This window comes from Neopsephotus bourkii, unplaced genomic scaffold (assembly GCF_033783945.1).
Source record: "Neopsephotus bourkii isolate Nb327-2 ecotype Australia unplaced genomic scaffold, CSIRO-AGI_Nbou_v1 NB_1557, whole genome shotgun sequence".
NCBI lineage: Eukaryota > Metazoa > Chordata > Aves > Psittaciformes > Psittacidae > Neopsephotus > Neopsephotus bourkii.
Window position 1 is genome coordinate 544498 of NW_026902033.1, and position 69254 is coordinate 613751.

General features: G+C 53.6%; 4 protein-coding genes across 6 annotated transcripts in view; 3 read left to right on the forward strand and 1 right to left on the reverse strand.

The window, feature by feature from the left end:
• The first annotated feature begins 3598 nt into the window (after positions 1 to 3598).
• Positions 3599 to 17065, forward strand: DRD4 (dopamine receptor D4). The gene is made up of 4 exons (XM_061371005.1): positions 3599 to 3899; positions 15160 to 15272; positions 15591 to 16138; positions 16813 to 17065. Exons 1-4 carry the CDS (start codon positions 3633 to 3635, stop codon positions 17013 to 17015), a joined length of 1131 nt encoding a protein of 376 aa, XP_061226989.1. The 5' UTR covers positions 3599 to 3632; the 3' UTR covers positions 17016 to 17065.
• Positions 17066 to 19851: 2786 nt separating this feature from the next.
• Positions 19852 to 43482, reverse strand: DEAF1 (DEAF1 transcription factor). 3 transcript variants are annotated; one of them, XM_061371007.1, is made up of 13 exons: positions 42758 to 43482; positions 41324 to 41421; positions 40802 to 40931; positions 38806 to 38952; positions 37884 to 38023; positions 37174 to 37239; positions 36166 to 36292; positions 34383 to 34511; positions 33090 to 33218; positions 28946 to 29196; positions 21946 to 22011; positions 21095 to 21184; positions 19852 to 19967 (listed from the first exon to the last, which is right to left on the reverse strand). In XM_061371007.1, exons 1-13 carry the CDS (start codon positions 43014 to 43016, stop codon positions 19869 to 19871), a joined length of 1731 nt encoding a protein of 576 aa, XP_061226991.1. In that variant the 5' UTR covers positions 43017 to 43482; the 3' UTR covers positions 19852 to 19868. The 3 variants fall into 3 exon arrangements, with proteins under 3 accessions (XP_061226991.1, XP_061226993.1, XP_061226994.1); XM_061371009.1 differs by having other exon boundaries at positions 19858 to 19967; positions 21946 to 22008; XM_061371010.1 differs by lacking the exons at positions 38806 to 38952; positions 40802 to 40931; positions 41324 to 41421; positions 42758 to 43482 and adding an exon at positions 38253 to 38782 and having other exon boundaries at positions 19858 to 19967.
• TMEM80 (transmembrane protein 80) lies at positions 43178 to 51223 on the forward strand (the record flags this gene model as incomplete). Its single annotated transcript, XM_061371031.1, is given in 5 exon segments — positions 43178 to 43824; positions 47409 to 47411; positions 48918 to 49021; positions 49135 to 49227; positions 50552 to 51223. Coding segments are annotated over 5 exon segments (1053 nt in total), but the record flags the coding sequence as incomplete, so codon positions are not given.
• Positions 51224 to 56500: 5277 nt separating this feature from the next.
• The window catches only part of EPS8L2 (EPS8 signaling adaptor L2), a 59529-nt gene continuing 46775 nt past the window's right edge, over positions 56501 to 69254 (forward strand). The window contains exon 1 of the mRNA XM_061371006.1: positions 56501 to 56569. The gene's annotated coding sequence lies outside the window, so the exon portion shown is untranslated. The remainder of the gene's footprint in view (positions 56570 to 69254) is intronic.

Consider the following 69254-nt stretch of genomic DNA (forward strand, 5'->3'; position numbering starts at 1 on the left):
ATGACATAAACCCGCAGATTTCACCAGGTAACCCCTGTGTGAGATCAATTATATGGCTTAGTCTGAAACCTCAAAAACATCTACTGTTGTCTCGAAGCTGAGACAGAAAATCCAGCCATTTTCCCTGTAGCTCCATCCCCACAGCTAATCACCATCCCAAATGCATTACCTTTTCCATCTTATATGGATTTATCATAACTTGCCAGGATGTTAAATGTCAAAAGATCTATTTGGTGAGTACATAAATCCCTGCAGCTTATTGGAGGGGGCTCAAGAGAGCCTGAAAAGCCAGGAGAGCTTTGCCATCCTCTCCCTCTCCCGCAAAGGTTAGCCTGAAAGGCAGGATGCTGCTCTGTCTCTTCTGGGAAGTCATTGCAGTGTAAAGCAGGATGGCTTTGCTGCAGAGGATATTTTTCACAGAGAATTGCTCAGCTAAATATAACAAATAAAAGGAACACGATTGGCCTTAAAAGCTCTTGATTTTCCTCCCTTTGTTCCAAGCCTCAAGATAGCCCCAGTGATGTGTTGCCCAGGTATCAGGGGACTATTCACCCGTTGACTTTAAGCTGAAACTCGGGCAGGTAATTTTGTTCTCTTTTTCTAGTTAAAAATCCAGTGCCTCAAGTGGGAGAAGCTCCAGATAAAAGCTCCCCATCTCGGGGCTCTGACAGGTATCACAGTCCACAACCTCCCTGATCCTCTGAACCGGCTCGGACTGGATCCTCCACTAACTCATCCTTGGGGAGTCTCTGTGGAGCTCCTGCTCCTTGGCTGGCTGCTGGGGACCAGCTCTGCTGCAAAGGCAGATCTCCCACTGCTGGGTGAAGAGATGGGTGTTCTCCTGGTGCTGCCAGGGGCTGGTCTCTTGGAGGTGGCTGGAGGGCAGTGATGGTCACATAGAGCTCACAAGCCAAGTCTTTGCATGCCAGAGGTAACAGAAGGAAAGGCAAAGGCCCTAAAAGGTACTGGGTACCAGTCTCATTTCCCCTTGTTTGACACGCAGTGACATGGGATTACACAGAGACTCCATCCTGGTGTATGGACAGCGTTGTCTCTGGGATGGCTGAGGGACCAATCTGTTGGTCTATAAAGGGGAAACTGAGGCACTATCTTGCGTGAGGCTGAGGTGCTGCTGTTCATGCCTTGTGTCCTTCATAGCACATCCTTAGGACATAATTAACCAATCTTTCCTGACAAAAGAGCATCTATGGGTGGCATTCCCAGCCTCTTCCCCCTTCTCTGAGCCAGCGGCCTGTCCCAGTGTGACAGGGGAACCAAGACACTGCAAGCTGCACACCCAAGCAAAACAGGGCTGTTCAAAACCACTGACCACATTACTCTCCAAAGGTGCTCTTAAGCACTCAGAGTCAGTCACTTTGACTTACAACTCTTCTTGCTTTCCATGAGGGTGAGCAATGACTCTGTCATCTGTTTTTGCTCACGGTGACATGAGATCCAGTACCTGAAAGGGGCTACAAGGATGCTGGGGAGGGACTCTTCATCAGGAACTGGAGGGCAGGACAAGGGGTGATGGGTTCAGAGTGAAACAGGGGAGGTTCAGGTTGGAGATAAAGCAGAAGCTCTTCCCTGTGAGGGTGCTGAGGCGCTGGCACAGGGTGCCCAGAGAAGCTGTGGCTGCCCCATCCCTGGCAGTGCTCAAGGCCAGGTTGGACACAGGGGCTTGGAGCAAGCTGCTCCAGTGGAAGGGGTCCCTGCCCATGGCAGGGGGTTGGAGATGAGCTTCAGGTCCTTTCCAATCCAAACCATTCCATGATCCTGATTATACGACCTTCAGATATGCTGATGGATCACCAAATTTCCTTCTCCTCTACTAGGACAGCTCCTCTCACCCAAGGAAGGATTGTGCCTGGTGCTTATACCCTCCAACAGGAAACAAAGGTGCTTTTCTGCTAACCTTTGCTCCCCAGGATTCCCTGCTCCCTGCTGGGACACAGCAGAACCAAACCAGTCAGCCCATGCAGGATGCGGTTTACAGCCCCCAAGCCAAGGGATGCGCTGTGGGCAGAGTGGCAGCAGGCACAAGGAGAAGCCATGGGTGAGCAAGGCTTAGTGCATCCTGTGAGCATGCAGTGGAAGAGCCACCCTAATTACTGCTTTGCATAGCTGCTCGGGTTTGGACATCAAAAGCCTTATTTCACATTAATTTAATCTACTCCAGGATTAAACCAGTTTAGGATTAAAGCACTGCTAGACTGGCATACCGGCTTCCACACTGAGCATTAAAAGAGTCACTCTGTACTAACCCACAGGGAAAATCAAGGTAATGAATAGAAATTAACTGCTAAAGTGGATTAAATACAAGGCGTTAATCCCTGTGGGAAGGCAGCCCGCAGTCACAGCCCCATCCTGCTCTCTTTACTGCTCAGGTAGTTTAAACACAAGTAGACTAAAGGGTATTCTGTCCACACAGGGTTTCAGTGCCATTTCATTCATGCACTCCAGGGCCTTCTTTAGCTAATTTGAGTTGATTTCTTGGAGTGAAAGGGCTCTAGTAAGAGATTCTGCTGCCTCAGCTCACTGAGTGAAGGCTGTGAGAGCAGTGAGTGCCAGCAGTGACATTCTAGTGACCAACCACCAGACCTGAAAGCTGTGATGTGAGCAGAAATCACTGAGCACACTCAGACTCTCATGACATATGGGTTTAAAAGACACTATGGGGGTAGTTTTGTCTCAGTTCACTGCACTGGATAATGCAGATCTTCCTTGTCTGAGCTCCACAGCAGATGAGGACACTCCAGATGTGGACTTCCCAACCTGAGTGATGTGCAGCCATGCTTGTGCCCACCTAAGTCCAGCACAAACTGTTCCCATATGATCACAGAAGCACAGGCAGAGCGAAAAGTGATAGTTCCCATTCCAGTGCTGTTTGGAGAAAGATCTGGTCCCACTCAGAGGAATGGAGGGAAATGTGCTGGTTTTTAACACCCACAGAGCGACTGACCCCTGCTTTGGGGTGGGAAGTGCCAAATACGAACACCAACCCACTGCTGCTGGACCTGGAGGAGGGCAGCAAACCGAAGAAGAAACCTCAGCTGTGTCAGTGCACAGCTGCCCCTCTTCCTCCTGCTCAAGAGGCAACACAAAGCCTAATCCTTGGAGAAGGAGACTCCTCCGCTGCAGGAGGCAGCTGGGGTAAGTTGGGCAGTGAAGTCTCTCGGTAAAGCCCGGACTGCCGGCACTCACCTGGGCCACCGCAGGAGCCGGGCTACAAGCGGGGATCGGTCCACGCAGAGCATCCTCACGGGCTGGGAGCGCCACCTCCACAACGGGGCCCCTCACCTCCGGGCCGGAGCCGGAGCGGGTGCGGGTGCGGGTCCGGGTCCTGGTCCTCCCTCCGGGGCTCGGCGGGGGGGAGCGGGTCCGGCACCCCGGGAGCCGCCCCCCGCTCTCCGCCTCCCCGTAAGCCGCTTGGTGACCCAGTTGGGAGCGCGGGGGCCGGGGCCGGGGCCGGGGCCGGGGCTGGGGCTGGGGGGGGGGCGGCGGAGGCTCCTCCCCGCTCCGCCGAAAGTTTGGTGCGGGCCGGCGGAGCGCGGCCGCGGGGCTGAGCCGGGCGCCCGCGGTCGGGGGCGCTCCCATGCTCCGGGCTGCGGGGGCCGCGCCGGGGCCGCGCCATGGGCAACGGCAGCGCCGGGGCCGCGCTCTGCAACGGCACCGCGCTGCCCCCGGCCCCGCCAGCGCCGGCCGCCGGGCACAACATCGCCGCCCTGGTGCTGGGCATCGTCCTCATCCTGTTCATCGTGGGCGGCAACGGGCTCGTCTGCCTCAGCGTCTGCACGGAGCGGGCGCTGAAGACCACCACCAACTACTTCATCGTCAGCCTCGCCGTCGCCGACCTCCTGCTCGCCCTGCTCGTCCTGCCCCTCTACGTCTACTCCGAGGTGAGCACCGCGCTGGAAGGGCACCGCTGGGGCTGGGGAGCGGGATCGGCAAGAGGCCAAGTATTGAGGGTTAAAGCCCGTCTCCCTTTTGCTCCCCACCTCCATCCCTCCGGATCGGCGCTGCCATCGCTGCTGCTCAGCCCCTCGGGACAGCCCCAGCCTTACCCCGCTGCAGGGACATTGGTGGCGCTTTCAAACCGCCGCGGCTTTCTCCTCCGAGTCCCTCACGGCATCTCGGCCGCCAGCACCGCAAACCCGCTGCAGGACAGCGAGCGGTGGCGGCGGCAGCCGGCGCCGTGCAGGTTCGGGGCTCCCCCGTCGTCCTGCCCGACCGTTGCCGAGCCGCAGATGCCCCGAATGGAGATGCCTTGGGGGGAAGTCCCCCCGGGCCGGGTCAGCAGCTCTGGGGAGCCCTTGTGTTGCCATCAGCGAGTGGTTAGAAAGGGAGCAAGCTCCTGTGCTGTGAGCAGGTTTTGGTGGTAATCATAGAATAGGTTGGAAGGGGACCTCAAGGATCATCTGGTCCAACCTTTCATGGCCAAAGCACAGTCTAGACAAGGTGGACCATAAGGGACACCTTTAGCCAGGAGTCAGGTTCCCATGTGGAGTTGAGAGGGGAAAGAGGTCTTTTTCGGGAGCTAAGTGGGATCTGTCGCCCTACATCAAGGGGCTTTTGGTCAGGTTCTGCAGGGCTCCTCCTGGCAGGTTCTATGGTTTGCACATGTCTGGCCCTGCATGTGCTGGAGCCACCTTGGGGGACTTTGGGTCAGGTTCTCCATTCACCTCCAAGACTGGACAGCTGAGGGAAAGAGCAACAGAGCTCCGGAGGCGGAGTGGGTTTGGATGTCTCTGAGCCTGCGTGACAGGGAGAGACATGGTTACTGCAGGGGATTGAGGATGCCTTTGATTGTGGGGGGCTTTGGTGGATGGGGGTGAGGAGCCTCACTGGAGCCTCACCATCAGCACCAGCCATCATCTCCATCCCTGCTCCAGTGGATGAAAAAGCCACATGCCAAAATAGCAGAGGTTTGTACCTATCTATGTGGAAGAAGAGCAGTCCTCTTCTTTCCAGATGTGGGGAGAGTCAGGACTCAACCTGTGCACAGTGAGCAGCCCCAGAAAGCTTTAGCCTGATGCATTTTCTGATAGCCACATGAGTTGCAAGGTGGTGGCTTAATGCTTCACTGGGGAGTTGGCCCCATGAGTGAGACCAAATGGTGCTCCCATCCTTGGAGGCAAACGCAAGAGCACACCAGCAGTGTTTGGTAGCATCTCCCTTCTCTCCCGTGGCAGGGCTGCTGTTCAGCACCTCACAGAGGTGGGGCTATACTTAAGCAAGGCTGAGGATTAGGGCTTAGGATGCTTTTAGCCTCTCTGCCTGGCTCTAGGACTGTGCAGGACACTGTGACCTCTCTGAAGACAGCTATTCCGGAGGGACAGGCTCATCTGGGGACCATACCAGGAACCAATGACAACAGGAGCATTAGATTCCCTTCTTTCCACCACACTGAGAGGATCCCCCTCCGTGCTGTTTGGTTGTGGTGGTTTTGCTCTTGGTTCATAATCTCTCTGGTTTTGGTGGCTGGAAAGCCTCTGCCTTCATCCTTCTTCACAGCTGCTTTTGCTAACCTGGATCTCCTTTTTCTCCTTGCTCTTTCTGTTGTCTCTCCATGCTTGCAGCTCCTGTTCCTATGGGCACTATGCACACTACTGTGGTTTCCTCTTGCCTGCAGGCTTGAGCTTTGCTGACATCTTGACATGCAGGTTTAGATGCTCTGAGGTACCTTTGAAAGTGCTTCCATTTGGGCATCAGCATTGTGGGGCTTTCCTTGGGTACCACAGACATCCCACAGAGTCTGATGCTCAGGCAATGGGTGTCCAGCCCTGCCTTAGAACCTTAGAAATACGCTAAGGGGAAGGGAGAGTAACCATTGAGGCAGTGCCAGGGGATGGAATTCTTGTGGAGTTTAGTAGTTCTTTCCTTGGAGGCAAATCAAAACCAGAATCAGATGCTTGACAGGGGCTATAGTGGCTGCTGCTGTTTAAAACTAGCTGGAATTCAACTTGCATTCTGTATCACTGCGTGGAGCCCCTGACAGTGTAGCATGGCCACTCTTGAGTGTTCCGTTCAGGCTTTGTTCTTGGTGTGGGGTTTTTCCTTGGTGGCTGTTTTTAACGTCAGTGCAGCTCCTGACAGGGTAAAGGTGACTTGGAGGGCTACTGGAAAGCAAGAACCGGCTGAGAGGGTGGTTTTGGTTGAACAGGAACAGAACAATGAACCCTGGCCACTTCTTTCATTCAGCAGGAGGTGCTTGTTCATCTTGTGCTTTCCTCCTGCAAGAAGGCTGCTTAAGTGTTTGGAACCATCCCTCCCAGGCAGGGCTTTAGAAGGCAGCTGGAGAGATTTAACCTTTGAGGTGAGATCTGACATCCCCACAGATCAACAGATCTCCCACAAGCTGCGGAGAGGATGGGATTCCATCCTGTGAGATGTGAGTTACCCTTTGCTGCTGTTCACAGAAGCTGGAACACAGCGTGAGAGGCCTTGATCTTGGCTGTTATTTCGGTGATTGTGATGCTTCAGCTGCAGTGGTTGTCACCTGCTCTCCTTTGGTGCTTCTGAAAGAGCCAGCCTAACTTCTCGTCACAAATAAACTCTTAGCCATGGGGAGGATTCAGAGGGCTTGGCCATAGGAGCCAAACGGTGTCACTTCTCCCTGGATGCCCCTCGTTTGTGCCTGCAGGGTTGGAGGATTGCTGGAAGCAGGCACTAGACAAGGGGGGAATTGGCCTGTGTGGTCCCAGCTCTTTCTTTCCTGTACTATTTCACAATCACTGCAGCCTCAGTGGGAACCAGAGCTTGGCAGGAGGGCAGGAAATGGGGTGAGCTAATGCAAACCTGCCCTGGTCCTGTTCTCTCTGGTGCAGCTCAGGGAGAAGCACCGCAGTGTGCAGGGGTGTTCTCTGATGATGAGCAGGAGATGGTGACTCTGCTCTGCTCTTGTGAGACCTCCCCTGGAGCACTGTGTGCAGTTCTGGTGTCCTCAACATAAAAAGGACATGGAACTGTTGGAACAAGTCCAGAGGAGGCCACGAGGATGCTCAGGGGCTGGAGCAGCTCCTGTATGGAGATAGGCTGAGAAAGTTGGGGCTGTTCAGCCTGGAGAAGAGAAGCTGCGTGGAGACCTCAGAGCAGCTTCCAGTGTCTGAAGGGGGCCTATAGGGATGCTGGGGATGGACTCTTCATTAGGGACTGCAGTGACAGGACAAGGGGTAATGGGTTCAAACTGAAACAGGGGAAGTTTAGATTGGATCTAAGGAGGAAATTCTTTCCTGTGAGGGTGGTGAGGCACTGGAATGGGTTGCCCAGGGAGGTTGTGAATGCTCCATCCCTGGCAGTGTTCAAGGCCAGGTTGGACAGAGCCTTGGGTGCCATGGTTTAGTGTGAGGTGTCCCTGCCCATGGCAGGGGTTGGAACTGGATGATCTTAAGGTCCTTTCCAACCCAAACTGTTCTATGGTTCTATGAATTCATCATGCCAAATTTACCTACCTGAGCAGCTCAAGGTGATGCTTCGGGCCTTAATGTGAAAGTGCTAAAACTGCTGTCACAAGGCTGGTCTTCCATAAACCCAAATGGTGCTGTCACTTGTCAGTTCTGATCCTTCACAACCAGGAAGCACTCTATGGATGTGAAGGAAGAAGCATCAGCCTCCCACCGGCTTCAAGCATCAGTTTCCAAACTGAGCCTGTTGACGTGAACGCCGGACAGGGCAGTGTTAGCAGCCAGTTCCTCTCTAGAACCACACATCCTTAAAGAAGACCAGATGAACTCGCTCTGTCTGGAGCGTTGGCTTGGGTGGAGGTGGATGAGTGCTGGTTGGTTGCCATGTCAGCCACCGCGAGCAGCACACGCACAGGATGGCACACACCAGCTGAGTGTGGTGATGATGTCCAGCATCCTCCATTGATCTTGTTCAGACACAGAACAGGGACACGTTCTAGTGCTTGCCAGCTGTTGGTCACCACACACCAGGCTGCCCTGGTGCAGAAGGAGCTTCTCTTCCAACTTGCTTGGGAATCTCAAGTCTCAGCAGTATGACAGGGAGAGGTGAAAACCCAGGGAGGAAGTAGCCTTGTCTTTCTGAGGAGAGTGTGTGGTGCTCCCCTAGTGATCAATCCGGTGTCAGTAAGGCAAGAATGATGGGAAGGAAGGGGGAAAGAGGCCTGGGGCACTCCCAGCTGTGCACAGTAATTCCCCAGGAGCAAAGCCCTGCCTTTGTGTGAAGAGATCCCAGGAGAAGATGCCAGAGTCAGCACTGACAGTGGGGTACCACTGCCCTGAGGCAGGGAGGACACATGAGCAAGCAGAGCCACAAGTACTGTGGAGGTACTACAGAATCTCCTTGGGCCCTAAGTGGCTTTGCCACTAGGAAACTGCATGGCTCCAAAAGCTTGTCTGTGTTTAACTGCCCAGAGACTCCTTGACAATGGCAGGAGCCAGAGCCACCCTTTATTTAGGCCTCTTGTACTCACTGTAGAGCATCCCTCCTGCCTGCCTCGCTCGGACACTGCTCCTCTGATCCACGCTGGTTTCCTGAGCTACCAAACACACCGGATCCAGGAGCTGCTGCCAGGGGCTGGGGAAGGCAGCATTACATAAACATCTTTGCCACTAAGACCTGTGTGAGCAGGCAAAAGAGGAAATGGCTTCAGCAGTGCCTACCCAGCTCCTGCCACAGTCACTTTCCAGCAGTCACTCCACCTCTCACAGCCCCAGGGCTGGAGGCGAGTGCTATTACACAAGCTGTGAGCTTGGCCAGGGTGATGCTGTTCTGCATCACACTGTCTGGGTGTCGCTTGTACCACTGGCATCAAAAGGGATCTCTGAAGCATCTCATGTGTATATGTGCCTGTGATGCAGTTCTTCTGTTGAGAGAGCAGAGCTCTACCCTCCTCCAGGTTTCCTGTGGCTCTGTGAGTGCATGTCATCCCTTCAGCATTACTCATTCCCAAATCTTACAGCTTTAGTGGGAAGAGATGTTCCTGTAGGCCTGCCTGGTGCCTGAGCTGCAGTCTCTGCACACAGTACTGGGAGGTGACACTGCCCAGTGCTAAGGATTCTGTTTTCAGTGACCAGTAAGCGTGGGGAGGTATCCCAGTATGTTAGAGATTGGAAGGGACCTCAAGAGATCATCCAGTCCAATCCCCCTGCAGAGCAGGAACACCTAGATAAGGTTACACAGGAACGTGTCCAGGTGGGTTTTGAATGTCTCCAGAGAAGGAGACCCCACAACCTCCCTGGGCAGCCTGGTCCAGTGTTCTGTCACCTCACTGAGAAGGAGTTTAAGTGGAACCTCTTGTGTTCCAGTTTGTACCCATTGCCCCTTGTCCTATCATTGTTTGCCACTGAGAAGAGCCTGGCTCCATCCTCGTGACACTCCCCCTTTATATATTGATATACACTAATAAGGTCACCCCTCAATCTCCTCTTCTCCAAACTATAGAGACCCAGCTCCCTCAGTCTCTCCTCATAAGGGAGATGCTCCACTCCCTTCATCATCTTAGTTTGGGGCCTCGTGTTTCAGGTGGATGATCACACTTATTCTCACTCTCAAAACCCTTGACCTCAATGCTTTAAGCCAACAGAGGATGCTAGAGCAGACGTGAGGCCACCTTTGTCTTGTGTCCCACTCCCTCACCTTCCTCTCCCCTTGCAGCTTCATTGTGTCCTCTGGAGAACGCAGAAGTCATCACGGCTCATGACAGGCCCAGCATCAGCTCCTTGTGGGCATCGGGACAGTTCATTGATGCTGAGCTTTGTTCCCTTGCACGGTGCATTGCTCCTCTGGCTGGTGGTGTAACCTGAGCAGGCCTGGGCTCCTAAGGCTGGCACTTGTAGTCTCCCTGTGTGATGTGTTTGAGCCATGTCCTCGCTGAGGGCAGGCAGGTGCTTGTATGGAAATAGAGCTGGGCAGCTCCTCATCCACTTGGAGGCTGCTGTTGCTGGTGTGTCTGTATCTGTCTTATCACCACCACCAAAGACTAAAGGATGTCTTTGTGCCCTCTGCCTCCTTGTGAGCCTGTTTGCAGGGCTGGCAAGAGGGGCAGGTATGAAGCTGCCGTGCAGAAGCACGTGGAGGAGCTGAGACCAGAGCTGTTGTCATCAGGAGTAAGACAGAACCCTTTGGCCCTGTCCTGGCTCATGCCCTCAGAAGCACTGGTGGTGTAAGAGCTCTCCAGGAAACAGGCTGGTTTGCACGAAGGCAGATTTTGGCCTGGGTATCAACTGGGTTTAGGGATAGGGACACCAAAATGACCTGAGTGGGAAGGCAGCCTGCAGGGGTGCTTGGGAAGTCAAGTCCCATCTCCTGCCATTCACTATCCTACAGAATACTTTCTATAACCTCTTTGTATTCACTTATAGAGTGGTTTGGGTTAAAGGGACCTTAAAGCTCCTCCAGCTCCAACCCCTGCCACGGGCAGGGACCCCTTCCCCTGGAGCAGCTTGCTCCAAGCCCCTGTGTCCAACCTGGCCTTGAGCACTTCTTTGTAAGCAGCAGTTGGAGTTGTTCCTCCTCTGCACATCGTGGTTGAACCAGAACCTAAGTGCCATTTGTAATGAGGTACTGGTATCACGTAAGAGACCATAGTGGCTGCCTGTGAGCTTACTGACATTGCCAACCCTGGTTGGATGAAGAAGCAGCCAGTCTGCACTGGAATAACTCTGGGAAAGAGGCTTGTGGCTGCAGCAGTGACCATCATCACCTTCCTATAAACCCTCCTTGTCTGCCAGGGAACACTGAGCTACAGGGTGTATCTTATCATATTTTTACTAAATGGAACAATCTAGTAAAAATATAAGATACAAATTCTGATAAAGAAATCCACTGAATATCTGGTTTAGAAAAAAAAGCACATCTTCAAAGCACTCTGCAACCCCCCCCCCGACACCTCAAAACAAGGAAAAAAATTAATCTAAAAGTCATTATACTGGGTTGTATTTAGAATAACGTTTGTGTTTAATCCAGTTTGAATTCTCTAGTATGAGAATTTGGTGCATAATGTCACCAATCTTGCTGTGTCAGCGGGCTGCAGCGTATCCTTCGGACAGGGTATTTAACGGTGGTTATGTTAGACTGCTTCCCTCCTCCTTTTGTGCTACCCCCTCACTATTCCATGACCCTCCCTGCCCATAGGGTTTTCCATCCTCTTCCAAGAACCCCCCTGCCTGGGGGTTTTGGGGGTGGTGGCCAATACCCTCACCCATGTGAGGCTCAGCCAGAGCTGTGTAGGGTGTACCACCAGCCTTAGAAGCAATGCAGCAGGTAGGCTGGCTTCGGGGTTGTATCAGAGCTCTTGGGAGCTCTGCTCTGTTGTGCTAGGGCAGGTCCTTTACCTCCAGACCACGTCTTGCTGTGCAGCTCCCTGTGTCCTCTGAACAGCAGCGCCCATGAAGAGCATCACTGGGGGGAAACAAGGGGGCTTGTGCTGAGAAAGCAGGGAACCCAAAAGTGCCACTGGAAGTGGAGCCCCTCTGGAGCACATCTTAGAGGTGGCTTGAGCCGTTTATGGGCCCTAAAGCCCTCCCCGGTGTACCTCAATGGGCTAATCTCCTGTGATTAGGTACCTCTCAATCACATGGCCCTGCAAAGCCAGCTCTGCCTCTAATCCAAAGTCACTCCCCCATCCAAGAGCTTCTTGGCACATTGTGCAGTCAAGAAACACGGTACAAGAGGAAGCCCTCGCCCAGCACGGTCCCCCCCAGTCAGTGCTGGGGGTTGGTGAGGAAAGGGAAGGGTTTGAAGCATTTCCTAAGGGCCCAATGTGAATCCCTCTGCAAAGGCTGTGTCCTCTGGAGGTGCTGCAGCCCCACAGCTCTTGTCCTGTTCAGAACCAGCATCCCAAGGTTTTGGAAGCTGTAGCCCAGAATCAGATTTGACCTTGGCAGGATCCCACTTGAGCTTGGCAACACCTTGGGGGTTGGGTTTTGGGATTCAGCTCCCAGATTCACTTTGGGGTGGCTGATCCATGCTGCAGGAAGCATTCAGCCCTGAATCCAGCCCTTCCCGGGAGGTTCCGGCTGCCTCTCAAGGAGATGGCTGTATAAAAATAGCCAGTTCCTTCAGTCTCCTTTGGCTTTGCAGCTCCACTAATCATAATCCTGAGCGTGACATCATTACTGCCTGGCATTAATCCTGGCAGAGGCAGGGGGTTCTGCTCCTGCCCAGCATTACGTGGCTGGGTTCCTTGTGCCAGGATGGGTGAAACCAGAGCCTGCTCTTTAGCATCTCTCCATGAACAAAAATGCTCTTTAGCATCTCTCCATGAACAAAGATGCTCTTTAGCATCTCTACATGAACAAATCCGCACTCAATGGTTGCATGGCATCAGTGAAGTTAGACTATGCTGGCGCTGGGTGACTGTTACTATAGGTTTGCTTTGGGGAGAGCCTGGGGAGTAGCAGTGTAGTAGGGGTGGAAGTGCCTGGCTCACTCTGGGGGCTCCTGGCTGTGTGCCTGGGGGAGAGGGGCTGCTCAGGGCATGTGCTCTCATTCACTTACCAGTCTCGGCCGTGTAACCTGTGTGTAAGTGCTGGGAGGTGCCAGCTGTGTTTCTGGGTGCCTTTCTTTCATCTCAGCCTAAACTAAAGCCCTTTCCCCTACTTCACCTCTTTTAGAATCAAACACAGCAATGGATTAGTTATTTCTCTTCTTGACTTCATCCCATCACTCCTCACTTGGCACTGGCACATGGTAGAACTCTCCCCACCCTTGGCACCTCCTCTGCTGTCCCCATGCAAGGTGTTGGGTTTATTCCTCACCTTCTTAAGATGCTGGGTTGGGCTTTTGTAGCTTCCCCTCTCATTTCTTAGCAACAGGCTCCCCAGGATGCTCGGAGTTGCTCCCAAAGTTGTGTATCATGGAGCTAACCCAGGGATGTGGTGGAATGGCAGCTCTGTCTCCAGGGGATGCGCAGGGATGCAGGGGTGCTTCCTGAAGGTTCATGTGCCACAGAGCAGCTCCACACACACACAGCTGCAGTACTGATGTTCTAAAGAGGAATTCATAGTATATAATGATATATTATATATGGTTTATGTACTTTACTGTGTATTACCATACTATAGGCTGTATTAATATATAGACATTTTATATATCATAGGATCATAGAATGGTTTGCATTGGAAAGGACCTTAAAGCTCCTCCAGCTCCAACCCCAGCCCCTTCCACTGGAGCAGCTTGCTCCAAGCCCCTGTGTCCAACCTGGCCTTGAGCACTGCCAGGGATGGGGCAGCCACAGCTTCTCTGGGCACCCTGTGCCAGCGCCTCAGCATATATTCTACATTATATTGTTATATGTTCTAGAATACAATGATCCCTATCTGTATATGTGTTCTATATTTATATATTAATGCACTGTATAGTACATAGTTGGTTGGACAGAGCCTTGGGTGCCATGGTTTAGTGTGAGGTGTCCCTGCCCATGGCAGGGGGTTGGAACTGGATGATCTTAAGCTCCTTTCCAACCTGGACTATTCTGTGATTCTACGATAATACTAATTAATTGATAAATTATAGGGATTAAAGTATAGGTATATAAAATAGAAGAAAGTCCCTGGGATATATATATACACATTTCATATACATAAAAATATATAAGTTATATATACATTGCAAGTAGCAATATATTTGTTATAATATTTATTACTACAATAGTATATATTTATAATAGTAAGAGTATATGTGCAGTATATATAGTGCTTGATGTTTTGCAAAGTTCCAGGTGCATTTTATATTTCTTTGTATGCAATCTAATTTCTAATTATAATACATTAACTTTAAATCGTATTTATAAATACATATATTTATGTGTGTGTATATTATATATATGTTATATATATTTTATATATATACATGTGTTTGTGCAGGCCAAGGGGAATGGCTTGAACCTGCCCGAGGGGAGACTGAGCTGAGCTCTTAGGCAGAAGCTCTTCCCTGTGAGGGTGCTGAGGCGCTGGCACAGGGTGCCCAGAGAAGCTGTGGCTGCCCCATCCCTGGCAGTGCTCAAGGCCAGGATCTTTAAGGTCCCTTCCAACCCCGAGCACTCTGTGTCTGGGGTCCTATGGACCTGGTCAAGAAACACTTCAGGCTCCAGGCACCAAACCCGTGTGGGATGAGAGCTTTGTCTGGGCCTTCCCTCCTCTGAGCTGCTCACCTGGGGTGGAGGGCGCTGAGCTGGAGCAGAGCGGGGTTTTGAGCCCCTCTTTATTCTCAGGGAAGACAAAAGCAGCTTCTCTTGTCCTAACGTTAGGATTCTGCTCAAAATGCTGTTGATGCTCTCGTCCTGGAGGCAGTTTCCTGGTGCAAGGACATGAAGGTGACATTTAGTGCCTTTATCCTGAGCTCCTTGAGCTCATCCTTGCATTCCCGTTGCCAACATCCATTGCATTCAGAGCACCCTGCTGAGCAACCATTCCTGTTCCATGGGCTGGGATGGATGGAGCACGAACCCTCGGGGGTTCCCTGGCATCGTTGGGTTTCTGCTAAGGATTATTCAGGACATAGAAGCATAGGTTTTTAACTCAATACCTTTTGTACAGCAAAGCCCACACTTGTGAGTAACAGAGCAGCAGCCCCTGGTCCTGCCCTCCCACTGGGGAGCAGAACAAGGACAGTGTCTGACTGCCTTGAGCAGCCTGGCCTTGGGCTTAGTGGGACAGAGCCAACCAGTTGTGGAGCACAGGGGAGCTGCTCCCATCGGCTGCAAACAGGGTGCTGGGGCAGCTGGGACATGGGAGAGGAGCTCTGCTCTGTGCCTCATTGAGGAGCCTCTCCCTGCCTCCGCAGTGACCTATGGCAAGTAGTGCTGGGTGGGGAATGCTGAGCCCTGCGTTACTCAGGGGGATTTTGGGGTGGAATTTGAGGAGTTTGGGGTTCTGAGCCCGCTGGCTCCCATTAATGTGCCTCGCACCCTTAGTGTGCAGTGTTTAGTGTCCCACTCACTTGGTGTGCAGCCCCATTCTGCAGCCAGGCCGGGACCACGATGTCCCAGGCAAGCTGTGAACCCTTGTGTGGGGTTAATCCCGTGTGCTGCTGCTTTGCTGGGCAGGGATGAGCACGCAGGGGGCAGGAGGGCTCTAGGGCAGGCTGCTCACCTGGAGGGGAGTGGGAGTGATGGAGGTGCCCAGGCATAGAGCTGTTCCATGGCACATTCACACAGTGGGATGCGGCATCTGCTGATCCCGTTGATCTTCTCAGTTCCAGGGAGGTGTGTGGTCCCTCAGCACGGTGCTGTGCGATGCTCTGATGACCATGGACGTGATGCTGTGCACCGCCTCCATCTTCAACCTCTGTGCTATCAGCGTGGACCGGTAAGTGCCTTCCTCCTCCTCCTCCTCGCGCCAGAGGAGGGGGTGCTGTGTCCTGGCACCAAGCTGCCCCCCCACAGACCCCATGCTCTGCCCTTCCATCCTCCCCCCTCACCACCATCGGTATCCTTGCACAATGACACAGTAAGGGCAGAGCTGCCCCTTTGGGTGCTCTCTGAGCGGGTGACTGGCTGTAGCCCAGGCCTCAGCGCTGTAGGTGAATTAACCATGGGGCAGGGCAACAGCAAGAGGTTTGGGACTCATGCTACCAATGGTGGCCCCACCGTCCTGGGACTGACTCACCTGGCCCTGTGTTGGCAGGTTTATCGCTGTTTCGGTCCCCCTGAACTACAACCGGCGACAGATCGACCTGCGGCAGTTGATCCTCATAGCCACCACCTGGATCTTCGCCTTTGCCGTCGCGTCCCCCGTCATCTTTGGCCTCAACAACGTCCCAAACCGGGACCCCAGCTTGTGTCAGCTGGAGGATGACAACTACATCGTGTACTCCTCCATCTGCTCCTTCTTCATCCCGTGCCCCGTCATGCTGGTGCTCTACTGCGCCATGTTCCAAGGACTCAAGCGCTGGGAAGAGGCCCGGAAGGCCAAGCTCAGGGGTGGCATCTACGGCACCAACGGGAAGCTCTATCACCCCGGAACGTTCATTGTGAGCGAGCAGAGCGGGCTGGAGCCAGACCAGTGCAACCCCTACGCCCTCCCCAGCCATCCCGGGGACTGTGGGATGAGCAATGGGATCCAGACTGTCTCCTACCCCCAGCTCAAGTACCCCCACCCGGGACACAGTCGGAAGCAGGCCAAGATCAACGGCCGGGAGCGCAAGGCCATGCGGGTGCTGCCTGTTGTTGTTGGTGAGCAGCAGCTGGGGATGCTGGGCAGGGCAGGGGTGCACTGCACATCCAATAGGACTTGTGTGAACCTGGTGAAGCCAGAACACTCCTTGGCCTCCCCTAGCAGCAGCCATATGGCCCCAGGATGCTGAGGAGTGGGCTTTGTCCTCGCTGGAGGGGGTGCTGGTGAGATAAGAGCCACGTTCCTCTTGCTCCACCTCCCCAGTGTCCAGGTCCTCCTTCCTCACATACACTTGTTTTAACACACACCCTGCCCTTGTCCCTGTGCCCATTGCTCATCATCAGGGAATGATTATCCACGGAAAAATCTCAGCATCCCTTTGAGCAAGGCAGTGCCACCAAACACATCCCCTGAGACAGAGCAGGAGCGCCTATGGTGTTGGTAACCTAACCTCTTGTTCATGGTAAACCTGTGACTCTTGGCAGCTTAAATGCAAATCCAAACTCATCCACAACTCAGGCTTTGCACCGAGGTTTAGGACAAGCAAGAGATCCTTGTCTGGGTGTAAGCATAGCTCTCTGCACCAGCCCATCTGCTGCTTGTGCCTTGGGGCCATCTGCGCTCTCCCCCTTCTTGTTTAGCCCAGGCTTGTGTTCCACCAATGCTTTTTTTTGTTAAGATTATCCCTTTTTCGTTAAATTGACCCCTGTTTAACATCCCTGCCCCTCCGCAGGTGCTTTCCTCTTCTGCTGGACTCCCTTCTTCGTGGTCCACATCACCAAGGCTCTCTGCAAGTCCTGTGCTGTTCCCACGCAGGTCACCAGCACCGTCACCTGGCTGGGTTACGTCAACAGCGCCCTCAACCCCATCATCTACACCGTGTTCAACGCCGAGTTCAGGAACTTCTTCCGCAAGGTCCTGCACCTCTTCTGCTGAGCCCAGCTTGGGGGGTTTGTACCGTTCATTAAAGCTCTATTTCTGCCTAAGGGCTGCTGTCTTTGCTGGGGGCAGGAGGGAGAGGTGGAGGCTGCAGGTTCCCAGCTGCTCACAGCAAGGAGCCACAGGGGAGTACTCTGGGATACAGCTCCGTTACTTGTTTAACACCTGGGGCTTGGTGTGGGCAGTGAGGGACAGCAGGGCTGGGCCTGGCTTTAGGCTGAGCTGTTTGGGCTGGGCTCACCTTCTCTGAGCCGGCTCTAAAGGAAGTGACTCAGCCCTGGCCCACCCTGGTGCCTGGAGCGGGGAGAGCTTTGATCCTGGTGGCTGCTCTGGCCTGGAGTCACAGATGGGTCCCTGCACAGGACAACAAACCAGGCTCCATCCCTGGGATACAGCCTCCATCCCTGGGACACAGCCTCCATCCCTGCAACACAGGGAGCAACAAACCAGCCTCTATCCCTGGGACACAGCCTCCATCCCCTGGGACACAGGGAACAACAAACCAGCCTCCATCCCTGGGACACAGCCTCCATCCCTGGGACACAGCCTCTCTGCAACACAGGGAACAACAAACCAGCCTCCATCCCTGGGACACAGCCTCCATCCCTGGGACACAGCCTCCATCCCTGGGACACAGCTTCCATCCCTGGCACACAGCCTCCATCCCTGGCACACAGCCTCCATCCCTGGGACACAGCCTCCATCCCCTGGGACACAGGGAGCCACAAACCAGCCTCCATCCCTGGGGCACAGCCTCCATCCACGGGACACAGCCTCCATCCCCTGGGACATAGCCTCCATCCCTGGGACACAGCCTTCATCCCCTGGGACACAGGGAGCCACAAACCAGCCTCCATCCCTGGGACACAGGGAGCCACAAACCAGCCTCCATCCCCTGGACACAGCCTCCATCCCCTGGGACACAGCCTCCATCCCCTGGGACACAGCCTCCATCCCCTGGGACACAGCCTCCATCCCTGGGACACAGCCTCCATCCCCTGGGACACAGGGAGCAACAAACCAGCCTCCATCCCTGGGATACAGCCTCCATCCCCTGGAACACAGGGAGCCACAAACCAGCCTCCATCCCTGGGACACAGGGAGCCACAAACCAGCCTCCATCCCTGGGACACAGCCTCCATCCCCTGGGACACAGGGAGAGACAAACCAGCCTCCATCCATGGGACACAGGGAGCCACAAACCAGCCTCCATCCCTGGACACAGCCTTCATCCCCTGGGACACAGGGAGCAACAAACCAGCCTCCACCCCCTGGGACACAGGGAGAGACAAACCAGCCTCCATCCCTGGGACACAGCCTCCATCCCCTGGAACACAGGGAGCCACAAACCAGCCTCCATCCCTGGGACACAGGGAGCCACAAACCAGCCTCCATCCCCTGGACACAGCCTCCATCCCCTGGGACACAGGGAGCATCATGTAATGACACCTGTGAGACCCACACAGGAAGGAACAGACTCATCAGAAGCCGCTGCCATAAGACTGGTGTTTTCCATCTCATCTTTGTTGTTAACTTTCCTGTGACTCCGGATAGGATTTGTGATGCTGGATTGGGCCACTCTGATCCAGGGGGCCCCCTCCTGCACTGTGAGCTGAACACTGTCCTCACCCACCAGTACCAAATGGGAGTGAATCAACGGGAGAAGTGATCCCTGACAGCCATGAGGCTAAACCCCACTCCCCCAGCAGTGTGTGGGGCTCTTCCAGCTGGTGCATAATCCTCAATCACGAGTGATGGTGCCTGATTTGCCTGAACTGCTAAAGCAGCACATTAATAATGAATTGCCTTTACTGCAGGTAACAAAGCAAATCACTTCCCAGTGCTCTCCACAGCTGGAATCAGCCCTGACAGGACAAGGGTTGTTAATGCCCAGAGGGTGAGCTCTGGTGAGGATGTGTCCCCAGCTGAGCAGAGGCCACACACCCATCCCTGCTGCTGCCACTCTCTGCCTTCACCCGTGGGAAGTGACACAGAACCAGGGGCACGTGGCTGCTTTCACCTCACTTTATTTAACCATGGGTTCTTTTGCACTTGAGCCGAAGGGCAGAAGCCCCAGCATGTTCCATGTTTGCCCAGCACAGAGGGAACACAGGAGAACAACCAACCTGCAGTGAGTCCTGCTGCATGCTGAGAACTTGTCCCAAGCTTTCAAGGCAATAAATAAACCAAACGAAGGCTCTTGTCGCTCTTCAGACCAGAGGTAGGAGGCACAGGGAGAAGGGGGCAGCAGCAGGTCTCATCACAGTGCCTGCTGCAGGCTCAACTCACCACAGGTGGGTGATGAGGAGGTGCTGCTGTCCCTGCGGTGGAGGTTCCCCTGGGTGAAGCCAAAGCTCCCAGCACTGGAGGATCTCACAGGTTCTGTTTCACTCAAAGTCCTTAAAGAGGCTCAGGAGGAGGCAAACGAGGTCTCTGGATCCCAAAGTCTTTCAAAGCCGGGTCTGCTCATGGGCAGGGTGCAGGTGGTGGAGGACCCAGCCAGTGGGTGCAGATGACACCAGGCAGTGGGTGTGGAAGACCCAGGCAGCAGGTGTGGAGGACCCAGCCAGTGGATGCAGATGACACCAGCCAGTGGGTGTGGAGGACCCAGGCAGTGGGTGCAGATGACACCAGGCAGTGGGTGTGGAGGACCCAGCCAGTGGGTGCAGATGACACCAGGCAGTGGGTGTGGAGGACCCAGCCAGTGGGTGTGGAGGACCCAGGCAGTGGGTGTGGAGGACCCAGCCAGTGGGTGCAGATGACACCAGACAGTGGGTGCAGATGACACCAGGCAGTAGGTGTGGAGGACCCAGGTGGCTGCTGCAGTGGCTGCTGCAGTGGTACCTCTGCTCAGACACTGACTTTCTCCATCACGCTGTCTGTGACGTGCACGTCCTCAGCCTGCACTGCAGCTGCCTGCCCGCAGATGTGCTGATGGTCCTTCCAGTCCTGCACGGGGAGAGAGGGGAAGGGATGAGGAGAATGGACCCTTGGGAAGGACGAAACTATGCTGGGACCCCCCTGAGCTCCATTGCAGCAGCTCTTTGTGCAGCACTGCAAGGCTCCAGTGCTCAGCCCGACAGGAGTAACAATGGGCAGGAAAGGGGCCGTGCTGGGTCAGCATTATAGAATCATAGAATGGTTTGGGTTGGAAAGGACCTTAAGATCATCCAGTTCCAACCCCCCTGCCATGGGCAGGGACACCTCACACTAAACCATGGCACCCAAGGCTCTGTCCAACCTGGCCTTGAACACTGCCAGGGATGGAGCATTCACAACCTCCCTGGGCAACCCATTCCAGTGCCTCAGCACCCTCACAGGAAAGAACTTCTTCCTTAGATCCAATCTAAACTTCCCCTGTTTCAGTTTTAACCCGTTACCCCTTGTCCTATCACTACAGTCCCTAATGAAGAGTCCCTCCCCAGCATCCCTATAGACCCCCTTCAGACACTGGAAGCTGCTCTGAGGTCTCCATGCAGCCTTCTCTTCTCCAGGCTGAACAGCCTGGCTTCTCAACCCAAACACTCATCTAGGGCATCCCTGTCAGCTCCCGCAGAACTCACTAGAACAGAGTCAGAACCAGCCTTCAACCCTCTCCTGAAGGACAGCTCTGGACCAGCCGGTGCCCTGTGGGACAGCAGCACACGGTGGCCTTAGTTCAGCGCCAGCAATGGAGAGGAATGGAACAACTTCCAGAACCGACTTCAGCTTTTAGGCTGACCCAGGAAGCCCCCTCTGCTTGCTGGGCTCACACCAGGGCTCACTAATGGGGGGGGAGCCTCAAGGAACCGGTCACTGAGGAGCACCTCAAACCCCCCCACCTCCTGCAGCACCGAGCACCCGCAGTGGCTTGGGCAGACGTCCCCTGGGAAGGGAGAAGCTGGTTTTTAGCCCAGGGTTAGAGCAGAGGTGTTAGACACCCCTTAGAAGGCCCCTGCAGGTGCTGCGGCCTCCCCTACCCTGTGCTCTGCCTGCCCATGGGCACAGCCTGGGCCAGGGCCTGGGCAGAGCCCCTGCCTGTCCCCAGTGCCCCTCGCTCTGCACCAACCCACCCAGCAGCTCCCCCCAGCTCTCACCTTCCGCTGGCAGTACGTGGAGCAGTAGTTGACCTTGTGGCACCCGGTGCACTCGTTCGTCGCCTCCCGGCCGCAGTTGACGCAGGATTGCTGTGAACAGGCAGCAAAGAGACCACGTCAGAGAGGAGAGCACCAGGGGGACCCCCGAGCTCTGGGTTCAGCTCCAACGTGAGGTTTGAGAGAGGGTCCGAGGCAGGGCAATGGGAGCAGGAGTAAGGATGGGGCCCTTGGGTTAAATCCCGTTTAGGGAGGAGGAAGGGTCTGCTCCTGTGTGTCCCTGCACCAGGCAGCAGCATTGCCCCGTAAACTGTGTCCCACCAGGGAGACAGGAGATGGAGGAGTAAAACTAAGGAAGCTGTAACAGGAGCAGGGACTTGAAGTGAGGCGAGACAAGATACATGGATGAAAATCCCCACCTGGTTTCTAAAGGCTGTGTTTGTGTCTATCGCTTTCATCTGTATCAGTGACAGCAATTAACATAACCTGGGTGTTGGGTGGAAACAGCATTGAACTACCACGGGAAACAGCACTTCAGAGAGGACTCTGCTTCCAGCTCATTAAATCCTGACACATCATTAGCACGTTGGAGCTGTGGTGGGAGCCTGGGACAGGCTGTCCAAGCAGCGGCCCTGTCTTTGGTTCCAGCAGCTCCTTCTCTCCTTGGAGCACTCCCAACCTCCCAACCAGGGCCCGGATCAGCACCGAGCTCCTCACACCTCCCCAGTGTACCTGCACTCAGTGGTGTGACTGAGCAGTGCTGGTGCTCCCGGTGTACAGGCGGGCTTCAGGCCAGCAGAAAGGGCCTGATGCAGCAAGCAAAGAGCAGAAGACACAGGAGAGCCCCAGCTCACCTTGATGATGATTTCTGTCTTCCCATCCACATCTTCTGACTGTTGAAATAACTGGTTCTGGTACTGCTGCAAGGGAAAAGCCACCAGATCTGTCACTGCAGCCAGGGCAGGCCATGAAGGGTCCTGGCCCTGAGCTTGCTTCTGTTGCACCCAAAACTGCAGTTGCAAGAGGACAGAGGGGAACCTCATCCCCCTTCTGAGAGAGGGAGGCTGTGACCTTGTGGAGACAGACCAAGCAGCCTGTGACAAACAGCCTGAGGTGACAACCTGCCATTCAGTACAGCCCTCACCCAACCCCGCTCGCCCCACTCCACCCAGCCAGGCCTCCTTCCTAAAACCAGTGGCTGCAGGGAACTGCACCAACCACAACCTAAGCAGTCAGCACAGGGAACAGGAGGAAAACGCCAAGGTAGGAGGGCCAGGAGCCATCTCCATGAGCCAAAGTCTGAGTCAAGGCCAGGGATCCTGAGCCTGGAGGGATGGCACAGCCCAGAGAACGGGTGAGGGGAAGAAACCCAGACAAAACACCCCCAGGACATCAGGAAGAGCATCAGCCACAGCCATCATTCCTCCTTCTAACAGAACAGAAAAGGGCTTTCAAACAGCTCTGGAATCAAGCAGTGCCCTGAGGGTGACACTTGGGGTGTGCAGCAGCCTCAAAGCAGCTCCACAGCAGCCCATTGCCCTGCCCCACTCAGCAGGGCTGAGACAGGAGCCCTGAACCAGAGGAATGCAAACCCGATCCCGACCGGATTATCTGCTGACCCTGACTTGCACTTATTGGGAACAGCTGCAGTACATAAAAAGCCAAACCCCACCTTCAGGCAAAGCAGGGTTAGTGAGCACGACCCACGCATAAGGAGATTAAGGGCTTAGTTCCCAGGTGTCTCTGTGAGCCTGCATCCCTGCAGTTATCCTCCTGTGGAATCACAACCCCCTAAACCTTGCCATCACCGGGGCACAAGCTCAAAGGAGAACACCCCAGGCAGATGGAGGTGGTGGTGACAGGAAACCAGAGCTGTGCATGAGCCATGGGTGCTCCTGTGAAGGCAGGCAAGGAACGCACTGGGCAGCCTGAGCTGAACCCGTCCTGCTGTGGCCCGGGGAGAACACGGCCTTGCTTCCTGAGAGAACCATTCCCATCAGGGAGACCGCGCTGTGCAGCCAGGACTCGAAGCCTCCTCTGCCACCAGCACACAGCAGAGAGCCAAGGCTTCCCGCTGCCCAGTGACACCAGTGACCTGTGCCAAGGGCACTGGAAACCACACGGGGTCCTGAGCACTGCTTAGTGAAGAGGTGGAAATGCAGATGCTGCTGCTCCAATGCAGCTGGACTCTGCACACACAGCCCCAGGCCAGCCCCCTGCTCCAGCCCGGGCAGGGCAGTGCTGGGATGGAGAGAGTCCAGCGCAGGGCAACTAAGATGATGAAGGGAGTGGAGCATCTCCCTTATGAGGAAAGGCTGAGGGAGCTGGGTCTCTAGAGAAGAGGAGATTGAGGGGTGACCTTATTAGTGTATATAAATATATAAAGGGGGAGTGTCCCGAGGATGGAGCCAGGCTCTTCTCAGTGGCAAACAATGATAGGACAAGGGGCAATGGGTACAAACTGGAACACAAGAGGTTCCACTTAAACTTCTTCTCAGTGAGGTGACAGAACACTGGACCAGGCTGCCCAGGGAGGTTGTGGAGTCTCCTTCTCTGGAGACATCAAAACCCGCCTGGACACGTTCCTGTGTAACCTTATCTGGGTGTTCCTGCTCCGGCAGGGGGATTGGACTGGATGAGCTTCTGAGGTCCCTTCCAATCTCTAGCATACTGGGATACTGGCATACTGTGATGGACGTGCTCAGTCCCATTCTGATCAAGAGCTGCAGCTCCAGAACTTAAACCCTTTCCACCACCGGACTCCACGAGCGTGGCCAGTGCTGATGTCCAGGGACACTGCCAATGGGAAAGACACTGGGAGGAAGCGCAGCCACCTCTGTCCCTGTTTGAGCTGCACCAGAGCCTCCACCTCAGCTCTCAGCCCTGAAACCTGCTGATGGAAACCACACATTTAACCCCCTTTAACTGCCCCCATAGTCTACAGCGTGAGCAATTCAGGCCAGGCCAAAACTATGGAGACAGAAAAGGTGTGATAAGAGAGAGGCTCAAACCAGACACATCCAGATCGCCCATGAAACAGCTCCACAAAACCAGTGACCTCCAACTCTCAACCGGTTTCCCTGCTCCCCTGCACACACCAGTGTTATGTGCTCACTGGAGCTGCACTGCTTACTGGCCGACCCTTTTGAGGTTAATTTCCTACTCCCTAACCCCAAATTGTTTTAATCTTTCCAAAGCAGAACCCAGTGGGCCCTGCTGGTGCCTGCTTTAAGCTCCCAGCCTGTTTCCCGAGGGGCTGTGCTCTGAAGGCATCGCTGCACCGCACGGGAGCTGCTTTAATTCAAACCCTTGGCACATCCCAGCACCAATTCTTTTAAACTTAGGCAGCAAACCTGATTATCACATTTCCTGAACAGCTTCATTACCTCCCAGCAGTGTCTCCTGCACTGAACCGGGGGAGCCCACAGGCTCTCCCCCTCCTGATCTGATAGACACAGTGCCTTCATGCACGCTCCAACAAACGGACCCATAGACCTCAGTGTAAAGCTCTGCCTTTAACCCCCTCCTTGGGGCCAGCTCCTCTCTCCTGCAGGAGACCTGGAGCCTTTCCTGCCTCAGTCACTCTCCCTAAAGGTTTTTCCCTGCATCACTAAAGGCAGCACACCAGAAAGTAAGCACAGGGTCAGATACAGTCACACCTACCAGTGGGCAGCAGCAACAGCAGCAACAACAGCAACAGCAGCAGGAGCCTGATGATGCTCTGATGGAGCAGCTGTATCTCCTGAGCCTGCACCAACAGGGCTGATGGTCTGCTTTTCCTTCTGAACATCATTGCACCAGACTTGGAAGTAACCTTATTGTAACTCACATCTGGTATTTGCCCACACAAAGCTGAGCTCAGGCTGAGCACCACTGCGCAGGCGCCCATTTCCACATGGAAAGCACCGGGCTTGTGGCCACCACCATCATAGAACCATAGAACAGAACCATAGGGTTGGAAAGGACCTTAAGATCATCCAGTTCCAACCCCCTGACATGGGCAGGGACACCTCACACTAAACCATGGCACCCAAGGCTCTGTCCAATCTGGCCTTGAACACTGCCAGGGATGGAGCATTCACAACCTCCCTGGGCAGCCCATTCCAGTGCCTCAGCACCCTCACAGGAAAGAACTTCTCCCTTATATCCAATCTAAACTTCCCCTGTTCCAGTTTTAACCCATCACCCCTTGTCCTGTCACTGCAGTCCCTAATGAAGAGTCCATATCCAGCATCCCCATAGGCCCCTTTCAGACACTGGAAGCTGCTCTGAGGTCTCCACGCAGCCTTCTCTTCTCCAGGCTGAACAGCCCCAACTTTCTCTCCACTGGATCAGGGTGCTCCAAGCCCCTGTGTCCAACCTGGCCTTGAGCACTGCCAGGGATGGGGCAGCCACAGCTTCTCTGGGCACCCTGTGCCAGCGCCTCAGCACCCTCACAGGGAAGAGCTTCTGCCTAAGAGCTCAGCTCAGTCTCCCCTCGGGCAGGTTCAAGCCATTCCCCTTGGCCTGTCCCTACAGGCCCTTGTCCCAAGCCCCTCTCCAGGTTTCCTGCAGCCCCTTTAGGCACTGGAGCTGCTCTAAGGTCTCCCCTTCAGGAGCCTTCTCCAGGCTGACTCATCCCAGCTCTCTCAGCCTGGCTCCAGAGCAGAGCTGCTCCAGATACATCTCGTAGCTGTCCATATCCCTCTGTCATCCCCACTCCCATCCTTATCTGTGCAAAGAGAGGACATGACTGCTTCATTCTGGTCCCACCTGCTAACGACAGCACTGTTCAAAGGAAGCTCAGGATTACATTATTCCCCTTGTTGGTATCGTTTTGAAGGTGGAAATGCCAACATCCGAGAGGAGTTGTGGCAGGAAGGGGAGCTGCTCAATGCAGCAAGTGAAAACCATGAAAAATCCCAAGTGCAGCACGAAGATCAAAAGCCCTTGAGCTCTGCATCCTCAAGAGCTGGGATGCTGAGCCCCAGAGTAGCTCTGCACCACTGTGAAAACTAAAGATACACATTAGTTCTGGCCATGGCAGTGATGCCTGCGCATCCAGCTGGGAAGCAGGCTGCTCCTAACAGATTCCTTTAATCCTGCTATGTATTAAGTCACTCTTCCAGGAAGAGCTGAGTTACAGTAGCAGCTCTATTACAGTTTAATCTGTTGGACTGAGCTCCACAGCTCTGATCCATTGGCACAACCTTTCACTGCCTCACACCAGGAACATGCTGCTGGATGGAACTCTGCACGGTCTCCTGCACAGGGGCACCCACGCTGGGGAGGTTTCCACCATTCATTAACCCTTGGCAGTTCTGTCAACAGAACAAACACAAAGGGGTGATGAATCACAGAATCAGCTGGGCTGGAAAAGAACTTCAAGCTCATCCAGTCCAACCATTCCTAGCATTGCCAAGGCCACCCGTAACCCATGGCACTGAGGCCTCGTCTCCAAGGGGTGTGAGCACTTGCAGGGCCGGTGCCTGCAGCCCTGCCCTGGGCAGCCTGTTCCAATGCCTGAGCACCCTCTGGGGCAGGAATTGTTCCTCAGCTCCATCTAAACCTGCCCTGGTGCAGCTTGAGGCCGGTTCCTCTTGTCCCATCCCTTGTTCCTTGGGAGCAGAGCCCAGCCCCTCCTGGCTCCATCCTCCTGTCAGGCAGTTGGAGGCAGCCATCAGGTCCCCCCTGAGCCTTCTCTTCTCCATCTGAACCCCCCAGCTCCCTCAGCCCTTCCCCATCACACCTTTGTGTGAAACTGGTCTGGCAAAAATCAGTAACAACCAAGGCAGGAGGACAACTTAGAATCATAGAATGGTTTGTGTTGGAAAGGACCTTAAGATCATCCAGTTCCAACCACCTGCCATGGGCAGGGACACCTCACACTAAACCATGGCACCCAAGGCTCTGTCCAACCTGGCCTTGAACACTGCCAGGGATGGAGCATTCACAACCTCCCTGGGCACCCATTCCAGTGCCTCACCTCCCTCACAGGAAAGAACTTCTTCCTTAGATCCAATCTAAACTTCCCCTGTTTCAGTCTGAACCCATCACCCCTTGTCCTGTCACTACAGTCCCTAATGAAGAGTCCATCCCCAGCATCCTCCCTCTCATACACCCTCACTGCCAGAAGAATCACTTTGACCACACACAAAAGTGGGAAAGAGCCTTGAGTTATGAATCAGGATGAGATTGGAAAAGCACCTCTGACCACCATAGAAGCAGCCAGCCAATTCCTTGATATTTATTGCAACCCCTTCCAGTGCCAGCCGTGTACCCACAAACCCAGTTCTTCCCTAATACGGAATTCATCAGGAGGACTTCAGCAATAGCTGCTTGTGGTATGGCCCAGATGGTTCCAGAAGCTCGCACACAACCCCAAGCCTGAGAACTGTTATTGGATATGGAAACAATGCCACCACGAGTGAGTGCTTTATCAAAACACACAACTGTTGAGGTCCCCCTGACACACACAGCTTGTCCAGTAGCTAAAGGGAAAGGGGCTTCCTCTGGCACCAGGCTTGTGCTCACCCCTGCCTGGTGAAGTCAGCACTTTAATCCACACATGGGAGTGATTTTAACTCCCAGTCCTGGGGCAAGAAGGGCCTAGAAGTCCACTGAAGTGAACTGGATTGGGATCAGAGGCTGGGGGATGGACTCTAAACAACCGTTCCAGAACCCACTGCAGGGATAAACAAGGGAAGACACAAATAAACTGGGCCAAGAGCAGAGATGAACCAAGTCTGACGCCCATCTCTAAACATGTCCAAGCTTCCAATATTCCAGCATCCCATACTCTACTGAGCTCTCTAGCAGGAGATAGCCCCTACCTGGACAGCAGCAGGACACCCATCCTGCCCAGGCAGGAGGCAGGGAAGGATCTCAAGGTATCACACACCTGCACATCAGGGATGCAGTGTACAGGAGAGTTTAGCAGAGCCAGCGTGGCAAAGAACATCAAAGACACTGCAAGGACTGTCCCAGGGGTTCTCAGCCTCCCCACACAGGGCTCTTGCTGCACACTCCTGCCTATGAAGTCAGTGGAAAGCAATGATAGCAATAACACTGATGGCAATGGCAGGTGCAGTGGTGCACTGCAGGGAAGGGGCTCACCAGCTACTGACAATGACACCACTTTCCCAGGATGATGTTCCCACTTCCCTCCCTCAAGCCCACACCTGTGGGAGAAGGGGAATATGGAGCCAGATTCAGAGTGTATGAGCTGGTGGTGAGAAGAATGAGGGTCCCTACCATGCATCAACTGAAGAGAAGAAAAGCAGAACAGGGAATTCATTGCAGATAATCCCTTACAGAGGACAGAAGGGCCACTGGGCACAAGCCAAAGCTCCTGAAATGCCAGCCAGCCTTGCAGTCTTCCCATGGGACTCATGGGACACCACCTCTGCCTGCACAACGCTCAGCAAGACACCTCTCAAAGCCACTGCTCATCTGCTTCATAAACTCTACAGCTTCTTCTTGTTACCCTCTGCCTCTGGGGGCCACTAAAAGCCTCTCTGACAGCCCTGATAAAGCACGCAGCCACCACAGCTGAACACTCACCTGCTTTCCTACCCCAGGATCCAGCCCCCACGTCCCATGAGTTTATGGAGAGCTGATGGGACAGCTCAGGCCTTGTAACCCCCAAGCCTTTGTGCAGCCTGCTACCCCCAGCTCTTGGAATCCCAGAGCACTCTGCTCCTTTCCCCACGATACAAACAACTCAGAGATGTCTCTTGATAAGCCATCGAGGATCAGTTTCTAAGGGCTGCCACGATGGCTATCCCCAGTGAAACTCAGCGTGGTGCCTCCCTCCATCCCTCATCCCGCACGATGCCCTGGGCTGAACCACCTCACCCCTGATGGTGTGATTACCTCTTTCCTGTCCACATCAGCTTGGATTTTGGCCTGTGTGACCGCAGCTTCCCGGAAGGAGGAGCTGGCCTGCTTGGCCTGCTCGATCAGGGTCTTCAGCTGCTGGGCTGTGTGCAGCAGGGAATTGACCATCTCCTCCAGGTAGAGCCAGCTCCGCTGCTCCGTCACCTCCAGGCCGTTCACCACCGAGGGGGATATGGCTTTGGTGGGAGTGGTGGGGGGCACTGCCAGGGCAGGGAGCGAGGTTAGCACTGAGGAAAGGAAGAACAAGAGTACACAGGGAATCGGGGCGTTTCATTCTGTAAAGGGAGGGGAGTTTCTGGTTGCGTTTGGCTGTGACTCCCCTGCACCCCCTGAATTCTGTCCTTAACCATAACCCTGATGCAAGAGTGGAGTAAAACCAACACAGTTTTCATCACCACAGAATTCCCTGTATTACAAACCTGCACTTTCCAAGCCATCAGCTATGAAGCACTTTAAACCCTCAGTAGTTGTCATGTCTTTGGACCTCTTCATCCTGGATCCTACCCATAAAATGAACTATGGCTGTAAAAACACAGGCACCACAGTGAAACATCTCACATTTAGTAAGTACTCACAGTTGTATGTGTCTGTTTCAGATACCCTGGGTGCCTGACCAGCAAAGCTCACTGCAGCTCTGAGAACTCTCCTTGCCCAGTCCCAAAGGTGGGAGTGAACAAGCACAGCCCAGGTGGAAGTTTTACCTTCAGACACTAACATCTCCTGACATGGGATTTACACTGATGGTCTGGGGCAGTCTGCAAGAAGGAAATGTCTTGCCTATAGCCTTTTCCTCCAGAATGCTAACTACAACCCTTCACTCTTGTGTGAAGTAGAGTGCTACAGGTAGGAAATGAAATCCATAGAATCATAGAACAGTTTGGGTTGGAAAGGACCTTAAGATCATCAAGTTCCAACCCCCCTGTCATGGGCAGGGACACCTCACACTAAACCATGGCACCCAAGGCTCTGTCCAACCTGGCCTTGAACACTGCCAGGGATGGAGCATTCACAGCCTCCCTGGGCACCCATTCCAGTGCCTCACCACCCTCACAGGAAAGAACTTCTTCCTTAGATCCAATCTAAACTTCCCCTGTTTCAGTTTGAACCCATTACCCCTTGTCCTGTCACTACAGTCCCTAATGAAGAGTCCATCCCCAGCATCCCTATAGGCCCCCTTCAGATACTGGAAGCTGCTCTGAGGTCTCCACGCAGCCTTCTCTTCTCCAGGCTGAACAGCCCCAACTTTCTCAGCCTATCTCCATACAGGAGCTGCTCCAGCCCCTGAGCATCCTCGTGGCCTCCTCTGGACTTGTTCCAACAGTTCCATGTCCTTTTTATGCTGAGGACACCAGAACTGCACACAATGCTCCAGGGGAGGTCTCACGAGAGCAGAGCAGAGGGGCAGGATCAGCTCCTTGGCCCTGCTGGTCACGCTCCTTTGGATGCAGCCCAGGATACGGTTGGTTTCTGGGCTCAAGCACACACTGAAGCCGGCTCATGTTCATTTTCTCATGGACCAGCGCCCCCAAGTCCTCCTCCTTGGGCTGCTCTGAATCTCTTCTCTGCCCAGCCTGCAGCTGGGCCTGGGATTGCTCCGACAAAAAGCACAGAAGCAAAATCCAAAAGCACAGGAGGCCAGTGATGCTCTCAAACACACTCCAAGGGACATTAAAAGACGACCAAAAACCCCACCAGCTCCCAAGATGCTGCAGCTTTTACTTCTTCACACCCTAACCACAACCTCAGCAGTAACTGCTCTTTGTAGGAAGCCACCAGAAGGAAGCTGAACTCCCGTCCTGGTAATCAAGTCACACTTCCCTTTAACTTAATCTCCAATCCCTCATTTATTTGGGCCCTGGAGCTCTCCCTATCCCAAAGCCTGTGTTAGAAAGTCCTAGAAAACCAACACTGTCTTAGCCTTACAGTTATTGTGCCCCTGAAACATCTACGTGCTCCCACCACCAGGTCTGCACTGGGAGACCACGGTATGAGGAAATGAAATCTAGATGCAGGAACCCGGCAGTACACAGTGTGAGCTCACCTCAGGCAGCACTTCCAGCATCAGATGTTACCTGGCTTTACCGGCCTGACTTTTCCACAGCGTAACTCTAACTCTAGCCACCTGCCATGAAAACAGGTCCAAGCCATTCACATCTACTGGCAGCTGAGCTCTGAACTCCTCACTGAGTTGTTTCTTAGAAGGAAGAGGTTTAACTTTGCCAGCAATCTCCCACCAGTCCCTGGTGCCACTACAGATACTGGCTTTCCAACCACACTCATCTGTCTGTGGCAGCTCCAAAGAGAAGGGCAGAAACAAGCCCCAGCCCTCTCCCACTGAAGGACAGGGACACAGGACAGCAACTGCAGAGCCCAGTTACAAACATACAACAGGAGACCTCCCAGTCTCAGGGATAAACCTTCTGGACCACACTTCAAATGGTACTCAAAATCCAACTGTAAATACTGTCCTGAGCAGCAAGAGGCAAACAGACCCTCCTGCACCAGGCTGCAGCCCAGAGTTACACTCACAGTGAGGGGAAGCATCTGCAGACCCACAAGAGTTCCTGCAGGAGGGAATACCTCCCAGGACAGGAACTACTTTAAGTGCATTAAACACTTTAATCCTTTCCATGTCACAGCTGGTGGTTCTCCATGCAAGCAGCAAAAGCTGAAAGGATCCAGCACAGCTTTGGAGGAGAGGACAAACCTCAAACCCCAGAGGGCTGCAGGCCACCATGTGTTAGACGTGTGACAGCACTGCAAGGCCACCACACAGGTGAAGGGACAACATTTGATGCTGAAGCCTTTAATTAAAATACTAATTTCAATCAGGTTGCACATGAATGGCATAGAACTATTTGCACTTAGATATGAGGAAGAGATAAGCTGGTCCTTTATCATCAGTAGGTGTTTGCAGAGGAGCCTTTCCCACTGCTGCACTTCCAGTACAATATTTACCCCAACACTGTATTTGATAACTTATCTAACAGGAATTCCTCCTGATCCCGTTTTGGCAGAGGGGTATCAGGCAAGAGAAAGTGTTCACTGGTAGAAAAAAAATCAATGTTTAATTAATAACATCAAGATCTGACTAAGACTTAAAACCAACAATGAGATTCCATTCTGGACAGAGCAGGAATGTGCTGTGCTGCTCCGAGTAAGGCAATAAAAGGTCATGCAGAGGGGAGAACCCAGGCTTTGAACCAGAAAGACTTCAGAGTGCACAACAGAATACAACACGTTGATGTGGTCTCTTTTTGATGTCTCAGAGAGCAGTAAGAGGGATCAAAACCAGCCTCTTACACTCCTCTGTGTCAGCAAGATCACAAGTATCCCAGTAACTTCACAGAATCACAGAAATTAGAGAAGCAAAAGGCCTATAAATCCCCTCATCACCAGGCAGTGCCTGAGTGTTCCCTGCTGGATCTGCTGGCCAGGCTTGATGAAAACAAGAACACCCCAAGTTCTTGGCAATTCCAGTTTCTCCAGCATTGCTTCAGTACATCAACACTCAGACAGCATCGTGGCTCACTGAATTTAGCAGTCAGGTCTACCTATGGCAGGGCATGGCTTAGGGAATGTAATTACATTTGAAGAGGTATCTGATAACCAGTTTAACCCATCTATCCAAAACTACAGGCATGATGTGCATTAGTCAACCATTAAGGGATGGAAAAGTGACCCTGGGTGGGAAAACAGCAACCAAACCTGTCCAAAATCACCTCCAGCATCTGCAGTGGATTCACAGAGATGCTAGAATGGTTGGAAAAGCTGCTGTGACATGATTTTAGAGGGGATGGTCTCCTCAGGTCAAACCATAAAGACAAGCTTAGCCAGTGCCCAAGTGTGACAGAAGTGTGAGCCAAAGGCTTAGAAAGGGCAGGGGATGGCAAGGATGTGGGAAGCAGGATCCCAACAGCCTCCTCTGGTGGAAACCACACATCAAAGGTCTCAGTAACACAATGAAAAACTGCACAGAGTGGAAAATCTGCTTGTCCAAATCTTAATAACCTCATAAGCAAAGTTTATTCTTCTCCCCTCCATCTTTACCTTTGCTGAGAAAGCAGATTAGAGAGCAAATTCAAGCAGTGCTGTCTCACACGAGGGACATAACACATACCAATTTTGGGATGAGACGTTGGCAACGCAGCTTCAGGAAAAGGTGAGATCTGGCAGTTGTCCTGGTAACTGGGATAGTGAGGCTCTGGGTGACTGACCCTGCACGGCTGCTGGACGTTGGTGTCCTGAACTGTGGAACAACACCACCACAGTGAATCCCTGAGGCACAGCCAACAGGCTCTCCCCATGCTTCTGCCACCCTTTTTTCTTTACAACGTATAAAAGTTCCTGCATTCAATGCTAATTCCAAAGGTTGCAAATGAGAAACAGGAGCATGATCAACCTTGTACTGACTTCATCTCGCCCTGCTTACACTTTTACAGGCAAAGGTTACTGCTGCTTCCCTCCTTCACCCCCAGGTACTTACAGTAACCACAGGACTCCAAACCACAGCTCTGGGAGCAGGACAGCTCCCACAGCAGAGCTCACAACCCCATGAGTCAGACTGAAAGACCTGAAATATGTCATGTGTTTCTCTTTGGTTTGATTTATTTTGGCATTTGCCAGCATTTACCCAGACTCTTTCACTTGTTTCAAGCACTCAGCTAATTACCTCTTTTTTATGGTACTATTTTAGGACAAAGGAGGAGTGAAAGGATTACAGAGATGACACAACCCCCTAGAACTCAGCAGAGGTGAGCATTAGCAGCCGCAGCATCTGGGCAAACTTCTTTTCTGTGCAACTGAGAAGAGTTCAAGCTGCCCAAATCATTCTGAAGGAAGGACAGTGGGTTATGAATATTCTCTATGTAAACTACTGACAAATAACTTCTTCATGCAGCACTAAAAATGCTTCTTCCCGTAAGCAGTGAGCATCTAATCCTTTTTTCATAGACTCATAGAAAGGTTTGGGTTGAAGGGACCTTAAAGCTCCTCCAGCTCCAACCCCAACCCCTTCCACTGGAGCAGCTTGCTCCAAGCCCCTGTGTCCAACCTGGCCTTGAGCACTGCCAGGGATGGGGCAGCCACAGCTTCTCTGGGCACCCTGTGCCAGCGCCTCAGCACCCTCACAGGGAAGAGCTTCTGCCCAAGAGCTCAGCTCAGTCTCCCCTCGGGCAGGTTCAAGCCATTCCCCTTGGCCTGTCCCTACAGGCCCTTGTCCCAAGCCCCTCTCCAGGTTTCCTGCAGCCCCTTTAGGCACTGGAGCTGCTCTAAGGTCTCCCCTTCAGGAGCCTTCTCTTCCCCAGGCTGCCCCAGTCCAGCTCTCCCAGCCTGGCTCCAGAGCAGAGCTGCTCCAGCCTGTTTCCTCCCCATCACAGATGTTTAGCAGACATACCTACACCCAATCTCTTACCAGTGGCTCCAGTGAAAACATCCCCCTGGGATGTGCTCTCCGAGATAATGGCTGTGGCCTCCACTGTTGATGTGCGATCGAAGGTCAGAGCTCCTGAGGTCGTGATCTGTCCAGAGGGACTCACTGTGACTGGAAACAGGAGAACCACTTTCATGATTCACAATCAGCACAGGGGCCTTGGTGGTTTAACTGCTCATATCCCTGTCCTGGATCATCCAGAGCCAGAGAACTCACAGAGGAAATGGCCTCTGAGAATCCAGTTGGGATCACACCAGAAAACTGTTTCTGGTTGATTCTGAGTTATTACAACTTCAGCAAGAGTGGTTCCTACTACTTAAATGAACACCAAAACCTGTGGATTACAACTAATTCTACAACGGTTTGGTTAGCTGGGCAATTCTAGTGGTCTGTCTACACAGAGTGATGTCTTATGCTTGGCCAATGCAAGGAACAAGTCACAAAATCCTTTTCCCAAGAGGCTCCAAAAAGTTTAAAGCCCTTTTTAAACAGGAGTAACTAATCTGGCACCATTAATCAGTAAGGGGCTGATTTGTGGCACTGATTCTGTGGCACACTGCTCAGCCAGAGCATTATTATCTGCAAATGATTCATTTCAAGGCATTAAGGCTACAGATTCATGAAATATGAGCTATCATATATAAAATATGGAATATGTGATATTAAATATGTGGCTGCTACCAAAACTCCCCTCTCTCAATGTCAGCATGAGCAAATGTGCAACCTCACAGCACCTCACATGAACAAACCACCACAGATTTTGGGGTGATTAAAACAAAAAAGACCCTATTTGGGGGAATAAAACTAAAACCAGCTCAACAGAATCCCTGTTCAAGTCTCTCCCCACCATTCCTGGTAATTTAATCTTACCGTTGGCTGGGTATTTTGGCATTTCTGCTGCTTCCCCCTCCCCTTAACTTTGCAGTTTTATCATCCAGATGCCTCTACTGTGATGAGAGCAGGAGGACACACGGATGAGACTGGGAACGTGCGAGCTGGATGAGCTGGCAAATTAATTTGTGTCCTCACACAGATGGTTGGATCAAACCCAGTGAGTAACAAAGCGTGTCCTGCACGTTGGAGAGGAATTTGCAGATAAAAGCATCGCCTTCTGCCTCCTTCATTAACGGCTTTCAGGCTCTGCATTTCATTCCACCTGCTTAGAGCCTACTTTTCTTGTTCAAGAAAGAGCAAAAATCTTACCCCACAGCCCCCCCACCAGCTTCTCAAAGCCAAACCCCAATCTCAGGGGATGGAACAGGGATTCTTGGCAGAGCAATAAATGTCCAGGCTTCCCTACTCCACTTGCAGTCGAGATGTGGCAACACTGAGCTAGTTTCTGCAGTGAAATCAGCCAGACACTGAGTCAATAAAGCTACCAAAGAAAAGGAAGCAGCAAAACAAAAGGCATTTCTCTCAGTTTCAAGGGGGCACTGATAGACATAAGATGTCTAGTGTGGCAATTCCTCATAGAATCATAGAATAGTTAGGGCTGGAAAGGACCTTAAGATCATCCAGTTCCAACCCCCTGCCAACAGGCAGGGACCCCTTCCACTGGAGCAGCTTGCTCCAAGCCCCTGTGTCCAACCTGGCCTTGAGCACTGCCAGGGATGGGGCAGCCACAGCTTCTCTGGGCACCCTGTGCCAGCGCCTCAGCACCCTCACAGGGAAGAGCTTCTGCCTTATCTTCAACCTGAACTTCCCCTGTTTTAGTTTGAACCCATCAAAAAGGGGAAACAGTTTTTACCAGGAGAAAAGAACCTACATGTAGTAGCAGCTGTGGCAGGCAGCAGGGTGATGTTTTTGGAGCAATCCTTCTTTGCTGGAGCTGCAGGCATTTCATTCTCTTTTTTCCTCCTTTTATATGGCACAAAGAGTCGAACAGGACCACTCTGGGCAAAACAAACCAAAGGAAGGAAAATAAAAGAAAGCAAAAGGAAAAGGCATTAACTGAGGCAGCTCTTTGGAGACTTTGGCTTCACTTTCATCTTCCCAGATGCAGCTATGCTCACACAGCACATTCCCCCATGGAAGATGTGCACTTGCAACAAGTGATCAAAAAACTCTCAGATCTCCAAAGCAAAAGAACTTTGTGGGGAAAAAGAAGTCCCACTCAGCTCCCTCCAGCTGGAGAGGCCCAGATTCAGCCTCTTTCCTCTATTATTTAAGGAGTAGAACTGGCAGACAGATAACCAACCACTGGTGGAAGACAAACCGGAGTGAGGAGGAGGCAGGAAGCTGTTAGCTTCAAGCCTAGAAAGCAAGCAAATCAGCCAGTTCATGGCAGAAAAGAAATGCAAACCACTGCTTCAGGTCCACCTGAAGACTGCAGCTTTCAGGACTTTAACCTCATTTTTGAAACAAACCAAAAACCAAACCCCAAACAAAAAAATAACAAAACAAATAGTTTAATATGAAAAGATCAACCCAACACAGAATATTACATTGCATCCTTGTAAAAACACCTTTTCCACCTCAAAGAATTGTGGAACATCACAGATGGTTTTGACAGCCCCAAAGGCTTTTCCCATAAATACATTATTATTTAGAAAAGAGAAAACAAGAAGAAGGAAAAAGCAGTAACTACTATCCAGCTGTAGCAAGGCTGTGGTGCAATGGTGCTACCAATTCCTCATCTCCTTTCCTTGGGAAGCATGGACGCAGCACACCCAAACACAGGACCTTTAGGACATCATGACCTGCTCACAAACGGCTGTGGCAGCTTGAGGGATGAAGTGGTTTGGAACTCATGGGTGTAAAGCCTACAGCTCACCAGAGTCAAGTCGTCACAGCAAGCAGCACAAGTACAAGAGGCAGCATGAGGATTTAAAATCCCATCCTGGAATGAGAAAATGGCTCAGTGTTAGAGTCACCAAACCCATAAGCATAGCTGTAACCTGCCAGAAACATGCAGACAGCTCCCAGAGAGACAACCCATTCCTTCCCAGGGGCCCTAATCCATAACCAGTCCCCTCCAGCACAGAGGAGCAAAGTGAAGTGAGAACAAGCAGTTTTCAAATCACAAGGCACAAATGTGCCAATCTGAGACGTGAGAAAGCTTCTGCCCAAGCACAAATCGACTGCCAACCTAATGGCAACGTTGACTTCTCCCTGAAGCTCCTCACTGCAGGAAATAAATGACCCAAAGTAATACCCAATAAATGCTGCAAGCAACGAATATGTTTGTCAGGCAAACAGAATTAAGCAGATCAGGTTATTGAATTACAGTATTATGGGTGAGAGCTCACAACTCAATTTCTGTGCTACAGCTCAAGGCTGGACTTCACCCTGCAGAGACTGTAATCCCTTTTCAAGTACAGGATTTGCTCTGTGCTGCTTGAAAACCCACCTAGAAAAATCCCTCTGCCATCTCTGATTCTCAGCCAAAGCTGCCCCATGGCACCATCACATGTAACTGCAGCAGCACACACAGCTTGGGCTGCTCCACTTGCCCCTTCAGCAGGAGGGAGGAAGCAAACTTACGTGGATAAGGCACTGCAGTGGCCTCCCAGCATAGCGGATGCTCCTCTTCCAGTCTTTGCTGCTGGCTCGTCCTGCCATAGCTTCAAACTCAGTAGGGCTGTACCAGTTGTCCCCTTGTTTAATGCACCTACCACGGCCGCCTGAAATAAAGCAGAGGAAAGACATTGTTAGTAAAGGTTAAGAATCATTTTGTCACTTTCCTAAAGAAGGAAATGCTGAACTTGCAAGCCTAAAGAGCAGTTCATCTGTGACAATCAGCAAATACACCCATCTGCTACTTCTCACCACTCCAGGATAACCATGCCCATTTATTATCTTGGCTCCAACAATGACTGTGCATGTTTAGAGAGCTCCATCTTCAGGCCTCACCAACACATCAAAAGGCTGGAAAAAAACTCCTCATCCGCAGGAAGGATAAGTCTTTTCTGCAAAAACACCACGAACTGAAGCTCTTCCTTAATTTGCACTTCAATTTCTAATCCTTCTGGTGGGGAAGACAACTCTGTCCATGAAGGAAGCGCTGTGCTGTGCCATCAGGCTTGCTGACAGATTCTGCTGCTATTGCTTCAGCTTTCCCACAGAGAGAAAAGAGAAGAGGAGGGGCTAAGGCAGCTAAGGAGTCCCACTAGGAGACAAGCTCTCTATTTTCCCTTCCAGCAGTCATTCTTTAGAGAAACATGGGTCTACTGAGACAAAAAGAACATGAGAGGAGTCAAGTTACTGCTGAGGAGACTCACTGCACAGCAGCTGGGATCTTCATTAAAGAGAAGATAAAAAGCCTCTGAAGACAGAGCAAACCAGAAGAGAACAAGGGATGGGAAACTGTCTTTTCTTCCCTCAGGAAGAGCCCTGAGAAGTAACTTGATTAAAAGAAGAGAGCATCAAAGAGGAGCTGTCACGCTTCCTCCTCACTCACTGTTACCTGAGCCGAGTCTGTTCTTATAGAGGATGCCACTGATGTTTCGGCATCTCACCGGGAGCTCATTCTCGTACACGGATGGGTCCCAGTTGTACTTGGTTCCAGTTTTCTCTTGGACAGATGTTAGAGGGGTAGGAGAAGATTGAGGCCCTTTGGAAAAGGAAAGAGAAAAGAAAGATGAAGGCAACTGAAAAGCACACTGGATGCACCGTTACCTGCACAGCTTGGCCACAGCAAGTGTCAAGTGATTAACTGATGTGACTGACACCTCTCCACAGCCACGTGTTACATGGTGCACCATGAAAAATTCAGCTTCAGTGTTCTCAAAATCATAGAACCCCAGCCTGGTTTGTGATGGAAGGGAGCTTAAAGCTCCTCCAGCTCCAACCCCTGCCATGGGCAGGGACCCCTTCCACTGGAGCAGCTTGCTCCAAGCCCCTGTGTCCAACCTGGCCTTGAGCACTGCCAGGGATGGGGCAGCCACAGCTTCTCTGGGCACCCTGTGCCAGCGCCTCAGCACCCTCACAGGGAAGAGCTTCTGCCTAAGAGCTCAGCTCAGTCTCCCCTCGGGCAGGTTCAAGCCATTCCCCTTGGCCTGTCCCTACAGGTCCTTGTCCCAAGCCCCTCTCCAGGCTTCCTGCAGCCCCTTTAGGCACTGGAGCTGCTCTAAGGTCTCCCCTTCAGGAGCCTTCAGCCTCCAGGCTGCGCCAGCCCAGCTCAAAATGATTGAACAGAAAGCAAACTGCCTCTGAGGACACACTCTGACAGCGTGTTACAGGCTGAAACTGTAACCTGTAAAAGGGTTAAGCAGCTGGATGCCTCTTCCCATTCCTAGAAGCTGAGCTGCAGACGGCTGCAGGTTTGTTGTGCCATCTTGTGGCAAGAGGAAACTGCCAGACAGCCGTCAGCAAAACCTTATCGATCCAGACATCTGCGGTCGTGCCACTTGTAACAGCAGCAAGTGGCCTGCCTGGAGATAAAACTGCATTCAAGGACCCTTTACAAAGAACTCATGTGCAGCACTAGAACTTTAAAACCCAAGTGCAGAACTCGCATTATCTATATTAAACTGATCCATCTGCCTTTGGGTTGGGATGGACGCAGAAAGGCTTGTGACAGCCCAGCAGCAGGGTGAGACTTCCCAAGAAGCTTATTTGCAAGGGGCAGGGCAGCTAATAAGAGAATTTAAATCTATTGCTGACATGGAAATACAAAACAAACCATAAAAGTAACTTTTTTTCCCAGGAAATACGAGAAGTACCACATGATGGGCTGCATCCAAAGGAGCGTGACCAGCAGGTCCAAGGAGCTGATCCTGCCCCTTTATTCTGCTCTCGTGAAACCTCACTTGGGAGCATTGTGTACAGTTCTGGTGTCCTCAACATAAAAAGGACATGGAACTGTTGGAACAAGTCCAGAGGAGGCCACGAGGATGCTCAGGGGCTAGAGCAGCTCCTGTATGGAGATAGGCTGAGAAAGTTGGGGCTGTTCAGCCTGGAGAAGGCTGCGTGGAGACCTCTTAGCAGCCTTCCAGTATCTGAAGGGGGCCTATAGGGATGCTGGGGGTGGACTCTTCATTAGGGACTGTAGTGGTAGGACAAGGGGTAATGGGTTAAAACTTAAACAGGGGAAGTTTAGATTGGATCTAAGGAGGAAATTCTTTCCTGTGAGGGTAGTGAGGCACTGGAATGGGTCGTCCAGGGAGGTTGTGAATGCTTCATCCCTGGCAGTGTTCAAGGCTAGGTTGGAGGAGGGCTTGGGTAATATGGTTTAGAGCGAGGTGTCCCTGCCCATGGCAGGGGGGTTGGAACTTGATGATCTTAAGGTCCTTTCCAACCCTAACTGTTCTATGATTCTATGAAGAGGGGACAAATGATCCTTATAAAGCAACTTTACATGATATTATGCACATAGTGGGTTTTACTCCTAGAAACACAACAAAAGTGGAGAAAAGTGAGCCCTCCAGGAGAACACCAGTTAAAACCAGCCTGCCTTATACCTGGTGTGAGAGGCGCTGAGGGCCCCTTCAGCCCCGTGGTGTCCACAATGCTGCCGTCCGTGTGCACCACGATGAGGGTGGCTTTTTCAGGGTTCAAGCTGTCCCCAATCTGCAGGGCTGTTCTCCCAGACTGCAGAGGAAATCAAGAGTTGAAATTGATGGAGTTAAAAGACCAATGCGGTTTAATACACCCCCTAAATCCTCTCAAGGGTACCCTAAACCACCAATCGCTATGGCAGCTATTAGGTTAGTCTGGGAGGTTTCTGCCGACCAGATTCAAAGGTTACACATTGCAGGTTATCAGGTCCATTACAGAAGGAGTATATGAGGGTAGAAAGGTGAAAATCACTTTCATAAGTGATAAAGGAGAAAACTATATACTCCAGGTAATGGTTTTGTGGCTTAAAGCCTGTATTCTGCGATGAAAACTCGCCTTTGGCCTTCCCACAGCTCAGACCTTCATGTACACTAGGAGAGGAGGTGGGACCTGGCTAACACCACCGCAGGAAAGGGCAGACTCACCAGCACATGTCCTGAAATGGAAGCTGCATTGGCCACGGACGTGGTGAAAACATTGTCTGCAGAGGCCCCGACACTGGCGACGGTCACCGTGGTGACTTCTGAAACACAAAGCAGGCACCACGTTAATGTCGTACTTGGGGCATGATGCATCATATATATCATAGGGCCTGATATATGTATCATGTATGTATCATAAGGCCTGATATATGTATCATATATATCACAGGGCCTGATATATATATCTCATATATATCATAGGGCCTGATATATGTATCATATATATCATAGGGCCTTATATATGTATCATATATATATCATAGGGCCTGATATATGTATCATATGGCCGGATATATGTATCTCATATATATCACAGGGCCTGATATATATATCATATATATGATAGGGCCTGATACTTATATATATCATAAGGCCTGATATATGTATCATATATATCATAGGGCCTGATATATATATCATCTACATATCATAGGGCCTAATATATATCATCTATATATCATAGGGCCTGATATATATATCATAGGGCTTGATATATATATGTATCATAAGGCCAGATATATGCATCTCATATATATCATAGGGCCTGATATATATATCATATATATTATAGGGCCTGATATATATATCATAGGGCCTGATAATCAGCTAAACATCCATAAAGAGAGTCACATTTCCTCCTTCCTTCCTATTCAAGAGCAGTCTTGGGGCTCATGGCCCCTCGCAGGTGTGAGCACAATCAGCTGGGTTTTTATCAAGCTTTGGGTTGAACGTGCTTTACCTGAGAGCATAAAAGCGGTTATCAGCATGGGATGAACTAAAGGGAAAACGAACATTGCAGCTATATGGAAACCCCAACCCAAACCGTGATGCTGTTTATTAGAAGAGGGGTGTCTGGCAAACATCAAGAGAACTGACTCTCCCTCAGACACGGATCAGTTTCTAGGGTACCATTACCTGCTCTTGGCCCGGTTAAGAACCGTCCAAACTCACACCCAGATGCTTCTGTTCTGCGTGGGGTGTTTGCCTGCCGGCCTAAACCCACTGGATCAGTGCCACACAGGGCTAACAGGGAGAGAGCAGCCCTGCAGCTCTCAGGGAGACACCGCTCAGGCGGCAGGGGCTCCGCCATCTCCGGTGCCCCACAGCCCCCTTCAGTCCTGCACGGTTCGGGGTGCTTTGTGAACGGGGCAGGGGCTCCAACCGCGGGTGCACAGGGCACCCTGCTCCTGTCACTGTGGGTGCTGTGGTGTGGGAGCGAGGAGCGGGGTCACTCTGGGGAAGGTACGGGGGACTCGGCCCTGAGGTACAGCGCAGGCCGGGCCCCCTCAGCCCCGCGCACCCTGCAGAGCAGAGCGGCGGGAGCGGGCGGGCGATGGGGCTGAGGGAGCTGCGCATGCGCGCTCCGCCCGCCCTGACCTGCGAAGGTGGCGGCGGCCTCATCGGCGCTCGGCAGCGGCTCGGCTCCCATCTCGATGTGCTCGGCATCTGCCGCCATCACCGTCACCGCCGTCACCTGCGCAGCCGCCTCTGACTGCGAGGCCGCCGCTTGCGGAGGCTGCTGCTGCTGCTGCTGCTGCTCGGGCCCTTCCGCAGCCGCCGCTACCGCGGCTGCCGCCGCCACAGCCGCCGCCTCCGCTAAGCCCAGCTGCTTCGCTGCCGATTCGGCGTCCTCCATCCGAGGCGGGCGGCGGGAGCAGACCCCGGGCGGGCCCCAGCAACCGCCGCGCCCCCGGGGCGCTGCTGAGGGTCCCGCGGGTGGGAGGGGGCCGTGAGGTGGGGGGGGCGGAGGGGGGGACGGGACCGGTCCTCCGAGGTCACTCGAGCGCTTTTTAGCGGGGGGCCGAGTGGTGCCGAACTCGGCCGAGCGCTTCCGAGCGTGTTCCGCGGGCGGAATCGAGGGCTTCCGAACCGCTTCCGAGGGTGCCCGAAGTGTCCCGAGTGTTTCGAGGCCTCGTCCGAAAGCTATAGATGGTTCCCGAGGAGCGGGGCCTGCGTTTCCTGCTGGCTGGCCAATCCCAAGGCAGGACGCAGCCGAGCCCGGCCGAGTCCGTAGGCGCGCGGCCCGAAGCGATACCTTACAGTTCGGGTGGGGAACCCGAGCGCGCCCGAACAGGGCCGAGTCCCCGAGCGGTCCGGCCCAGAGGGTCGAAGAATCCCGAGCTCGTGCCGGTCTTTTCCGATCTTGCCCGAAGGCGGGTGAGGCGGGCGCGAGCAAAGCCGAGCTGTGCCGAGTCCTCTCCGATTGCGCCCGAATACCCCTTCGCCGGCCCGAACGGAGACGCCCGAACGGGCAGTGCCCGAATCCGCCCGAACGCGACCGAACCGGGCCGAGCGCTCCGATCGCACCCGAAGGCAAGAGGGGCGGGAACAGAGCAGCCAGCTCCGCCCACGCGCGCGGACAAACGGTCGCAGCGCGGAGCCTGCCGGGACGCTGGAGGACCGGGAGGGGGGGCGGCGGGCCAGGATGCCCGCTGGGAGGCAAGGTGAGCGGCCCGGCGCCATGGTTACCGGCAGCCCTTTATGCACGTCCCAGACGGGCGGAGGGTGACCGGGGGGGGATGCTTCCCACCGGGGCAGAGCTTGTCTCTTACCGGTCCAGGGCTGGGGGGACACAGATTGAGGAGGGGGCCGACGTCGAGCCAGGCCTTGGCGCCGAGCCCAGCCCGACTGCTTTATCGCGACAGCAGCGATATGTTGAGGTAAATCCGTGCAGCTGCTGGCAGGGACCCTTTCCACTGGAGCAGCTTGCTCCAAGCCCCTGTGTACAACCTGGCCTTGAGCACTGCCAGGGATGGGGCAGCCACAGCTTCTCTGGGCACCCTGTGCCAGCGCCTCAGCACCCTCACAGGGAAGAGCTTCTGCCTAAGAGCTCAGCTCAGGCTCCCCTCGGGCAGGTTCAAGCCATTCCCCTTGCCCTGTCCCTACAGGCCCTTGTCCCAAGCCCCTCTCCACATTCCCTGCAGCCCCTTTAGGCACTGGAGCTGCTCTCAGGTCTCCCCTGAGAACCGCTCCGGTTATGAACCACTGGGATTCAAAGTTCATTCAACATGAAGAATTTCTGCTTCTTTCAAAGAACTCAAAGGTGTCCCCAAAACATGCAGATTTCAGCCCTAGGTAGAAAAAAACTGGTTTCAAAACGTTTGGCTTCAACAATTAGCACTTGCCAAATGCTCCCTTGCAATTCAACCTCCCCCCCCAGCAGCAATGCAGACTGCATTAATCCTCCCAGGGAGACGTCTCGGGGAGCTGGGATTAGCAGCTGTTGTTATAGAGTCGTAGAATAGTCAGGGTTGGAAAGGACCTTAAGATCATCCAGCTCCACCCCCCTGCCATGGGCAGGGACACCTCACACTAAACCATGGCACCCAAGGCTCTGTCCAACCTGGCCTTGAACACTGCCAGGGATGGAGCATTCACAACCTCCCTGGGCAACCCATTCCAGTGCCTCAGCACCCTCACAGGAAAGAACTTCTTCCTTAGATCCAATCTAAACTTCCCCTGTTTCAGTTTGAACCCATTACCCCTTGTCCTGTCACTACAGTCCCTAATGAAGAGTCCCTCCCCAGCATCCCTATAGGCCCCCTTCAGACACTGGAAGCTGCTCTGAGGTCTCCACGCAGCTTCTCTTCTCCAGGCTGAACAGCCCCAACTTTCTCAGCCTATCTCCATACAGGAGCTGCTCCAGCCCCTGAGCATCCTCGTGGCCTCCTCTGGACTTGCTCCAACAGATCCATGTCCTTTTTATGTTGAGGACACCAGAACTGCACACAGTACTCCAAGTGAGGTCTCACAAGAGCAGAGCAGAAGGGCAGGATCACCTCCTTTCCCGGCTGGTCACACTCCTTTGGATACAGGCAAGGATGATCCATGTTAACTACTCTTTAAGGGCAGCAGCCCTTCCACAGGCATGTTGTGAGGTTCCCTTGTTCAACCCAGTTGAAATGCCCCGGGTTGCTCGGGAGGAGGCAGTGTGTTCTAGGTAATAGTGGCTGTGCAAGCCTTCCCTGGGAGAGGGGCAGGAAGGGCTCCGAGCCCTCTGGTGCAAAAGGCTGCCGAGAAATAAGCTTCAAAAGAACCCTGGGGAGCTGCAGACAGGGAATTCGCATGGGGTTGCCCTTCAGGTGCAATTACCACTGTGATTATATGGGGCAGCGCGATGAGGCTGTGCCGGTAAAGCTTCATACAGAACACGTTCAGATCCGGATGCTCCCTGTGGGATGACAACAGCGCTGCAGATGCCGTGGTGGTATTTGGATTGGTTTAGACTGAGCTGAGCTCTTAGGCAGAAGCTCTTCCCTGTGAGGGTGCTGAGGCGCTGGCACAGGGTGCCCAGAGAAGCTGTGGCTGCCCCATCCCTGGCAGTGTTCAAGGACACAGGGGCTTGGAGCAAGCTGCTCCAGTGGAAGGAGTTGGGGTTGGAGCTGGAGGAGCTTTAAGGTCCCTTCATCCCAAACCAGGCTGGGATTCTCTGATTCTACTTCCAATTCCCATCCTACTTCACAGTGTAAACTACAAACCAGAGATGTCTCTGTGAAGCACATCATCATGGTATGACTTTCACCTGGGGGTTTATACCGAGGTAGAAATACAAACCCATTTTAACCATTAGTCACTGCAGCAAATGTACTTATGAAACCTTTAACTCCCAGCCTGCAAAAAGAACTCAAGCATGTTGGCTAAGCAAAGGGACAGGTCTATCCCTTTACAGAGAGGCCACACGGACAGGAGGCGTTTCAGAGCATGGACAGTGTGAATCACCACCTTAAATTCTTCCCTATTGCCCCTCTGTTCCCAAATTGAATCCCTTAAATAGGTGCCTAACATTAGTGAGATTAATTTGGGCATAAAGCTATTAGGGGAGGAGGACATTAACCTTGAGGAGCTGTGGGATTGAGAGGGTGAGGTACGTCCCACTGACTGGGTGACAATGGGGTGTCTCAGGGCAGATGGATGCAGTGGCCTCTCCTGGACAGTTCTGCTCCCTGTGAAACAGATCCCAGCTTTTCAATTCCTCCTGTGGCTGAAAGAGGCCAAGGATGTTAATGAGTTACTTAAGAGCTGCTTTAGTAGGTCAGTGCCATCACGTTGCAAGGGAATTCTACCTGTGCTTTTGCAGGAAGAAAGGAAGGGAAAATAAGACGTGTGGGTTTGCTTGTAGGAAATCAGGTAGGATTCTGTGGGTGATCAGAATAGATTACGGTTTTACATAGAATCACTTTGCTTTTGAAGGGAACCAGTTTGGAAGGCTGTTATTTAGAGGAACTGGGAGCCTGATGTGCTACACAAACACTTTCTCACCATTGAAAAGCAAATGGTACCTTCTGGTTCCCTTCCGTGTCTCCCTCCTTGCTGCATGGTTAGAGGGGATGAATGTCATCTGCTGCGCAAGGACAGGATAAACGAGTTCTAAGTAACACCTGGGTGCTTCTTCATGTTGGGAAAGAGATGGGTTCCTCTCAAAGTCACTTTCACAGCCGGGATTTCCCCCCAGTTAGTTTAGAATGAAGGGATTTGAAAAGGTTCTCTTTGGACTCTGTGATCTGAGAGAATGATGCATCATCAGTGACCTGACAGAGTGCGTCTACAGTCGTGTCTGACCTCCCAAAACAGTTGTTGAGTGTTTCTGCAGCACCTTGGTCGCATCATTGGACTGATTTGCTTCTCTTCTCTTTTTCCCTTCTCCATGTAAAGGAAGATCTGAATTAACTGTATCCTTTTGGTACCTGTCACCCCTCACATGTGGGAACCTTCAGGAAGCCAGGCTGAGAGGTGCTCCCATCTTCCCACCTAATAAACCTGCTGGATTCGTGTTACTCCTTGGGTTTTCCATCCACATGAAGCAAAACTGGTAAAACGTTTCCCCTAAGACTTTTCTGCAGCAGTGGCTGAGGTTGAGTTGAGCCCCTGCCCCTTTATCCCAACTCATGGTCTTGACAGAGGGTTGACAGCCCTGTTTTATGATCCCATAACTCATTTCCCTAGGAAGCAAGGCTGAAAATGGGATTTGTGGACTGCTGGACACAAACCCCATGCAGCAAAGCCCACAGGCAGCTGGCACAGACAACAGGAGGTAGGAAAAGCAGCTTTCAGTAGCACTTCCTCTTCTCTCATGTTAATTCTCCCTTTACTCCTGCCAAGATCTAAGCATCTCCTGAGAGGAGACACCCTCAGCTTCAGAGATTTCCATGCTTGGAACCCATCTAGTAATTTTTCTGCTCCACCTTCCAACTGGAAAAACACAAAAACCTGGTTCTGGTTTAATGACATGAGCTGCTCTGGGAACTGGGATGCAGCCACTGCAGGTGGGTGGCTGCTCCATGCAGGAGCGGGCTGGGCAGAGCCTCTAAAAGGTGCCTGGGATGAAGTCCCTGCCTGGAGCTATTCCAAGGACTTGAGAAGGGTGGGGGAGAGAGGAGGGGATATTTTGAGTATAGAAAGACGTGGACATAATGAAATCTGAACAGGTAACTTTCTATATAAATTAAGTTGAATTTTTTAAGGCTAAGGAAGGCATTTGTGATCAAAAATACATATAAGTGGATTCTTGGAGCCACATTCCAACTTCTCCATGTGGAGGTGAGCTCCAGGATGTCCTACAGTATCTCCTATATGGCATTAGGAACATGCTGCTGTGCCTTAAGAACAAAAGATTCCTTTGGTACATATGGGCCTGCCATACAGGGGCTGTGTCTGTCAGTGGGCTCCAGAAGACATCCAAGATTGTGGTGTCTCCAATAAACCAGGGTTAACAGTGGACATGGCTCATTCCAGCCCATGCAGGAGCTTGTGGCTAGGAAAGGGCTCATGTCTGCTGGATCCAGAGGGATCTCAAGCAGCTAAATTAGGCAGGATGGGGACCTTTAGGTGGCTGTCACCTTGGGATGAGAGAATCAATCCTGAGCCTGCTACTAATGTCTCCCTGTCTGTAAGACAGCCCCTGTCCTTCAGGGACATTCTGAGAATGTGTTAAGGCTTGTGGAGCTCTCAGATGCTTTGGCAGTGGATCCATGCAGACAAGTAACTAAAGCTAAACATGCTCTTACACTATCCAACAGATAGCTTTGTCAGCAGTGAATTAAGGAAGTCTCTTCCTGATGGATCTGCATCACAAAGTTGAGCTCGTGGCCTTTCTCAGAGGCGTAACAAAGAGCACAGCTTCCAGACTTCCCATCCTGTGGGCATGGGATGGGAAGTGATGGGGCCTGGCTGCTTCACAGAGCCACCTATTTGCAAGAACTCTGGAATTTGATGCGTTGGGAGCCTGCCAACCCCCTGTCAACCGCTTCAAGCTGACTGAGAGGGAGAGAAGTTGTTGTGGAAACGCACACATGCACCTCCCTCCTTCCCTGAGGCTAAGAACCACCCCACCACATACCAAATGGCATTCTTGAACAGGAGCTGAAGCCAAACCCGAAACAGCAAGTTCTTATCCTAACCCCTGCTGTTTGCAACCTCAGGTACTCTGAATCCTACCCAGTAAACCCTTTGCAGTAAACCCACAGTATTTTCTAGTTACTGGGAAACGGTGATTTTAGGAAGCAGATCCCACCTCATCCCTATGAGAATTCCTTAACAGCAGCTCTCAGATGTCAGCTGTTCCTCTACAGTTTCTGTTTCATGTAAATGCCTTTTATTTAATCTTTTACTTGCTGGCAACTCTCGCAGTGTTGCTTTATAAAAGTAAGTTGCTGCTGTTGTGACACCGCAGGAGGCTGGGTGCCTGTGGCAGAGCTGGGTGCTCTCAGTGGCCCTGCTGGGTTTTCCTGCCTCATTTATGCTGCCTTCTTCTCCAGGTCAAGCTTTCAGCTACCCAGACGATTTTCTGTCTGTTGATCTCACCCTGCTTGTCATTATGGCCATTGCTGAAGCGCTGCGGTTGTACCTGGGTAGGTGACGTTATCACTGTGCCTTCTCATGCAATACAAGCTCTAAGCGCTGATCATTCTGGCATCAAATGTGTGTCAAAACATGCCAATTTAGCAGAATAATAGCTATTTGGAGGCTGTTGTTCACTGATGTCATTAAGCTTTGTCTGACTGATCAATAGATTTCACCTCTCTTATGAACACAGGCTGAGAGGCTATAGGGATGCTGGGGATGGGACTGTAGTGGTAGGACAAGGGGTAATGGGTTAAAACTTAAGCAGGGGAAGTTTAGATTGGATCTAAGGAAGAAGTTCTTTCCTGTGAGGGTGGTGAGGCACTGGAATGGGTGCCCAGGGAGGTTGTGAATGCTCCATCCCTGGCCATTTTCAAGGCCAGGTTGGACGAGGCCTTGGGAAATATGGTTTAGAGGGAGGTGTCCCTGCCCATGGCAGGGGGTTGGAGCTTGATGATCTTGAGGTCCTTTCCAACCCTGACTGTTCTATGATTCTATGAGAGAGCTGGGCTTGTTCAACCTGGAGAAGAGAAGGCTCTGGGGAGACCTAAGGCCTTCATGTACACCAGTACTCAAGGCTTCAAAGGGCCTCCTGACCCCTGCCCAGATCTGGCTGAAACTTCATAAAGTCCTTTTTTAATAAGGAAACAAGTTAGTATTCAAATCTGTGCTTGATATTGCTGAGAGCAGGTGGGTCTGTGCTGGCTTCAGCTCACTTGCCATGGGGTGATCTCAGCCTGCTGCCTTCAAGCTTTGCACATGTTTGCTCGGAGCATTTGGGGCATGAATAAAGAGGTGAATTTCAAGCCTAATGTAGTTAACCAGCAAAATCTACTGAGGCTGCTTTGAAATAAGATGCAAGGAAGAGAGAAGAGCAGCTTCTCCACAATGGCAGTAATTTGAAATAGGAGTAGCAGGGAATAGAGGAGGTTTTGTATTGTATAAGATCTTAATATCAGGATTGGATGCGCTGCAGTCACACTAAGTGCAGGCTGGGGAGCTTGGGGGCAAGTTTGCTGGTTGACCAAGAAGCTGAGTGATCAAAATGGGTTGCAGCTTCAGAGCTGATTATCTGGTAGGAAAAGGTGGGAGCCAGGACTTGGGTATCCACAGGCTGCTCTTTGTTCAGATTAACCTGGGTCAGCAAGAAGTGGATTGTCCACTGGTGCTTGGGCTTGTTCTGATGGTCACTGACAGAGCCTGGTCAGGCCAGTATTTCAGTGTGTGCTGAGCTGGAAGAACCAGAGCTGGTTTTGAACAGGAACATTCTCCACTTTGAGCTGTGATACTGTCAGAAGAAATCAAAGACATCAGCTTTTCCTTTCCTTCGAGGTGTAAGGGGGAACCTGACAGAAGAAGACAGTTTGCTGGGGCTCAGTCTTGTGATGACAGTGGCCAGTGTGTTTCTGGCTGTGTATTTCCTGGTGTGGCAAACCTATGTGCTGAAAACAGATGTCATCCTCAACAGTGTTCTGCTCTTCTTCTACGGGATGGAGGCCATTCTCAAGATCTCGGTCATCGCTGCTTTTAACAGATAAACCTACAGGTCTTCAATGTGTTAACACATTCCTAAAAGGTTGGGGTTATAGTTCATATATTTAATACTTTTATATATAAAAATCCTGTAAAACTTTCCTCTGTTTAAAGTACATGTTTTTGAGGGGCAGACCTGAGTGACAGGTAAAACATCCAGTCCAGCAGCTGTGTTACGCTCTCTGAACTGTCAGCTTATGGGCAAAGGCAAGAGGTGATTCAGCAAGACCTCTTAATGCTCTGGTATTCCTCAGGCATCCACACTCACTATTCATTGCCAACACACAACAGCAGCCAGGGCATCAGCTGAGCACTGCTGAGATGCTGGGATCACAGCATGGGCACCCAGAGTGACACAGAAATGAATCAGGGCGACACAGCACGGGCTCATTTCTACCCTACCACCACGTTCGTGTTTGAGGGCACGGTTTCTCTGCTGCTCTCATTTGTGTTTTCAGACCCCAGTGGTAATTACCCTGACTTTACTAGGGCAGAACCTGATTTATCCCTGTGGGAATGAGCTGAACTGAGTTCTGTGCACAGCCAGAGAGCTGAGCAGGGTTTGGGCAGCTGGAGAGGCCAAAGGCCTCTGTAGCATGAGGGTATGTTAGTTTAACTAGGATAGCTTTAAGGTGAGCCTAAATATTCACTTGCTCTTCTGCCCTACTTAAAAGTTCCAACAGGAGTGTTTCTATTTGCTGTTACATGTGTTTATACTGCAAAAATGAGTACATTTAAGCTTTGTCTTTTAAGTTACGAGCTGTGTTGAAGCTCAGAGTTTTTACTGTATCAAACCCATGTGTTAATGGGAAGTTTGGGGTGTTTGGGGGGTTTTGTACAAGCGGGTTTTATATTTGGAAGTTCTTACAATTGTATTTACTTGTTCAAATAAATCAAGTTTTGGATCTAAGAAGTGTTTGAAGTGCAGAGCATCTTGGTGACATCCTAGGCTACAAATAAGCTACACAGAGGAGGCTCAGGTGAGTCCGGGGTGTTCACAAGGCCCCTCTGATGCTACCACTGCTCCCTGTAGGCCATTCTCCTGCTCTGGGATGCATGCCTGAGGTCTGCCCTTGTTTGCAGTACCCAGGGCTGAAAATCCAGCAGTGCAGGCCCTGTACAGCCCCAGCCATGCTGCTGGCTTCTGGTGGTGGGAGAAGGGAGCAAAAGATGTAAGAAGCTACTGTGCAGGGGCCCACTGTCATCATTTATACCCAGGGGAGCCACTTCAAAGGCCAGGAAACCCCAGCTCCATCCACATTACACCAGCTCTGTCCTCATCATAGAATCCCAGCCTGGTTTAGGTTGGAAGGGACCTTAAAGCCCATCCAGCTCCAACCCCAACCCCTTCCACTGGAGCAGCTTGCTCCAAGCCCCTGTGTCCAACCTGGCCTTGAGCACTGCCAGGGATGGGGCAGCCACAGCTTCTCTGGGCACCCTGTGCCAGCGCCTCAGCACCCTCACAGGGAAGAGCTTCTGCCTAAGAGCTCAGCTCAGTCTCCCCTCGGGCAGGTTCAAGCCATTCCCTTTGGCCTGTCCCTACAGGCCCTTGTCCCAAGCCCCTCTCCAGGTTTCCTGCAGCCCCTTTAGGCACTGGAGCTGCTCTCAGGTCTCCCCTTCAGGAGCCTTCTCTTCTCCAGGCTGCCCCAGCCCAGCTCCCTCAGCCTGGCTCTATAGAATACATTACAGCAGCTCTGTACCTGTTACACCACTGAGCCCTCAAAACCAACACACAAACATTGCCAGGAGTCCCCCATGGCCAGACCCTGCTCAGCCAATGGCCCAACCACCCCGCAGGAGCACGCCTGCACCCTCCAAGGCAACAGAACAGCAGCAGGACTGGGTGCAAGGAGCAGCACGGAAGGCGAGGAGCTGAGTGCTGCTGCGTGACTCAAACACCCACCCAGGTTTGCTGGGCAGGATGGAATGTACCCATCACACACGTCCCGAGGCGTGCCAGACACACCGAGCTCTGCATCCCCCATCAGGGACCAACCCAGCCCAAGCCAAGCCCTCTCTGGGTGCAGGCAAACAGGAGCACAAACATCTTTACACCTGCCCTCTGCAATGGAACATCTGAGAGCTTTGGAGGAAACCCTGCAAAGAGGAACCCATCTTTACCTGGCTGGAGGTGGTGCAGCAGATGGGGTCACACGCGTTCACCTCAAGTTGCAGCCTCCTTCCTCCTCGTGGTGCTCCCTGCAACCAAACCAGTACAAACCATCAGCACAACTGGAGCTGGCAGAGAACCAACGGGGGGTAGGTTTAGGAGACATTAAAGCTAGCGGGAGGTGTTCCTACCACGAGGTGTTTGACCCCACCACAGGTCACCACCCCCTCAGTTACGGCCCTACATCCATTCGGGGTGCTGTGCCATAAAACTAGATCCCCCCTGCTGCTCTATGGGGAGATCCCCCCTGCAGTCCTCGTCCAGCTCTGGGGCTGCAGCACAAGAGGGACGTGGAGCTGCTGGAGCAAGGCCAGAGGAGGCCATGGAGATGCTGTGAGGGCTGGAGCAGCTCTGCTCTGGAGTCTAGTGGAAGGTGTCCCTGCCTGTGGCAGGGGCTGGAACTGGATGAGCTTTAAGGTCCCTTCCAACACAAACCAGGCCATGATTCTATGGTTCTCTATGGAGACACAGGGATATAGATGATATAAAACATGGTGAACTCTTTGCTCCTAACCATCCCCTAGGTGAAAACCAAGCAGCAGCACAGAGTGACAACATGCTGACATCAGCAGTGGGGTAAACAGACACCTATGGTAATAAACACCCATTTCTGAGCTCAGTCAGAGCAGGGCCTGGTGGCTTTCACACTGCTCATGGGGTCCTGGATGCTGTCAGTGCCTCCTGGGGGATCCTGGCACCAACCCGGCCTCGCACCCTCAATAGGGCAGCTCAGCTCTGCTGCAGCATTTGAATGGAATCCTATCTTAAATTGGCCATGTTCTGATTCAATGAGCACAGATCTGGGGCAGCTCTGCCACTGGCAGCCCCTTGCTCCATGAGGAACGTGGGTGAAGAAGCTCCAGCAGCTCCTGCATCTCCGCTGTCTCCAGGCTTTGACTGGGCATTGCCACTTGTGCTGCTCCACGCCAGCTCCTCTCCATGGCCAGCTCATAGAACACCCCAAGTGAACGAGGCCTTGGCCTCCCAGGGTTTCCCTGACCTTTCCAAACCATCCCCACCGTTCGGATCAGGCACAGCACAGCGAAGCCATTGATGACATTTGCCAGACAGAAGCTTGCAGGGAGGCCCAACCCTCCCGGAACAGGACGAGCCAGTCGGATGAAAAGTGCATTAAAACCAGCGAGGAACACCTATTTTGGGGAGCCGGGTCGGGGTGCTGCTTGCTCTGCCAGGAAGAAGTCTTTGTTCTCGAGCCATCGCAGGGGTGTCTGCCGCCAAGCTCATTTAAAAGGCTGATCCCGAGAGGCAAGTTGGGCCTCATGGGATTTCCAGCCTGGAGATGCTCTGGGAGATAGGGATTTATGGGTCCACAGCCCTTCCGTGCTCCGCAGCAGGCAGGAACGATGTCCAGCCCCAAAGGAGCAGGGCTGAGGACATGGTGCTCATCTGGAGCCACACAGGGAGTGAAGGCAGCGGAGCAGGAATACCGGAACCCCCGGCACAGCAGGGTAATTCCCCTCTCACACCAGCATCAGCTGTTCTAGGAGGATGTAATAAGCTCCAGTGTGGTTTTCTTCCCTGCCCAGAGGAAAAGCTGCCTCCTCCATGCAGCAGTTAGAGGTTTCCGGTGGGTGCAGCACCTCACAGGAGCCCACTTCATCCTGAACGTGGAGCTGAGGCTGGCAGAGAGCACGCACACCTCAAATGGCTCCTGCAGCAGGATCCTGCCACCTCCCTTCCTGCATCCCAGTAAAGCCAGCCCGGCCCAGTGGTCCCCGTGTGTTATCCCAGTGGTAGATTACACATTCCAGGGGGTAGGGATCTGCTGCACGAAGCCTTTCCCCGGCAGGGCTCACGGGGCTGAGCTGATGCTCCCACTGCATTCCCCTTCTGTTGAACCAACATCCCTTCTCCTGCCTGGAACTGTGGCTGGCAGCCTCCAAGGCCTGCTTCTGCCCGTGCTGGTGATGTCTCACAGGGCATCCTTTGCTGAGATCCCTGGGATCTCACTGACATGGCAGTGAGGATGCTGCTGGGTGCTGGGTGCTGGGTGCTGGGTGCTGGGTGCGGGCATCACACCGAGCATCGCTTCACATCCCACATGGGGGAAGAGGCTGAGCTGCTGTCAGGACCGAGCTGTCACGCAGGGCAGTGGCTCTCCCGCTGCCCATCCGGCTCACCCAGCAGCATTCCTCCTGCAGTAACTCACCCGGGGTGTTCCCCTGCTCCTAGGAGCCGAGCACGAGCCCCCTTAGCAAGGCAGGCGCTGAAGGCACCCACGGGGCAGGGAGCTCAGGAAGCCTCCAGCCCTGTGTGCCATGGGGCAAGTGCCTTGATTTCCTTCTCCAGTGTCAGAGCTGCAGCTCCTTGTGCCCCGAGGCTGGTGGCAAGGGGTCTCTCTGCATGCCATGGGTTCACCACACACCATAGGGATGGGGGTAGCCTGTGATGCACCTGCACTTCAATAGAATGGTCTCAAAAGCCCCATCCCTGGCAGTGCTCAAGGCCAGGTTGGACACAGGGGCTTGGAGCAAGCTGCTCCAGTGGAAGGGGTTGGGGTTGGAGCTGGAGGAGCTTTAAGCTCCCTTTCAAACCATTCTATGACTATGATTCTACTCCTGTAAGAAGCTTTCCCTGTGCCCACCTGGAGCCCTTTACTCCCCTCCTGCACCACAGCAATTGCTTCACCTCAGTTCCTCCCCAGGGTGGGTTTAGCAGTCACCCCTCTCCCTTTGTAACCCCAGCACAGCTCTGCCAAAGCCATGTTCTACCTTTGCCCACCACCCAGAGCCGAAGTGTGGGGCTGAGCCGTGTGGCACAGCCGGGCCCCACCACCCCCTGCCAGCTCCTGCTAGAGCTGGGGCAAGCCAAGAGGCTTTAGGGCCATGTAATCCTAAGGAGCACAGTGCCACGGTGTGGGGTACCCCGACGGGGGCTCTGCTCCTCACCCCAACTGCTTTGGGGACCCGAGGAGTGAGGTTATTTTGCCCTCCCAGCACCCCCATGGCACCTCTCCCTGCAGGAGCAGAGCTGGGGGAAAACAAGCCCTGAGCCAGCGCGGAGCTGCGGAGGAGAGCACCGGCCCGCACAAAAGGTGCCTTGTCCTTGTCCCCGTCCCCCCCCGCCCGCAGGCAGCCTGGCAGCGCATCCCCTCCCTCCCCGGCGATGGAAACCCAAGCCCCGCGCACTCCTTTGCCACCCGTGGCTGCCTCCAGGCTCCCCGTTGCGCACAATGCTCTCAGGGTGGGAGGCACCTCGCGTTCCACCCGTCCCTCCCGAGCTCTCCGTGCCCTTGCATGGGGAAGGGGCGGCCGGCTCCTGGTTATTCAGTAACCTGTTGCTCCGGGTGCCAGCTCCACCTCTCGCTGCCTGCACATCCCTCCCCTCCTCTGCCCTGCCAGGAAGCCTCTGTCACCTGCTCGCAGACAGGCTGCGAGCGGCGCCGGCACCCGAGGGCAGCGGGGAGGCGGCAGCGAAGGGACCCGCATCAGGCTGGGACACCGGGTGGGCTCTGCCTTGCCCTGCGCTCCATCGCTGGCCCTTGGGCTCGCAGGCAAAGCCCCCGGGCAAAGGCAAAGGGAGTTGGGCTGCTGGAGGATGGCAGCAGGACTGAAGTAGGCACTCACGGATACCTGCGGGAGAGGCCACACGGGAGCAGAGGGGACACGAGCGGCTTCTCAGCACCGGTGAGTCCCTCCCTGCGCACCCGAAACCTTCACAGCCCCCCTGCCCGGCGTTCGTCTGCTTCCCAAGCGCGGTGGGTGCCGCTGTGGAAGGAGCGCGGCCGGAGGGGCTGTGCCTCGGATGTGCCCCTGTGTGTGTAGGGGGGGGTTATGGGGGGAAAGTGGGAAAACGGCGTTTCCCAGCGTTCTTGTCTGGGGTTGTTCCCATTCCTGCGCTTCCCAGCGGGACGGGCCCGGTAGGTGGCACTTTTCCGGCACCGAGCAGGAGCTTTCGCTCTGCCCAGGTCTGGAGAGGGCAGCTGGGAGCTGCCGCTTGTCTGCGGACCTCGGGGGTTCCTCCTTGGGGACGTGCGTGGAGAGCAGGGATTCGGCCATTCCCAGTGGGCACCGCAGAGCGGCTGCGCTGGCTGCGGGTGCGCTCCATCACCGCATCCCGAACCGGAGCCCCGTTCCCTCAGCGCTGCCTCCCCGGGAGCCGCTGGCTGCATTCAGGGGCTGGAGCGCAGCTTTCCTGCCCCCTTTCCCTTATTTGTCTGGAAAATGCCAGAGCAAACTCCACCGGGACAAGGCTCAGGGACGAGTCATTTCCCTGACGTTACGCTTAAAGGCTGGGAATAATTGCGAGACAACACAGTAGTAAAATCCACTGATTGCCCTGCTGTAATTAGGGCAACAGGGAGTAACGCTTGAGTTGCTGGGCTGCTCCCAAACGCTGCACGGAGCGAGGGCTGTGACAGGGATCAGATCCCTCGGTGGCTGCTTTGGTGGGATCCACTCCTAAAAGGGCTCTTTTGGAGCTCGAGAATGACACTCAGCAGCTTGGCTGCCTGAAGCCCAGCCCCACTTTCACCTCGGGAGCACATTCCTGGCTCCATTTAGGGCGGTGATGAAGCTTTCAGGTGGTTAGGAGCAAAACTGAGTCCTTCATGCCCAGAGAGGGCAGGCAAGGAGCTGAATCAAGGAGTCCCAACACAGGGCTATAAAGAGGGGCTTGGGATCCACTGCAGGAATACCTGTGAGTGGAAAGGTTATTGCTTGGCGCTGTTTAAAAGCAAGGCTTAAACTGGTGGTTGGAGTGATACCAAGAGTTTGATCCTTGCTGTGGTCAGGCCTGGGTCGTACCTGCTGCTGGTTCCACTGCTGAAGCGGGACTGGTTGAGCCCCCCAGATGATGGGAGCAGGATCCGCTCTGCAGGGCAGGGGGGGTTGTCATATAGTGATAGAGCTTGGAGGGACTTGGGGGTGCTTTGGGGCCCCTGAACACAAGCTGAGCGCTGGCATCATTGAGCTGGATGCTGGTGAAGTCGCTGTTTGCTTGGTGTCGTGAAGCAGCTTTACAAGACAAGCTTTGGTTTCTGCCCTTCTGCTGGTCCCCGTCAAGATCAGGGTGGGCAAAGACCCGACCAAGGCAGCCTGGGTGCTGCAGCAGGAGGAGGAAACGTCCTCTGGCACCATCTCTGTGCCACGGAGCAGACAGCCTCTGGCCTCCAGTGCCAGCTTGGCTGACTGCAGACAAGCCCCCATCAGTTGGGGTGCCAAAACCCAGCCCCAAGGCTGGTGAAATAGGTCCTGAGCATCGCTTCTGGGGCTCCGTCTGCCCGACTCCCATGGGTGCAGCACTCGACCTGCACGGACCAGCTTGGGCAGCAGCTGGTTTGCAGGTGGATCAGAGAGAAGACGACACTGTCTGCTGTAACATGAACAGCAGGCACCATTTGGATGGGCTGTCCCGCTGTGGCTTCAGCCAAGGGCATGAAGAGCCAGGGAATGGTTGTGCAGGATGAACCCAGGCTCTGCTCTGGTGGAGAGCCTGTTTGGAGGACCAAATCTGCGAGGGTTTGTTAGGATCTGCCCCTTGATGGGCTGGCTTTGTGCTGGAAAACCGAGTGCTTTTCATAGGGTCATGGATAACTCAGGCCAGAAGAGATTCCAAAGAGACACGGATGTGCAGAAGGTCTCGGGAGGTTTCAGTCCGTGTGGCAGGCAAAGGAAGGAGTGAAACAGGGTGAATATATGCATCGGCTTGTGTGGGCTTGAGAAACATCCATATGAAATAAGTCCGGGTGCAAAGCCGGAGTGCGTGGGGAGCCTCCGAGTCCTATCCCCCAAGGGCTGGATCCCGGCCGGGTGCTGCTTTGGTGCTGGGTCTCTGTCACACTCCCTGCTTGCTTCCCTCTTCCACGCCGTGGTCTCCCTGGAAGTGCCAGGTCAGGGCAGTTTGTGGGTTTGGTGGTTTTCTCCTTGGCCTCACGTCTGCTTTACACTGCAGCAGTCAGCAGTGCCGCCCCTAACCCAAAGGCAGACGGTGGTGCATCACCTTCAGCCTGAGTTTGATGTGATGGGCAGTGAAACGATCACCATCCAAAGCCACTCCAGCCTTGTGAGCCCTCCCAAAGTGCCAGGGGATGTCCACAGACTTCCCAGAATGGTTTCCTGCACTGCAATAAAGCTTTATCAGCAGCAATGTATGTGCCCCAACAGCAGCACTGGTGCAGCACTGGGCAGATCTAGGTGCACATGACTGTCAGCACGGCCTCCTGACCCTCCCTGCTCTGGCCAAGGTTCAGCAGGTACCCAGAACACTCACCTGCCTGCCCCCGAGCTGCTTGAGCCTCCCACTGCAAGGGAGGGCATGGGTGGTACCTTCAGAACCCTCCCTGCTCATCCCACTGTGTTATAGGAGAGCCCTTGTGCCATCAGGAGTGGTGCCCGAGTGATGCAGGAGATGGCATCCAGCGAGGCCCGACATCAGTTTGGCTCCTTGATCTCCCCTTGCCACCAGACCAGAGCTTCTCATGTCAGGGTTAGAGCAGAGTGGAGCATTAAGGGTTTTCACATAGGAGAGAGGCTGTGAACAGCAGCTCCGTCTGCTCTTGGTGGGTTTGAAGTGGAAAGCTCGGGAAGAAAGGATGCTCTCACCCATCCCTAAAGTATTTAGCTCCTCTGGATCAAATCACAGCTAAGAGGGAGTCAAAGGGGATCCCAGAGGGAGCCAACCCCATGCATTGCTGGTGCTCTGCTCCCATTTGAACAAGGGGAAAGTTTGTCCTTCCCAGTGCAGCCAGATGCTTCTGGCTGGGGATGGTGCCGCCGGCAAACCCGACACTCACGATGCCAGGGGGTAACCAAAAAGCCCTGGTGCCTTTACTTCCTGATAATCCAGATAAATCAGGAGGAACTGCACGGAAGGAGGGAGGGGAGGGTGTGGAGCCGAGTGCTGGACCGGTTTGGAGCCCTTCCCCATTCACCTGCAGAGCTGAGCCCTTGCTCCCATTCCCCAAACGCCCCCAAGGGCGTTACTGCAACGTGCTCACTGCCCAGAAGCTTCCCAGCCCATGGGAAGGGGAAGCCTGGAGGTGGCTGCTCCTGCAGACACAGATGACTCAGGGGGACAAATCAACCCCACTCCCAGGCACAGAGTCATGGAACCCCAGCCTGCTTTGGGGTGAAGGGACCTTAAAGCTCCTCCAGCTCCAACCCCTTCCACTGGAGCAGCTTGCTCCAAGCCCCTGTGTCCAACCTGGCCTTGAGCACTGCCAGGGATGGGGCAGCCACACCACAAAGGTTTCCCTTACCCTGTTGAGATGTCTCCTGTGCCAGAAATCCTCATCTGGGGGCCACATGCAGACCATGGTTGGTTATCACCCGCTGAGGCTGAGCCCACCTCTTCACTTCTCCTCTCCCAGTCCCTGAAAGACTCCCCCAGCTTCTCCCAAGCATTCCAGCTGGGATGGAGGAGCTGAGCACCAGGACCCAGGAAGGGGCAGCCAATGGGGTTTATGGAACAGCCCTAGCTCTTGTGATGGGCAGATAAGGTACAAATGAGCCCTCATCTCTCCCAGGCCTCCAACCCAGCCTTGCCCCAGGTGAAGGCAGCTCTTTTAATAGCTGCTGGAGTAGCACCACTCCACAGTTGGTGGATTGGGGGCTTTCAACACCTGCTTGGAAAGGGCCAGCAAACGCTCTCCTTATTTTGGTTTCCAGCTGGGTTCTGCCCCCAGAAGCATTTTATGGGATGAACTTGTTTGAGTTTTGTTCTTCCTGCTTCCTTTTCCTTTGCTTTTTCCACCCTCTGTCTTATCAGTCTCAACCTGGCCAGACTGATATCCTCCAGAGGTAAAGTGCAGCCCATGTGAGGGGCAATAAACCAAAGTTCAGGCACCCAGCAGTAATGCCCAGCACTGCAGAGCAATTCAGAAAGTGAAACTAAGACCAAGAGAAGAGGCAGAGCCCTGATGCTCAGCATCACCCTCCCAGAGCACTGACACGTACCCAGCCTCTTGCTGAAGGTGACCAGAAGTGGGAACCCTGTGGGAGCTGAGCTGCTTCCAGCCTCTCTATGTGTTAGAGGAGAACCAGAGCTGCCACCAGCAAATCCAAAGCAAAACCCAACCCCTGACCCACCTCCTGCCTGTGGCCAACACAAATGGGGTGTTCTATTCTGCCTCCTTGCCACCAACAGGACTGCTTTGGGGTCACTCCTCATCCCGCCCCTGTGGAAGGAGATGGGTGGCAATGAGGAGGGTGCTGCCCTTGGTGCTCATAGGTGGTAACAGAGGGTTGGGGCTTGGACTGTGACTTGTGGACACAAAGCCCTCCAAGTGTGGTTTGAGGCTCAGTGGTAACTGCATGGAGGAAGAAGCTTTTGCTGCAGATACACACAGAGGTCCCCATTTGCCTGAGCCTCAGACACTCCTTCACCAGTGAATTCACTTGTAAAAACACTGGGGAGAGGAGAGAGGAAAGTAATTGCACCCACACCATCCCCTCATAAATCACAGGCTAGAGCCTGCTCTCATGCCCAACACTGCTGCCTCTTAATGATAGCTGTGCTCAGCAGAGCCAGGCTTTGTGCAGCAGGCAGCTCTAATTAAACCTCCCTGCTCCCTAGGAAGACATGCATGGTTTCCCCTGGGGAGGAAGGGGATGGACTCGTCTGTGGCCATTCCCCGAGTTAACCTCAAGCACTTGCACACAGGGAGGCACTCTGGCTTGTTTGCAGTACCTGATGCTCCTGGTGTTGTTTCTAGGTTGGGATATGGGGCTTTGAAAACCCCTTGAAGAAGGAAACCCATGTATCCAGGTTTACTGGTCAGGTGTGGATGGTCCTTGTCTGCTCTAAGGTTGGGTAGTAAGAAATGGCTCCTCAGTTGATGTACATGACCACAGTGATACTGCAGATTGTTCCTTGCTGAGACTGCAGCCTTTAATATGTGTCCCAGACTGCACCCAAGCAAATCCCCTGATTGGAATTAAATAGACTTCAAGAGGCTTCATCCATGCCCAGATCCACATGAGAAGAGAGGCAGGTCGCTGAGGCTGGCAGGGGAAGGAGCCCTGTAGCCCCAGGCACCTGCAGGCCAGCATCTCTAGATGATCTGCAGATGGGCTTGGTGCATTGCTGACTCACCTCCACCTCCCCACCACCTGAGAACACCTAAGCTGCAGGAGACATCTGAGCTATGGGAATGGCAGTTTGCCCCACTGATGTCAAAGGGCTGATTCCCGAGCAGAGTGAGTCAGCATTCTCCAGCTGGGCCTGCTGAGCTGCAGTAGCTGAGAAGCCAAATCCAGCATCCAGCACATGCTCACTCCACTGAAGGCAGAGTAGGCTGTGAAGAACATGGGGAAAATCATCAAACCCCAGCCTGGTTTGGGTTGGAAGGGACCTTAGAGCTCCTCCAGCTCCAACCCCAACCCCTTCCACTGGAGCAGCTTGCTCCAAGCCCCTGTGTCCTTGAGCACTGCCAGGGATGGGGCAGCCACAGCTTCTCTGGGCACCCTGTGCCAGCGCCTCAGCACCCTCACAGGGAAGAGCTTCTGCCTTATCCCCAACCTGAACTTCCCCCATTTCAGTTTGAACCCATCACCCCTTGTCCTGTCAGTACAGAAGGTACAGGCTGAGAAAGTCATCATGGCATGAACAGCTCTCAGGGTGAACTGTAGATCCATGACTGCCCAGGGGGATGCTGTGAGCTGCTATTGCTTGAGAATGAAGTGGATGGAGCTTCAGCAGCTGGAAAGTGACTGCCACAGGAGCTGCAGCTCAGTGGGACGAGCTGGTGCACTCAGCTGGGCAGGAGCAGGTTGAGCAGGATCAATGGAGAGCAGATGTACCAGAGCCGTGCTCGCTGCTGGGCTCTGCCACAATGAGCAGGTAACACCCTAGGTGTGGTCAGGGCAGTGCCTCAGCAATCCCCTTGCCATGGAAGCACCCTCTTCCCTCTGCTCCGAGCTTGGAAAGGAAGAAGGAAGATCCCTCATGTATGTGATTGAAGTTATGAACATCCAATACTCCCGCTTGGAAGGGAGACAGTTGAGGTGATGCTCTCCTTGAGATCTGGGATACAGCCCCTAGTGTGGAGACAGTGAATAGGGAACAGTTCATGACTAACAGAGCTGGGAGCATCCCATGATCCTGGATGCTGACAAGTTCCCCATGGACAACAGGAGGTGGCCAGGCTGAGCTGTGGAGCATCTTGCCACAGGCCAGTCAGGATGCCCAGAGTTCACACGTGGCCAAATGCAGCTGGGCAAATCCAGGGATGAGATGGAAAAGGGCAACAAAGGCTCCTGAATCCCACTGCTGGAGGCGGGGAAACGTGTCCTGGTCCTGTTCCCCTCCTCTCCCGTGGGCAACCAGAGCCATGTGTGTGCTCCCATCCTGCCAGCCAGAGGGGATGGAGCACCCCACGTCCAGGCAGTTCTGGAACCCCCTGCTTCTGCCTCCTCTGAGCCCGGAGGGAGGATGAAGGGAGGAGAGGAGCTCCCCCCCGGTGCCTGTCAGTGGAAGATGTGGTGCAAGCGAGGACTGAGGGAGGCTGGAAGGAAGAAGCCACACAAAGCCCGCCTGCCACAGGCACAAGCAGGCGAGACCAGGCAGGCCCCACAGCATCTGCTCCATCCCTGGCACAGGCCCAGAGGCACTCCTGCTCCCTGCTGCTGCTGCCAAGCCCTTGCGAGCGAAGGGGTGAAGGTGAGAAGCATCTGAAGCAGTGGAGAAGAGTGGGAGAGCTCTGGGCTGTCACCACCCCACAGCCCCCGGTGTGCTCCCTAGAGCTCCGTGTGTGATGCCAGCTCCAACGCGATCGGTCCTGATGAGCCAAGTGCATGGCGCTGCCAGGTCACTGCTTGCAGGGGCCATGCCCTGCTCCAGCACCACGCAGTGACAGACACATCTGACTCCTGTCCCCTGAGAGCTCAAGCTAAAGAGGACCTGGTTGGCTCAGGACACCCAGCTCAGCAATACCCCTGCACCAGCCAACAGCAAGTACCAAGTGATCCCTTGGGATCACTCCTGGTTTCTCCCAGCCTGGGTCTGCTCCTTCCTCCTGGCCCTTGCAGGAGATCAGGGGGGTTTTGTGCCAAGACCATTAAAACATTCCTGCAGTGTAAGATTAGAAAGCTCCATTTCAAGCCATTATAGATAAAGCCAGCCTCCCACATCCTTCTATTCTACATGGAACAAAGAGCAAAGGGAACATTCCTCTTTTGGGTTTGGAATGATTTCTCATGGGATTTCTCACCGTTCATGATGCAGGACCTGCTGGCATCATCCACAGGGGCTGGTGGCTTTCCTGAAAGCCCAGGCACCAGAGATCAGCCCAGACTGGAGCTGAGCAGGCTGCAGAAGCCCAGTTTAGTGCTCACACGCAGGGGGAGGCTCCACAGCCAGCAGTGATGCTGCTTGAGCCATCTCCAGCTCTCACACTCCTGGGATGCTCCTTCTTTGTGCTGATCTGGCTGTAAGATAAAGCACTGAGTTAAGGAATGTCCATGTGGGGCAATGGGGATCCAGCCCCCTCAGTTCCTGCTCTGGGTTGGAGTGATCCTGCTGGTGCTGGCTGGGGACAGCAGGAGGCTGGAAGTGCTGAAGCTGCTCCTGGAGCCAACACTGACTTCTCACAGTGGCTAGGAGAGAATCAGGACCGTTTGCTCATCTTCAGCCCCAGTTTCAGAGGGAAAATCAAGTGGGAATGTGGAAGCAGGAGGGAGGAACTGCCAGGATAAGGTTGCTGTATCCAGCAGCATCCCTAAGGGTTAATACAAGGAACATCTCTAGCAGTTTGCTGACTGAAGGCTCCAAATGCTACGTGCAAGGACATCAAGAGGAGGTGTTTAAAGGTGTAGGCAATGCCTGAGCCCGTGTGGATCAACAGCACTTGTGGCCATGCCCATAGGAATGCCAGGCACTGACTGCAGCTCTTCCAGCACCAATTCTCCAAGCCAGGTAGCACATCCCAAGGAGTCACCTCTTGGTGGGGCTGTAAATGTCTCTGGTGGGAGCAGAGCCCTAAGGATGGGCTGAAGGAGGCCCAGGAGACCTCTGTCAGCCCAATGAGCTCACATCCCAACTCTGATGGGCAGTTTGTGGCTTAGGAAAGAAAGGAGCAAGTTTCCTGCACAGGGATTTGGGGAATAGCACCAGGTTCTTCTCCCCTCACTGCTTCCTGTCACTGCCCATCTTGTCCTGGGAGCCCGAAGTCAGAGCAGGGCTATCCCCAGCTGCAAAGGGAAGTGTGGTTAAACATTTCCCAACAAAACATGGTTTGTATCAGGTTCCAATGGGAGACTCTGGGAATCCAGGAATGGCAGCATGTTGCAGGCAAAACAAACAGAAAACTGATGAACTGATGAACTCCCATTTCTGCCTTTCACAGGTGACTGGGAACTGATAAATCACCGTTTTCCATATGGAATTGTATCTGTCTTGACATATCCAGGGGGTTGGTAAAGCATAGATCAGAGCACACATTCTGGGGATGGAAAAGGCCTGGAGCCAGGCTGGGAGAGCTGGGCTGGGGCAGCCTGGACAAGAGAAGGCTCCTGAAGGGGACACCTTAGAGCAGCTCCAGTGCCTAAAGCGCTGCAGGGAACCAGGAGAGGGGCTTGGGACAAGGGCCTGTAGGGACAGGCCAAGGGGAATGGCTTGAACCTGCCCGAGGGGAGACTGAGCTGAGCTCTTAGGCAGAAGCCCTTCCCTGTGAGGGTGCTGAGGCGCTGGCACAGGGTGCCCAGAGAAGCTGTGGCTGCCCCATCCCTGGCAGTGTTCAAGGCCAGGTTGGACACAGGGGCTTGGAGCAAGCTGCTCCAGTGGAAGGGGTCCCTGCCCAGGTGCTGCTGCCTGGACTCGTTGTGCCCATTCCCCCCGTCAGCAGCTCTCCTGAGCCATGTGAATGATCCATCCCTGTGGATTCCAGCCCAGACATTTGTTTCTATTACAACTGCCCGGCCCAGGTCTGGCTCTTGGTGCTCCCGCTCCAGCTCTCAGCCATGTACCTGCAGCTCAGGGCAGCCTGGGATGAGAGAGGGGCTGAGGAAGCCAAGAGCAGCCCCTCCACAAGACCTTGCTCCCTCAGTGCAAGCCAAAGGGAAGATGCCCCATCAGAGCCCTGAGTGCACGGTGAGGGGCTCCAAGAAACGCTCCAGCAGCTGGAGGAAGCACAGAACCAGGTGGGGATTAGCCCAGGAAGGCTGGGGAAGCCTTCAGCATCAAATGGGATGTGAATCAAGAGATGAATCTCCTCCCTCCAACCTGTCCCACCCACCCAGAGCGAGTTTTACAGCAGGAAATGAGAGTTCCCAATGCATTCCCTTCCCCAGGCCCAATGTGCTGTGTGGAAAGGGAGCAGAGTGAAGCAGCTACTCCCTGATGCAGGGAGAGGGAGATGGGCTGCAGCCCTCTCCCTTGCTTTGGGTTAGACATGATGGTGTCACCTACCTATACAGGGAAGTGAGTAGCTCTTGGTTGAGGTTTAACAGTCATCTAACCCCAGAGACCTCAGGGTGACCATACTGGAGACAGACTGGAGTTAAACATGGTCCCAAACCAGCTCTAAGCCTAATAACAGGCACTTCTCTGATGGAGAAAAGCTCTTGGCACGCTCAGTGCCCTGCTACATGCCTGAATTTCTGCCAAGGGAGTGAATCAATGCTTCAGGGAGTGACCAAAAATGCCCTTCCTTTAGGAGGAGGTGGTGGAAACATCCCATCCATCTCAGCACCTCTGTCTTGCTCATGAACTGGGCAGCATGGGGGAGTCCATTGGCAAGCAAAACTCCCTCTGACCCTCCCAAGGTGAGGGACCAGCTCCCAGTTGTCTTTCCTTAAAGGATTCCAGCCTTGTTTGGGCTGGCACCAGCCAGGCAAGGGATGCTCAGGTTTAAGGATCAAGATCCTCCTGGAATTAAAGGCTGTTGCTGGGAAGTAATGCGGAAAAGGCCAGGTTGGACGGGGCTTGGAGCAGCCTGCTGTAGTGGAAGGGGTCCCTGCCCATGGCTGGGGGTTGGACCTGCATGATCTTATGGTTCTTTCCAACCCAAGCCATTCTGGGATTCTAAAATCATAGAATCATAGAACAGTCAGGGTTGGAAAGGACCTTAAGATCATCCAGTTCCAACCCCCTGCCATGGGCAGGGACACCTCACACTAAACCATGGCACCCAAGGCTCTGTCCAACCTGGCCTTGAACACTGCCAGGGATGGAGCATTCACAACCTCCCTGGGCAACCCATTCCAGTGCCTCAGCACCCTCACAGGAAAGAACTTCTTCCTTAGATCCAATCTAAACTTCCCCTGTTTCAGTTTGAACCCATTACCCCTTGTCCTGTCACTGCAGTCCCTAATGAAGAGTCCCTCCCCAGCACCCCTATAGGCCCCCTTCAGACACTGGAAGGCTACTCTGAGGTCTCCATGAAGCCTAATGAGTGATGCTGCCAGATCAATCTGTGAGTCTTCATGTCAAAGCAGTACCAAAGTGGGGGTGCTGAGGCCAGCTGAGGGGTGCACAGCAGGGACATGAGGTGGGGTCACAGTGAATTGCACACTAAAACATCAGTTAATGAACAATGAAGCACTTGAGTGATGAGCTCAAAGGAGCTGTGATGGCAAAGGCCAGTCTGTCACTGACCTCTATGGCCACAGCTGGCAAGAGGCGACCACCAGGGACTAACAAGGACCACTGGGGTATGGTGTCAGTGTAGCCCTGGCAGCTGATGGATGCACCAGAGCACTTTAAACCTTCTGGAGGAAGCAGCTTTGCTATGGGTGCTTTGCATGCACACCCCATCACCTTCCAGGCACAGATGGGACAGCCCTGAGCAGCTCAAGGGCTTGCCTTGAAGTCCCACTGCAATGAGGACCAGGCAGAGCCTTTGCATCACTGTGTGAAGCAGCAGGGACCCAGCAGGGACCCCAGCACCTTCTCCATCCCCGCTCATCCTGCTGTGGTTGAGTGTCCCAACTGCTTCACAACAAGCCAGGAAAAGCCATAAGAGAAATGAGAGATCCCCTTGAGAGGTGCATGTGAGGAACAGGATGCACCAGCAGAGGGGTTTGGTTCCTACCTGGACATGGGGGTGATGCAGTGCCCTCCTTCAGGCTGGGCTGGAGCAGCAGAGGGCAGTGCCCCAGGGCCGTTATCCATCCCCTGCTCTGCAATATGCCACATGCACACAGGCAGAGTCACCCCCTGGTTTTACTGGCCTGAATGTCTGAGCCTTGAGTTTTACACAGAGAAAACAAAAAGTCAGTGTCAAATCCTTCCCCCCTTTATAGGATCACAGCTCTGATTCCCTTACTGTGGTGATCCCGAGCCCGTAATCCAGCTCCAGGCCAGGAAAAGGGGCTCATTATGGGATGGGAGGTGTTGAATCAGGACATAGAGAAACCATCAGCACTGCAACCACCAGTGCATTTCCTCAGCAAGCCCTCTGGATGCCAGCCAGCCCTGGCACAGGATGGCTGCAGCCTCCAGCCTTCCCCTTGTGTCCTCCCCATGGCTCCCATCCACCAGTCACAGGATGAGGGCACGGGCTTTGTTCACAGAGGTGTGGGCACAAATAGCAACAGGACAGAGGAAAACTGGTGAGGAGCACCTCAGATCCTGTGCTCAGCTCTGAGCCCCTCACTGCAAGAGAGACCTTGAGGGGCTGGAGCGGGGCCAGAGCAGGGCAATGGAGCTGGTGCAGGGCCTGGAACCCAAGTGTGATGGGGAAGGGCTGAGGGAGCTGGGGGGTTCAGATGGAGAAGAGAAGGCTCAGGGGGGACCTGATGGCTGCCTCCAACTGCCTGACAGGAGGATGGAGCCAGGAGGGGCTGGGCTCTGCTCCCAAGGAACAAGGGATGGGACAAGAGGAACCGGCCTCAAGCTGCACCAGGGCAGGGTTAGATGGAGCTGAGGAACAATTCCTGCCCCAGAGGGTGCTCAGGCATTGGAACAGGCTGCCCAGGGCAGGGCTGCAGGCACCGTCCTTTGGGGTGCTGAGAGGATGTGTGATGTGGCTCTTGGAGACATGGGTCAGTGGTGGCCTTGGCAGTGCTGGGGTAAGGGTTGGACTGGATGTGCTTGAAGGGCTTTCCCCACCTGGTTGATTCTGTGATTCCATGACTCTAGGATCTTTCCCCAGGCAGCCTTGGGAACACCTCATGGCTTTTCTTCCTGCAGAGCACAGGTGACTCACGTTACGCTTTCTCCCATTGGAGCAGTTTTGGAACTGGGGCTCTGTTAGTTTACCCCATTTAACGAGCTTTTATACAAGGCACATTCACCCAGCTCCTCCCATCCTTCCAAGAGCATCCATGAGTATCTGGCAGGCTCTTTCTGGGCCTGTCCTAAACTGCAGCCCAAGTGCAGGTAATGCTCAGCCCCCTGGCAAGAGACAGGCTCAGCAGCCACACAGCAAGCCCA

Excerpts from the sequence above, each read along its gene's own strand:
- DRD4 (XM_061371005.1), top strand. The coding sequence starts at position 3,633 with ATGGGCAACGGCAGCGCCGGGGCCGCGCTCTGCAACGGCACCGCGCTG. Across the intron at positions 3,900-15,159 it reads CCCTCTACGTCTACTCCGAG|TTCCAGGGAGGTGTGTGGTC; the intron begins GTGAGCACCGCG and ends TGATCTTCTCAG. Across the intron at positions 15,273-15,590 it reads TGTGCTATCAGCGTGGACCG|GTTTATCGCTGTTTCGGTCC; the intron begins GTAAGTGCCTTC and ends CTGTGTTGGCAG.
- DEAF1 (XM_061371007.1), bottom strand. The coding sequence starts at position 43,016 with ATGGAGGACGCCGAATCGGCAGCGAAGCAGCTGGGCTTAGCGGAGGCG. Across the intron at positions 29,197-33,089 it reads AACGTCTCATCCCAAAATTG|TGCTAACCTCGCTCCCTGCC; the intron begins GTATGTGTTATG and ends TCCTTTCCTCAG. Across the intron at positions 19,968-21,094 it reads CCACGTACTGCCAGCGGAAG|GACTGGAAGGACCATCAGCA; the intron begins GTGAGAGCTGGG and ends CTCCCCGTGCAG.